General features: G+C 42.4%; 3 protein-coding genes across 7 annotated transcripts in view; 1 reads left to right on the top strand and 2 right to left on the bottom strand.

The window, feature by feature from the left end:
- Window positions 1–2,499: 2,499 nt before the first annotated feature.
- DRAM2 (DNA damage regulated autophagy modulator 2) lies at window positions 2,500–17,996 on the bottom strand. 2 transcript variants are annotated; one of them, XM_062594891.1, is made up of 10 exons: window positions 17,922–17,996; window positions 14,377–14,473; window positions 12,709–12,898; window positions 11,713–11,870; window positions 10,954–11,021; window positions 10,244–10,383; window positions 7,535–7,712; window positions 4,476–4,558; window positions 3,265–3,357; window positions 2,500–2,847 (listed from the first exon to the last, which is right to left on the bottom strand). In XM_062594891.1, exons 4-10 carry the CDS (start codon window positions 11,841–11,843, stop codon window positions 2,740–2,742), a joined length of 801 nt encoding a protein of 266 aa, XP_062450875.1. In that variant the 5' UTR covers window positions 11,844–11,870; window positions 12,709–12,898; window positions 14,377–14,473; window positions 17,922–17,996; the 3' UTR covers window positions 2,500–2,739. The 2 variants fall into 2 exon arrangements, with proteins under 2 accessions (XP_062450875.1, XP_062450874.1); XM_062594890.1 differs by lacking the exon at window positions 12,709–12,898.
- On the top strand, window positions 16,793–49,039 carry CEPT1 (choline/ethanolamine phosphotransferase 1). Of its 4 annotated transcripts, none has more exons than XM_062594889.1 (9): window positions 16,793–16,849; window positions 19,836–20,237; window positions 23,565–23,712; window positions 24,734–24,875; window positions 40,183–40,267; window positions 44,830–44,961; window positions 45,927–46,085; window positions 47,363–47,488; window positions 48,234–49,039. In XM_062594889.1, the coding sequence occupies exons 2-9, from the start codon at window positions 19,842–19,844 to the stop codon at window positions 48,351–48,353; spliced, it is 1,308 nt and encodes a 435-aa protein (XP_062450873.1). In that variant the 5' UTR covers window positions 16,793–16,849; window positions 19,836–19,841; the 3' UTR covers window positions 48,354–49,039. The 4 variants fall into 4 exon arrangements, with proteins under 4 accessions (XP_062450873.1, XP_062450870.1, XP_062450871.1 ...); XM_062594886.1 differs by lacking the exon at window positions 16,793–16,849 and adding an exon at window positions 18,020–18,061; XM_062594887.1 differs by lacking the exons at window positions 16,793–16,849; window positions 40,183–40,267 and adding exons at window positions 18,020–18,061; window positions 32,272–32,356.
- A 4,579-nt stretch (window positions 49,040–53,618) lies between these two features.
- DENND2D (DENN domain containing 2D) overlaps window positions 53,619–61,938 on the bottom strand; it is a 14,462-nt gene continuing 6,142 nt past the window's right edge. The window contains exons 4-13 of the mRNA XM_062594781.1: window positions 61,203–61,315; window positions 61,011–61,080; window positions 59,917–59,994; window positions 59,663–59,803; window positions 57,589–57,737; window positions 57,220–57,397; window positions 56,902–56,943; window positions 56,463–56,553; window positions 55,796–56,035; window positions 53,619–55,294 (exon numbers count right to left, since the gene is read on the bottom strand). Of these exons, the coding sequence (XP_062450765.1) occupies window positions 55,233–55,294; window positions 55,796–56,035; window positions 56,463–56,553; window positions 56,902–56,943; window positions 57,220–57,397; window positions 57,589–57,737; window positions 59,663–59,803; window positions 59,917–59,994; window positions 61,011–61,080; window positions 61,203–61,315 (1,164 nt within the window). The 3' untranslated portion in view covers window positions 53,619–55,232. The remainder of the gene's footprint in view (window positions 55,295–55,795; window positions 56,036–56,462; window positions 56,554–56,901; window positions 56,944–57,219; window positions 57,398–57,588; window positions 57,738–59,662; window positions 59,804–59,916; window positions 59,995–61,010; window positions 61,081–61,202; window positions 61,316–61,938) is intronic.

Here is a 61,938-nt window from a genome sequence, read left to right as displayed (position 1 = left end):
AGAATAGGAGAAGTGCCTGAAGACTGGGAGAGAGCCAATGTTGCTCCAGTCTTCAAAAAGTGGCAAGAAGGAGCACCCAGGAAACTACAGGCCAGTCAGCCTCACCTTGATCCCTGGAAAGATGATGGAACAGCTCATTCTGGATGTCATCTCTAAGCATGTGGAGGAAAAGAAGGTGATCAGGAGTAGCCAGCATGGATTCACCAAGGGGAAATCCTGCTTAACCAATCTGATAGCCTTTTAGGATGGAATGACTGGCTGGGTAGTTGGGGGGAGAGCATTGGATGTTGTCTACCTTGACTCCAAGTCTTTTGACACTATCTCCCATGACATCCTCCTAGAGAAGCTCAGGAAGTGTGGGTTAGATGAGTGGACAGTGAGGTGGATTGAGGACTGGCTGAATGGCAGAGCTCAGAGGGTTGTGATCAGTGGTGCAGAGTCTAGTTGGAAGCCTGCAGTTAGCAGTATCCTCCAGGGCTCAGTCCTGGGCCCAGTCTTGTTCCACTTAGTCATCAATGATGTGGATGATCAGCAAGTTTGGTGATGATATCAAGCTGGGAGGAATGGCTGATACACTTGAGGGCTATGCTGCCATTCAGAGAGATCTGGGCATGCTGGAGAGCTAGGGGGAGAGGCATAAAGTTCAACAAAGGGAAATGCAGGGCCTTACACACAGGGAGGAGTAACCCCATGCACCAGTACAGTTTGGGAGTTGACCTGTTGGAAAGTAGCTCTGCAGAGAAGGACCTGGGAGTCCTGGTGGACAAGTTAACCATGAGCCAACAGTGTGCCCTTGTGGCCAAGAAGGTCAATGGTCTCCTGGGGTACATTAGGAAGGGACCAGCTGGTCCAGGGGGGTGGTCCTCTCCCTCTGCTCAGCCCTGGTGAGGTCTCGAGTGCTGTGTCCAGTTCTGGGCTCCCCAGCACAAGAGATGTGGAGCTATTGGAGAGAGCCCAGTGTAGGGCTATGAAGATGATTAGGGAGGGCTGGAGCATCTCCTGTATGAGGAACAGCTGTGAGAGCTGGGTCTGTTTAGCCTGGGGAAGAGAAGACTGAGGGGGGAATCTTATCAATGTCTACAAACATCTTAATGGAGGATGTCAAGAAGATGGGGCCAGACTCTTTCCGATGGTGCCCAGCAACAGGACAAGAGGAAATGGACACAAGGTGGAACACAGGAAGTTCCACCTGAATAAGGAAAAACCATCCTTACTATGAAGGTGACAGAGCACTGGAACAGGTTGCCCAGAGAGGTTGTGGAGTGTCCTTCTCTGGAGGTATTCAAAATGCACCTGGATGCAATCCTGTCTAACATGCTCTAGGTGACCCTGCTGGAGTAGAGGGGTTGGACTAGATGATCTCTGGAGGTCCCTTCCAACCTCAACCATTCTGTGATTCTTTGGTTATTGCTATTAAATAGAGCTTAGGGACAGCTGTTGCTTTTGTACTCTGTAGGTCTGTGTGTAGTCAAATAATTAATCCTTTACTTTGGTAGAACTGGATCAAGTATGTTTTAAGGCTTCTGGCATGGGCTTGATATGGGAGTATACAGGTGTGGGAGATTTGTTTCTGGGGGGGGGGGGGAGAAAAAACAGCATAAACACTGACACATGGAGCATCTAGCACTGAAAGCTTTATGGAGCTCAACATCTGGAAAGCACACTGACAAGCTGCGAGAGCAGCGTAGGGGCTGGCACCACCATGTATGACATCTTCTCGAAGCTGCAAGAGGAATCAGCAGATGTCTCATGGGTTGGTGACTGTCTTGTGCAAGTATTAGGGACATCAAGTCTACAAGGACATATATCATGCTATGCTCTGCGCTCAGTTTGGAGCTGGTTCTTCCTCCTTCCCTCTAGAACCTGAGCTGAATGAGTGGGATGAGTGCTGTGCACTCTGAATCTTCCTAAACCTGAGCTGTGGGGACATACTGAACATGAACTCTTGGACAGACCTGTCCGTCAGCTCATACAGTTTCAGGTGGAGCAAGAGAAAGAAGAACGACTTTGGATTAGAGCAATTTTACCCTGGAGCAACCTGTTCAGATCACTATTTCCACTGACACTCCTTGTGACTCCTCTCCTGGAGATAACAGACATCAGAGCTGGAGCATGGCAAGGAGTCGCACCCTCTTGCTAAGACCCCTTGCAGCAAGAAGGGGAGCTGCTCAAGCAACTACTACCTAACTACTACCTCTCGTCTAGAGGAAATCGTGGAGTAAAGAGAGGACTTCCCTCATGGGTGGCTGGAGTTGGCTTTGGTGTCCTTCAGCTGTTTGCAGAGATTTTCAGCTCTGGCATAGTGTGCGCATCATGAGTGCCACAAGCATGGGAAGGATGACATTGGAGAGCAGCTCTAGGCTGAACTTGAGTGCTCGACACATCCAAAAGGCCTTGGCTTAAGGAATGCAGGAGAGACCAGGGCAAAGGACTGAGAAGGATTAGTTCTGTGCTGTTGCATCCTCATTGGGTATAGGGGAAGTGATGAGGAGATGCAACTTTTTAATAACCTTCATTTAATTCTTTCATGACATCTGCATGTGTAGAAATGTTACAGGTTTGTTTACAATACTGATAACACTTGCATGGCTGAGTGGGTAGTGGGTCAATAGCAAAGCCATTTATGTCAAGTTGAATACAATCACTTCCTATTTTTATACAAAATAAATGCTTAGAAATATCATTGTTATTGCTATTAAATTCCTGAGTTATGTTGAGAACATGTTCTCTTCAACTTCATTAGATACTCCCTGCTACCAGCAGCGTCTGTTCATCAGTCATAAAGCTCTGCGGTGCATTATAAAGGGTTTGTCCATGAAGGCTAACAACTGCACGCAGGGAGATTTTCTATATAGGAAAAAGAAAAGCAAATGCAACTTAGAGGTTTGTCACTTCTTCAGCATGGGCAAATAACTTCTACAGTCAAATCAAATACCCTGAAATGCAGACCAGCTCCAGAACTATTAACCTGACTACCGAGTTGGTCTCCTAGAGTGACTCTGTAACTTGCCATGTAATTTGATGATAAATTTCCCCTGTGTCTGTGATATAGAGCTTGAATTTCAGGAAGGAGGTGATTGTGTTATTCACTGCTGTTAACACACTAGGAGCAGATCCTCCTAAGAAAGGAAGGACTGCATTTAATGCTGTTCATGCTACAGGGCTTCCAGTCCGTTTAGTTTAGAAGCTGGTAAGCACAGCCCACTTGCATAATATCAGGCTATTTAGTTTGATAAAGCACTGTTTAATGTAACTTCATTTTACCTGAAAGTCACGGATATAGGTGAGGAAAAAGCTGAGAAAGGAGAATGCTAATGACCACTCTGAGACAGTACTGATGATGTGAGCTGTGTAGCCCTGTATAAAAGAAGGGAGAAAGATCACTGTGAGAAGCTCTTGAGCTTGCAATGGCACAAATAAGGTGTGTTCTGATGACATCTTGCATCCACAACTATTCTCTGTGGAAAAGTAAATTCTCTGGACTACCTGAAGTCTCTAGGAGTGAAGTACTGAATCTGGGGTGAGAATGACCAGGAAAACACCTGCTCCACACAACTGGGATCACCCTTGCCCAGAACTGAATCTCAAGTGACAGTAACTGAAGGGTCCATAAAAAAAGACCTTGACATGGCCAGTACGAGAACCACTTTACTGAAGTACTGTCTTCCTAAAAAGATCAGGGTGCTCCCTTGGAGGTGAGCAGATTTCTGGGAAGCTCCTTGTACTTCAAAGAAGTGGGGGAAAATACTCAACTCATCCTGGAGAGTATTTTCTCCAGTAAATGTCCACCCCTCCAGCAGTGGCTGGAGGGAAGAAGGCAGGCCAGGGAGGTAGGCAGAGCTGTCAAGAAGAGCATACCTTGCCCCTCTCTTTCTGCTCCACCTGGGATCCCACTACTGTAGGATACTGGTATTATCACTTCAAAAGCAGCTATATTGTTTGTATCCTTTGACCTTTTCCTCCTAACTCTACCAGAGACTCATCCTTAGATGGGTCAGTCAGGAACTCCTGCAACCAGCTAGCACATGCAATCCACAACTTATAGCTATAATCTAACACTGACCATCAGTCTCTGACTGGCACTGACCACTATCTTGACAACAGGTTGAGACAGTTCAGTTACTGCCCATGAGCTTAATTTAAAATAATGCTAGGAGCTGCAAATATTTTGCTTCAGCCTGTAGTTGCATGCTGGCTTAACTGGTAAAGCTTGCTGGTCTCGTCCCATGCCAAATACTGAAAGCACAGAGCTATCTGCAACAGCAGTAAATTCCCAGATGCATTTGTTGCTGACCTTGCAAATAATGTACATGTTCCTTCACTGGAGAACCCCAAAAGGCAAGCAAATCTGCACGGTGTGGTTAGGAGCTTTAGCTTACCGAGTGTTACTTCATCTAATGAACATGTTTTACAGTGCTGAGCATGGTGCTACTCCCACGAATTTGCTTTATTTTCTCTATTCAAAAATCACTTACTTTCTCCTGAGGATCCCAGTGCAACTTTTGCACTAAATTAGTTCCATACAGGCCACTATATAAAACAACGGAGGAAATAAACACTGTAAATAAATATGTTAAGGAAGATTCAAAAGAAAGCTTTAGCAACTTAGAAGTTTCAAACTCAGCTCTGGATTGTTTTAGCCTGAGGCTGCAAGGACATTTCTTTCTTTTTTTTTTTTTCTTTTTTTTTTTTTTTTCTCCCAAGGCCTCCTGAGCATAATGAATAGAAATGGTGATGTGAAGCAGACTGTTACACATCATTCCCTTCAACCTGTAGGTTGTTCCAACAATTACTGTCACACTAAAAAATTAATTCCAGTCTAAAATCAATCTTTGTATTCTGGATGCTATATCTTGTTACACCTTCTTGATCAAATATAACGTCTTTATGAAAGCATTTGGACTATGATCAAATGAGAACCACACTATGCACCTTGATTTATTTTTTAAGTGGTATTTTTTCCAGTTAAATAGTGTCTGTACCTCTTTGTCTGACTGCTTTTCAACTCCTCAACTACCTTGAATTCTTGATGTGTGGATTATACTCTGGAACACCATATCATTTGAAATAGTGCCAAATACAGGGCTATTAATGTTCGTGTTTCCCTTTTAGTCCACCACTCAGGGCTTGATAACTTGTTTGGTACAGCAGCCAAAAAAAAAAAAAAAAAAAAAAAAAAAAAAAAAAAACTCTGAGTTATTAAGAAGTTGCATTTTCAACACCTTAAAGAGGTGAAGACCTACTATAGTACATCAAATGCTACTGCCTTTATAAATGAAATTTACATCTTAATTAACTTCCTCAATCCTTAACGGGATTAAACATCAAAAAACCTCCTGATGTCTAAGATTAATTCTGGTGGCGAACAAGGCTGAACTTGCTGGCATATTTATGCCTTTGAGCACACAAACTTCCAAAGCGTATTAAAAATTTGATGTGAATGATCTAGGGAGCTCTTTGGTTAGTGATTTGAACACTGAATGCAAGACACCCAGTTCTGCTAATTAAAACGTCCAGTTTAAGTAGCTGCGTGTTACCTGCCTGAGATACTACTGAAATGGAAGGAATTTAATTATCGAGAAACAAAAATATCGGCTCCCACTCTCCCCTTGGTTACAGGACAGGTGACAAACTGCTTTGCCCTTCCTGTGTTGTAAATTCCGCTGTTTCAGTCCAGCAGTGCATCTGCCATTATTAGGATTCCTTCTGTCCTCTGGTACCAGATACAACCATTTCACCCATGGCCACAGATTTCTTCCTCTTACCTTCTTTCCTGAATACATCTAGAGCTGCTAATGTAGAAAATACTCTGACTACTCTTTCCTTCCACTTTTACAGCTGTCTTCACTTCCCTCTAATATTGGTTAGACCACACTGGTTTGAAAACTCTGTAGACTTTGGGCTTGCAGCTTTCTTTCTGGCATTTGTAAAAGGCTCTTAACTTTCATCTAGTTCATATTGTTCCATTTTAAAGTCTTCTCCTATTGTGTTTGGCTCCTAATTGTTCAAAGTTGAAAAGCGTGTTCTCCTCTGGCACCCAAAATGGCCAACTTGATGCAGGCTGCAATCTGTTTGGAAAAAGGAGAACTATACAACATTACAACTTTAATTTCACGCTACTATGTGATTCTGCAGCTAACTTCTTGTTACTGTCTTCAGTATTGAAATTCCCCACCGGACTAAACAGTCTTTGAGTTAGGACTATCAACTGGCTCTTCAGTGGTTCAGGACCAGATATGATATTTCTACTGCAGACTGAAATTCTCTGAAGTCACATGGATAACTTCCTTATTCTGTATCAAGAGACCTCAGTAGGTAAAGATTCTTCTCTCTTCTTTATGCCTAACTGCCAATGCCCAAACTATCACTTCTTGTCTGACTGGAGCAGATTATATAATTTTATAGTAGCATCTATGGGAGCTCAGTGATCAGATAGACTCTCTGCCAATGGGAAACTGAGTGTGTGGTTTAGTGTTGGTTTTGGCTGTCAGCCTAGAAATAAGTGGAATTGGTGGGGATTAAATAGATGGCCTTGATTCAGTTACAGAAAGACAGCATCTAGCAATGGTTTTGGACTTGCACCTTTGGAATGTAAATTCCAATTCTTAAGTTTGATAGTCCTGTTTGAGACAAAAAAATACAATGTTTAACAGAGATACTGCTGTGGTTCAGTTTCCTGATATTAAATGACTCTGGACAGAAAAAGGCTCCTCATTCTGGAGAGATTTGCCCACATTTCTTTAAAACCTGCAGCTACTTCCAGCACTCGAGAAATGACGATTTTGGGACTTGATGGATTCCAGAGTCAATGAAAGGTTATAGGGAATGCCTGTCAGAAATTTCTTGTCTGTTGAACTACAGGATGTGCAGGGAAGAGATCAGAGGTCAAATTCCACTTCTGACTCATCCTTGGCAGAACACACCAGAGTTTCTCCTAAGCAGTCTTGAGGCCAAAGGTGTTACAGATAAATGCTAGCACTTTAAAGCTCCTCTGGAAGCCATCTGGTACAGTGCATCACTAACGCGCACTGATAGGTTAATGGTATTTTCTTTTCTGCTATGTTTGTACTTCTCGTTTTTCTACAAAAAATGCTGTAGCATTCACACCGCCAAAGAACAGAGACACTCATTTCTCGTTTGTTTTTTCCCACTAAACCCACCTGTCTCAAGTACAATTCTTTCTCCCCATCTTTGATAATCTACAGTCAAGACTCCTTGCAGTAAATTCTTATTTTGTCATTTTCACTCCCTTGTGTGCATGGGCAGGAAAGAGGAGAAGGGTTAACCATCCCTCTTGTCTTTTACTAGCCAGACTCACTACTGAGCTTAACCTGAGGATTCCTTTTATGCTAAAGTTCCCAGGTAGCAACACAGAATATGACTACATATTACAATACAAGCTGTATATCTAAAGATGGCAGGCTATCTGTGGCATATTTTTTTCATACTGGCAAATTTAAACTAACTTATTTGCAAATACTATTGTGTGTAAAAGTTGTTCTATTCAGCGGTCACACTTCAGAGCAAAGGATACTGCTGGCAATGCTTGAACTGCACCAGAGTAACACTGTCAGTCGGATCCAAAAGATGTCTTTGCTGTGAACTTCTGGCTGCATCAGATAGGATAGGATGGTCTGAACAAGCATATAAATGGCCCCTACTCCAAATGTCAGACAGGCTCCAATCACATGTATGTAGTATAGAATACATTTCTAGGGAAAGAAAGAATTACTAATACATAACCTGTTTTAATTTTAAACTCAGACAACACCTTTTTTTTTGTAAACATTTGTTTGGGACTCTACCCGCTCAATTATCTTCTTGCAACTGAAGCTAAGCAGTTTTGGAATGTGTCAGTACTTAAGATGTTTTCTTGAAAACCCCACATACAGCGAGCTAGAAGCCAGCACCTACTAGCCCTCTATATTGCTGCTTTTGGTAAGTTCTTATGGCTGAGTTAGAGCTCACAACTGTATCTTAACCACAGGAATTTATAAAAGCTGCTCTCATCAGCTATATTCAAAGAAAAACGGATGGTAACACAGAAACTGGATCACGGAATCCCTGCAGTTGGGCAGGTAAGAAGGGTTATGACAGGCTATCTACTGAGCTTTTCCATCTCAGGAATTTGAACGTTTATGAAGGATAACATAATGCAAGAGAAACACAACACACAATCTTGCCCCCCAAAATGATGTGAAAAATGAAATAGTTAGGCTTAGTCCTTTTCTGAATTGCTCAAGTTTGAATATACTTTGTTTCTCAAGCTAATATATTTGAATATTCAAAGAGAACAAGGTTGAAACAGAAATTAATATTTTTCAATTAAAACCCCCCCAACATTTTAGGAAAATCAAGTGTCAACTAGTAAAAATTCTTAAAACTAGAAATGACTCCAGCAAAAACAACCAAACTCACAATCTCTGCCATCAAAAATCAGAGTGCATTCAGTCTGTTCCTCTAATCACTGACTGGGCACAGTACTGAAAAGCAGAAAATTAAGTGCACCTTGACAGTTGTGCCTCATTGTACTCCCAATCCTGCAGGTGATCATTTTATGCCTTAAAGGAAGAGATTATCTATGTATTTTACCGAGTAACTTCTAATATCAGGAATCAGTCATGTTTTCTTCACAATCTGAACGTGCACCTTATAGAGCACAAATGCAGTTTAACGTACACCCACAGCAGTACAACAAAGATGGAAATTTAAATTGTATTTATGCTGTCAGCTAACAGCCAAAGGTGTGTGCTCTGAAAGCATGGGCTGTTCAGTGATTACGCTTCAACAGAGAGACGTCTTTGTCCTGTATGAAAGGGAAATAGCCATAGCTAGAATAGAGCAGTTGCATTGGCTCAAAAATCAAAATCCTTGTGAGTATGAGCCCTGTACCATTGCATTTACTCCCAGCCAGTGAGAACTGTTTGGAGCAATTTGTCCTCCATGTTCATCTTCACACGTGTTTTTTCATGTTTCGGTTGTCTCCGTATCTAGTGGGCTTCAGGGATTTTTAGCTCCTTTTACCTCTGGAATGGCCCCCAACAGAGCCTGAACGCCACTCAGAAATGCTAGCACATCACTGACAACTTTTGTATTGCTCAAGATTAAATGTCATACAAACTGGCTAAGAAATTAACCTGTATTTTTGATTATCTGGGAATCTACAAAAAGTAGACATACCCTCTTCTAATCAGTGGTGGAAGCAAATCATGGCGCAGAACACAACTTGGACCCTCTCCCTTGGCAGAGGAGACTCTGTGACCCTGGCTACCTCTAGGGCTATAGAAAAGCAAACTGACCAAAGTCTCCAAGACAGGCAAAGATCAATGTGCTGAGCTTCCTAAAATGGGGTATTGAAGCAATGAAGACCTGTGCTATTAGGAAAAGGGAAGTGAGGAAGGTAGAGCTTTCCTTGCTGCTCTCTGCTTCTAATCCTGGCCCTGATCCAGCAGGAGACTAAACAGGTGCCGCTGCAGCCTCTAGCAGCCAAAGGTACTGCCACAGACCCCTGAAAAAAATCCATCTGATAATTACTATGACGAGGCTGGTAACTGCACAACTTTCTTGCGTGTAACAACCATTGAGGCTAAATGTAGCCCTGCTGATGGTGTGAGTATTTGAGAGTATCAGGTTTTTGGAAAAACAAACAAAAATAGTATTGTAGAGAAAAAATAAAAAAAATGAGATACTGGGAGGCAGAATTTCAACAACTGCTGAGATTGGAGTAAGTTTTGACTGATTGGAGTAGGCTGACTGAGAACTGTGTAGGTTTTGAAGGAAAATATACTGAAGAGGCTAGATTTTTTAGAGCTAGACTTTTTGTGGTGTCAGCTGTTTTTGTTGGTGTTATTTCTGGTTATAAAAATTTTCTAATATTTGACATTTCTTTTGAATCAAAATACACTATACTTTATTTGTGGTCTTTTAATCTGGAACTAAGACTTTTAAATGTTCTGTGAGAAGGAGAAGGAAGATGTTTGCTTTCTGGAAAACTTTTTAATAATGTTTTGAAACTTCATGAATGGCTGCTGATTAGTCTCAATGGATAAAGCAAGTAAGAAATGTGTAAGAAATTCCATATTGAAACTTCAAATTTCTACCAGTTTTCTGTAGGGAAATTCACAAAAAAACAGGTTCTCCCCAAAAAGTTTTGCTTTGAGCCAACCTCCCATATCTTATCAGATATCTCAGTAAACAAATAGAATTCTGGACAGCTTCAGGAAACTGCAAACAAAGCACAAACCTGGAAATTTGCAATAATGCAAAGTCCAAAACAGCTCATCAGTCCTAGTGTAAGGCCAATCTTATTAAGCTTGGTGATCTTGGATTTTTCTGGATTCAGAGCATGGACTTGCTTATAACGGACATACATGGTAGCCATACCTATGAATGAAGAAACCAAATGAGCTGATAATCAGCAGACTGTCCTTTTTAACTGGAAAGATGCTGAGTGTCAAAGGCAATAATTTAAAACACAAATGCTATGTTATTGCACAATGAAATAGAAAGCTGAGAACTTGAAAGTCAAAACTGAAATAGTATAATAATAAAAAAATAAACTCACTAGATTTTTCTGATATCTTTCATGTGAAAGACATACTAGGTTGTTCCTCCCCGTCCCCCTATAACTACAGCACAATTAACGTGGACTGACTGCCTTAAACTTGCATTTCCATTTCTTTTACCAGTCTGGGTTTTGTTTGAATGCATTTTTGGCCTTCTGGAATCTGGAACTGTCATGCTGGCTTTGTGGATAACATCCCTGCGATATGCCTTCCTCTCAATTACTTCAGAGTATTAACATAGTTTACTTAGAATTTGGCTTTTGACTGAGAGTTATGGGCTGTTTAATGATCTGAATATGGAAATAGTTTAAAATAGTGTCCATTTGTTTAAAATAGTGTGCGTTCCAGAACTGCTTACAGTTCACAAAGGACAACTTTCTATACTCACCCATGAAAGCTGAAATATTTAGCATGATCCCAAATAAGCATCTTTCAGGAGGTATTGTCCCTGTATCACTGGAAGAAAAAGACAGTGATCTCCATCTATACTAAAAATACTTGCAACACATCTTTATTTCAGGCTACAAAGAAACTGTAAGAAAGAAGTTTGCAAAATCCTTGCAATTATTTTTCACTGAATTTTTCATGACTTAAGCTCTACTGTGCTAGTTTCAAGAGCTGTAGAAATAAGCATGGTAAGGACAGGCTATTCTTAGAAAAAGGAATGAACATACTTGGTATAACTAACTATTCCTTTTATATTTATCTTAATTCCATGCAAAAGGTGAATAGAGAGTACTAAAATTGGAAAATGAACTTGGAAAAGTGAAAGACCAAAATTAAGGTCATATGTGCAACCTTACTGCCATCCAGTCAGAAATGTAGACTACAGTATAGATTTACTGATGAAACCAAGCTTGATGACAGCAAGAAGCTTTATTACAATCAGAGGGCTGGAGATGTACCCCCAATTTTTTCATTCACCATCATTTTAAGGATGTATTCACAGAGCCACAACAACTTAAAGGTTAAATATTTGTGTAAAAATAGGTAGCTTTGACTATAATTACTAGTTGTTTATATGTGTATATCTTTAATTAAAAAAAACACCTGTTGTTTAAAGTTTGGAGTTGGAGAAGAATTAGCACGAGAGGGCAACTCAATATTTAGATACAGGTAACAATGCAATTGTATGAACTTTACTGACCTGATGTAGGGTACCAAAGGGTCGACATGGTGTAGGATGATTGCAGTAATGTAAGAAAATATAAAAGATGCAGCAGACCACACAACCAAAACCACAGGCAAGAACGAGAGGCCTTGCTGAAACCACCACATTTCAGTGTTATCTTCTCACTCCAAACACTGAGGAATCAAATACATAAGTTTACTAAGATTCATCTCAAAATTGTTGCTTTTCTTGAGGCAAGCTGTCTATTCACAGTATGCAGTTGCCAATGATGACTCTTCACTACAAAGGTTATGTTGGGATGAAATGGATTTGATGTTGCTCTCAGTTTTGTCCTCCAAACCTGAAGTGGCCACTTGACTTCACAGCACAGACGCAATCATAAATAAGCAGAAATCACATCTGGAAATGTTCGTCCTGAAACTCTTAGATCATTAGAAAAAAATCAACAGTGTCACTTTACTGTATGTCTCACCATTTGTTGCTGCCAGAAGAAGGTCAAGTGGGTCACTCTGAATAATTTACTCCATTTTCCTCTTAACCTGGTGTTGTAACACCATGTTAAAATTAGTAAGCCTGACAGAAAAGGAAACACTAATAGAGAATATGCCCAAATAGTGACAGTTTAATTGACAGTGGCTGCTGCAGAGCATCTAACTTCCATTAACAAACAACTGGGCAGACACGGAAGAAAAATGACCTAAAATTACATAAATATTTGCACTCATCTAGTGCCTGTCATACTGTGCAACTAACCATCTGTTATAAGTGTTACTCAAATAAGCTCACATATCTATAAGCAAAAGCTGGCTGCTACCAGCCACACTTTCAAATTCAAGGACTACCTATTCCTGGTGGACAGCAGCTACCATGCTTTTACAGATGGGAGAAGTTCCATTTACAATGGAGTTAAACAGCTAACTCAATGTTCATATGCTACCCAGTTTTGTAAGTCCCAGCCTGACAACAAATCTATGTTTCTACATCTGGTTCTATCTCAGCAATAACATGTACCTGTGTCACCTTGGCATGATCACATAGAAAAAACTGTGGCTCTTCTGTACTCTTGTTGCTGGAGGGATGCAATTTTCTATTGGCTTGAAATACAAAGCTCAGCAGAATTTATTTGTCCCAATTCCTATGCTTGGGCCTGTGTTTTACCCACACAATGATACTCTTCTGATGGAATTCCCTTTAATTCTCCCTGGTGAGAAAAGGGTGCAGAAACTGTTTAAACATGGTGAAACTGGAGACCGAATAGAACACAAAACAGTGAAAAGGAGAAGAATGATCAGTAAAGAGCATATATCCAAGGGCATCAAGACAAAGATGAAACAACAATATGTGAGAAAAGCAAAATTCTACTTGGAGAGAAAAAAGGAACGAGTGCAGTACTGAGAAGATTTGAGGTTGATATTGCTTACAGTGTGAATGTGAGACTGAAAGAAAGGAGAAAGAGAAAAGCAAAAAAGATACAGGAAGCCTGAAGACTAAGGAATCTAACAGGAAGAAAAAAGAATTTAACACAAAAGAGGATGAATCCTGCAAAAGATCAAAGCTGATCACCTCCTTCCATCTTGCTCTGGAGATTTCAGTGATCTTTGGATATGGACTAACTGCACATTGCAGATTATTTGGTCACGAGCAGTCATTTGCTTTCCATAGCATATCATCTTGCTGACCTCTTACAGTGTGTGTTTCTAGGGGAGCTTGCAGAAGGCCAATTTGGTGGATTCACCACATAATGCCTAACAGTCAGTACCCCTCGCTCATTTACCAGAAATTGGTCGCTTGCTCTGGTGCTTGTGCTCTTCCTAATCTCGAATATTAGCGATTCTAACAATAACAAATGAGCTCTGGAATGACTCTGCAGTATGATGAAAGCCAGCTCTGTTACTAACAACTCCATAGAATCATAGAATCAGTAATGTTGGAAGGGACCTCTGGAGATCATCTAGTCCAACATCCCTGCTCATTAGGGTCACCTAGAGCATGTTAGACAGGGTTGCATCCAGGCGCGTTTTGAGTATCTCCAGAGAAGGAGACTCCACAACCTCTCTGGGCAACCTGTTCCAGTGCTCCATCACTCTCACAGTGAAGAAAGTTCCCCTCACAGTCAGGCAGAACTTCCTTTGGTTCAATTTCTGCCCATTGCCTCTTGTCCTGTCGCATGGGACAACTGAAAAGAGTTAGTCCCCGTCAAAAAGAACATACAGATTATATCTTTATAAACTTACAGGTTCAGCTGCTTGTAAGAAAGATATTAGGTAGCAGGCAAAGGTATTTAACAGGAGATAGAGTGAATAAGAACAAAATGATTAAAGTTGCTTAATTTCTGACCTTTAAGATTTAATTTTTAAGGTATGCGTAACATAACATTCGCCTTTTAATGCTGACTTTCATTTTAAGACTGTAACGCAGTAAAAATAATAATGAACTTAATTTCACAATAATATTTCTTGTATGAGTAAACTGGTAGTCTGTATGAAAGAGAAATACATAGTTTACCTAGCATTATCCATTACAGATGTGTATCCCTGAGAATGTTACCTCAAAGATCCTAAGGGTCAGTCTGATACTTACACTTTATTTTTCCTTTAACATTTAAAAGGTAGTAATGTATTAGCTTTTCTTAACTAATATATTTTTGCCCCCCAAAAAGCATAACAATATGCCACATACCTGAGAATAATGATATTGAAGAGAAATGTCACCTCAAGGGAAATCCAATGTCATTTTTCTGCTGAAGTTCCCCACTCCCTTCATTTCTTTTCTAAATCTTTGAGATATAAAAGAAAATAATCAAGCCATGACATACTTCTATACCTTTTACTCTACACTATTTGTTCTTTATGTGCTATTAGCCATTGCCACTGACAGAACAGCGGTTTAGGTGGACCTTTGTCTTTACTCAAAATGGCAGTTCCTACGTTCGAAGTGGTTTAAGAAATGAAATGCAGTTTTTGCTTAAATATATATACTCATATATGGTGAGATGACAGAAAAACAGAAAAAAGGAGATGTTTAAGATTTTCAGATCCAGACGACTTGTCTATACCAACAAATTTAACTTGAAATGAGAAGCTTACAAGAAAAAATTAAATGCAACTGTTTTAATACCATTAAAACCAGTGCCTATGATCTTCACTTTCACCCAACGTGATGCTGGTGCTACACTAAATATATGGCAAGATAGGTGCTGAAGCATACTAGAATGTAACTTGAATTCAGTCTCCCCACAACAGGAGTCCCACATATTTGTATCCCCTTCATATGAGTGACTGCCAATTTCACGCAACAGAGATGTCACAAGAGATGAGATACTGTGCTGCATTCTTGAGGGCTGGTGATATTTATAAGCTTGCAGAGATGTTTGCAGTGTCTAGGTGCTGTGCAGATGCAGCTCTGGGGTACCACTGCTACGCAGATGCAATAGGACTGAAGCTATGCTGGGGATAGGCTCACAGATAAAACAGATTCTCTATATCCTGGACTATTTGCATGTATATACTGATAAACTAATCTGAACTAAGGTGAGGGAAGTAAAGCAGAACAGCTATTCCCAGTTGCCCACCTGGAAATCATTTTTATTACTTGATAAATATATCCACACAGGCACTTGGTCAGCAGTGTCTATTCTGGAGCAAGCTTTGCTGCACACAAGCCCTCAGTTAATTAAGATTCAGTATCTTTCCACAAGCTATCCTGTTACTCAGCCAGAAGCTATAGTCTGGACACAAATCATGAGTGTTTGCATGTGCTCGGGTGTAAATAGCAGTGTGGTAGCTTCAATTGCAATCTGAGTGCTTTGGTGAGGCACAACCTCTTAACCTGAGTATAGCTGCACGCTGATACATCCAAACGGCATGGTGATTAGAGCTGGTTTGTGCCCAGCCAGAAAATTGTAGCTCCTGTCCTCTCTTACTTTCAGATTCATACACCCCAGACAAAATCTCCTTATGCTTGAAACTGTTTCCTAAGTTTTGTTCACAAAACGCTCTCTCTGGCAGGACAGAATTCTCTTGGAATTTCCTAGCTGGATAGACCTCAGCTATAATTAACACCTCATCCTGTCCTATTGTTTTTGACAGTAAAAAGCAAAACAAAATATACTCAGCCTCTTTGTTTTTTTCACAAGATCCTTTGCCAACTGATTACATAATAGCAATGGCTGGCCTCTCTTTTCAATATAAGTAAACATTTTCTTTAACATTTATCCTGATCTGTAGATATTTTTGTGTCCTAAGCAGTTTTGAAACCACAGGTTCATTTCCAGTGATCTTTCTTGTGAGATAGACATTATCAATTTGTTATCAAGAGCAAGTCAAGGAAGTGCTTCAAATGCAATGACTGTAAATCTGAGTAGTCCTGCTACACAGGAAGCGTATAGCAGCATTCTGCACACGCTTGAATATGAGGAATAGAAACTACAGAAGATGTAACAAAAATGTTTCTATATGTCGTTGCTCAGATGAGCAACAGAAAAATGTGCCTCAGCCTGCCTCTTTCCTGCCTTCTTCTCTGCTCCCAGGCAGAGACAAAACCATACTAAGGGACACTCCTTTTTTCTCCAGCAAAATAATGCAACAGACACTGCTGAAGAAATAAGACAAAATAATTTGCTGCATGCATTCCTAAGTGAGCACAAAGGTTGGATGAGGGTGAGTCATAAACAGACTGAATGTGCTCATTTGTGTAACATATTGTTAGGGTCAAACTGATAACAACGGTTAAAGGTTGCTAATCCTCAAAGGACTAAAAGTAAGAAAGTAGGAAATGTCAGCTTTGTTGTTCCCATTGCAGTGTAATGACAGGCAATTCCTTTTGAGTCTTTTATGGTACTGACATAAAAAAAGTTTAAGACAGAGATGGTAAAAAATCTTTTGGATGTGAGGATCAGCTTCCAGAGGAGTGAAATGAGGCTTTTTATCACCTTGCAAACCCCCTCCTACCCAGAATGGCACGGTACCAAACCAAACAGAGCCAGGCACAAGATACCATGATGTAAGGGGTGTACCAATGCCTGCTTTTAGAAACGTGACACACAGTGATACTGCCCAGTTGCTACAACTGACCGAGGAGCTCAGGGCCCAGGATGAATGCATGCTACCTGTCAGTCTGACCTGTCTAACCAGAGAAGAGTAGCTAAAAATACGTGAGTATTTAGAAGCAGAGCAAGGAAAGAGTTTCCCATATTACAGCAGGGGATCAAAGCTGCTGCAAGGTCACAGAGACTGTGCAGGTGCCTGTTACGCTGGGCCAGCTCAGAGAAGAGGGAGAAAGGGAAGAAGGGAGAGGGAAAATGAAGACCAGGACAGAGAGAAGGTTTAAGAGAGGAGTTGGGCAGGAAGGAGAACGAACGGAGGAGAAAATGGAGGTGCAAGGGAGAGGCCTGGGGGCAGGGGCCTGGGTGCAGGGAGGTAACGGGGTGAGATGGCAGAAGGGACAGGGGGCTTGAAGGGAGTGCTAGGGAGCTGATCAGTGACTGGGGGGTCACTATGGCTATAGGGGGACACTGGGGAGAGTGGCCAGGGTGTCTTTAAGAGTCATACGGTGTCACTGGAAGGTGGGGAGGGTGACCGACGAGGTCATGAGGAGGACAAGGGACACCGGGTAAACAAAACTGGCTGATCTCCAAACATCCCTTCTGAACCTTGACTGAGTCTGTAACCTAGAAGGTCCCTGAGAAGTGACCAGGGAGGTCAAAGGACACCAGGAGGGTCCCTGAGGGGTGACTTGAGTGGGTGTGGGGGACTGGGAAGTCAAGGGACACTGCAGGTCTCCCAGAGGGGTAACAGGGGAGGTGAAGCAATGTGTGGGCAGCCAGCAGGAGCCACGGGCACCTCTGAGGGGCGACCACGACGCCAAGAGACTCCGGGAGGCTCCCTGAGGGGTGACCGGGAGGCCGTGGGCACTGGGAGGACCCCTGAGAGGTGGCCGGGGAGGCCAGGTGACACCGGGAGGGCCCCTGGGGGGTGGCCGGGAGGCCGTGGGCACCGGGGGGGCCCCTGAGGGGTGGCCGGGGAGGCCAGGTGACACCGGGAGGGCCCCTGGGCGATGGCCGGGAGGCCGTGGGCACCAGGGGGGCCCCTGGGGGGTGGCTGGGGAGGCCGTGGGCACCGGGAGGGCCCCTGAGGGGTGGCCGGGAGGCCGTGGGCACCGGGAGGGCCCCTGGGGGGCGCGCGGGGCCCCGGCGGCGCCGTGCCAACGCCTCGGCAGACGTTTACCTCAGCCGCTCCCGCTCCCGCGCCGTCGCCATGGCGGCCGCGGCCTCGGCCTAGCCCCGCCCTGTCGCGCGCCGTCGCCCGCCTCCTTTCCGGCAGTCGCAAAAGGGGCGTAAAGCGCCGCCGAGTGCGCGGGGGCTGAGGTAAATGCCGGGTGTCCCGCGGTCCCGGTGTGCGCGGGCGGGTGGCGGCGGCGGTGTCTCCGTTTTCCCTTCCCTCCGCTCGGCCCAGGGCGGGCCGGGCCGGGGCTCGACTCGCTAGGGTGGGGGACACCGCGGGTGCGCGCTGGCGGAGGAGTCCTGGGGGCCGGGCCCAGGCCTGCGCCGCCGTCGCCGCCTCCGCGCCCGGGGCGGCAGGGCCGAGGGGCGCCCTCGCCCGCCCTCCCCTCCCTCGGCTGCTTGCCGGCGAGCAAACAGGCCCGGGTGAAAGTCCCGCGGGCGCTGGGCAGCGCGGGGTTGTTTGCTCTGTAGGACGAGGTGGTGGTTGGCTGCTCCTCCTCCCCCCCTTGCAGGGGCGGTGCGAGCAGCCCCTCAGTTAGAGGGAAAAGCGTAGAGTTTAGGTTTTTTTTGTACTTCAGCTGTTTTTCCTGGTCGTCCTGGACAACGCCTGCTGAGGCCTCCTAGGTGACTAATTTCCTGATAACAGTGGGTGTGAGTTGGCCTGCTACCAAACTTATCAAGCTCCTGCATAAGTGAGGTCCTTTTTGCTTGCAGTCTCCTCTCTTCCTGCTGGAAGGCTTTTCTGAGTCTGGCTTTCCGTGGTCGGGAATTGCCTTGGTCAGCCTACGGAGGGGGGAACTGAGAATACTTATTCTTAAGCCGGTGTTGACTGTAGATTTTATGTAGCTGACTTGCTCTTCCTCTCAGGCTTTATTCTGCTAGACTTAAGAGTTAGGTTGTTCCTTTTTTTTTTTTCTTTTTTTTTTTTCTTTTTCTGATTGACTCTTAGATAAATGGCAAACCTTCCTTATTAGTATCATTTGTCTACTTTTTAAAGTTCATTTGGAGTGCTATGTGTTTCTGGTCACCTGTCTCCAGGAGAGATGGGTACATCACAAAGGTCCCTGTTTATACTGGAAATGTTGTTTCTGACCCAACTCTTCCTTTTCACAGCTGTCTCATGTCAGTGTCATTGTGCTATCTTTGACTAGCTGAAGCTGTTGTTATTTCATAGCTCCTAAGTATTTCTTGCCCATCCTGAATGATGTACAGACAATCAACTTTCATCTGAATTGGATTAAAAAAAAAACTGCAAACTTAAAACCACAGCAAAGTGAAATAACCTTTTTATTTATTTATTTATTAAGGTCATGTTTCTTGTTCCTTATAACTGACCTTAAGTGTCTTTTCAGCTTGACCAAAGAGGCAAAGCTGCTTCAAGCTTGTCAAACTTGAAACTTCCTGAATTTCCCCTTTTCTGAAAGACTTCAGTTTTTTCTGTATTTGTAGTATTTTTGGTGTCTTCACTTGGAAAGTGAGGAGGTTTGCATCTGTTATATATAACTAGTTCTCCTAGGAGACAGAGGTGAGCAGTCTGAAATTGCTTTAGTCTGTAACATAAATCAGTGGTGTAGTATATGTTTCAACTGCTGATGAAATACAGGCTGGTGGACACAGGATTTTTGCTTCAGTAGGCAGCAGGAAGGTTTTTTTTTCTTTTTTTAAAAGAAGGAAAAGAAAAGGGGGGAGGGGAAGAAGGAAAAAAAACGACTTACCCTTTGAAACTACATTGAGGATACTTTCCTATTCTCTCTTCAACAATGCTCTGAGTACCTTTCCTTTCTGAGGGAAAAATGTTTTAGCATCTTTCTGATTTGCTTATGGCAAATGAAATGTTCTTTAGAGCAGTGCTTAGAAGCTTTTGGTTACTTTAAATCATATCTATTTTCTTCATGTGTCTTAACTCTTTATACTGCAGGATCTTATGATTCTTCGTAACAGCTGTTACCTGCCAAATAAAAATTCTGAGGCCAACCAATCCATGAGCGGGCATCGAAACATAAAGAGACGATGTGGGGAGTCACATTTGGAATCCCCTGCGGGCTGCGGTCATGTTCCTGCTGCTGGATGTGTGTTAAGCAAACTAGTTCAGTTGCCTACACCTCCATTGTCAAAGCACCAGCTAAAACGGTTGGAAGAACACAAATATCAGAGTGCTGGACGATCCCTGCTTGAACCGCTTATGCAAGGTTACTGGGAATGGCTAGTTGGAAGAGTTCCAGCCTGGATTGCCCCAAATCTGATCACTGTCATTGGACTGTTAATAAATATATTTACAACTCTGCTATTAGTGTATTACTGCCCAACAGCTACAGAACAGGTAAGTACCAGGCCTCTGACAGTCTTGGTTCATATTTACTATTATCTAGTAGCAGTTGGTGCTGTTCTTTTGTGAATTCTATTTGTGGAGATCTATTTTTTACTTAACAGCCCACAATTTTCATGTTTATGCTATTCTTTATAAATTTTTGTAATGTACTTTTAATGTTTCCATCTGAGCAGCTGCATGCAAAAAGGGTATGTGTGAATTTTTGGGTTAGCATGCTGCTTGCTACGTGAAACAGTTGGGTTCTCCTAGAGGCTGGTGGAAGGGGTGTCACAGGCCAAAAAAACCCTGTGTGAAATTGGGTCTAGCAACAAAATAGCTGTTCTGGTAGCAGCTGGGAGGGACCCGCTGCAAGAATGCTGCGGCCTCAAAGGATGTGCTTGAGTTCGTGTGCAGACAATTAAGAAAGGGAGTTGCAACTGTCATAACATGCATGGCATGCAAAAGTGTTGCCTGTTTACTTTCGCTACGTGTGACAAAGTTAGTCACCTTTTGGCTTTGATCTAGAGTTACCACACAACAAGAAATGCAAGTTGAATCTATTGACGGTTAATTGAGGCTGCCTGTGAACCCAGCTAGAGTTACAGCACAGTGAAGAACTCTAGGTCAGGCAAGAGACCGAGTACCAAAGTGGTGCAGCTTGGGAGATCATGGCAATCTGCTTCCTCCCTGACTTAAGTGACTAAACCCAGCTTATTTAAACAAACTCAGATACTTCTTTACTCTGTCTGGGGTTCTGGCAGATTATGTTACTGGGTAACCTGTGTCAGGACCTTAGTTGGATACTGTGTGAACGCAAGATTACTTCCTTGAACAGTATGCCGCCTGAGTAGTCTGTGATGTGAGAAGGCTGGGTGAAAGGCAGCAGGTCTGTTTTTTATTCTTAGTGCACTAAAAGCTCATGATCTGTCCTCAGGAGAATTATTTAACTTCTTGTAAATTCTGCTGTCAAGGGTACAAAAGTCTTTACTAAGTATTTCAAGTGTCTTACAAGGCTTCTCTAGAGAGGAAGAGAAGCCTTGGAAACTAGTAACTTGAAGACTTTCGTGCACTGGAAAAGCTTTATGACTTGAATATTCATAATCTTAAAAGCTACTCATGCCTATATAGATAGAAAATATCTCCTGCATTAAAGAAGTCCCCTTTTATCTATTAAATAGCTGGGGAACCTCTCTTGAGTTCTAGTTCTTGAAGTGCCTAAACTCCTACATAATCAAGTCTATGAAATATTCCCTCAACCTCAGCTACTGATCAAGTGACTTATGGTTTGTTGCTACCTGAACTCTGCAGGAATGCATTATAGGTTGGAACATTCAGCACTGTGCATTCCAGTTTCTTATATGATATAGTAAAGAGATGTTTACCTCTTCTAGAAGTCTGTTGAAATAGTTTTGCAATAATTTGTGAAATTTCACAAGTTTAAAGAGAAAAGTGAGTATTAAGTTGGAGTGGTGAATACTTCCAGCGGCTCTTTCCTTTTCAGGCTATAGCATCCTTTGTTTTAACTTTGTCTACTCTGATAGCAATATTCCCTGGGGTTGGGAATTTGAGATTCATTTAAGTGGAGACAGGTCGAAATCTCTTTACTGAAGTAACTTAGCAGACATTATAGGCCGCTGAACCAGAGCATAATTAACATCTAGGGTACAGTTGTGTTCTGATAGTCTGTATTTCAGAATTTTAATTTCTAAGCTGCACTCAGTGTCAGAATGTCATATTGTTAGTGACAGTCTGATGTATTAAAACACTGCTGTATGTGTTACAGTTCGAGAGTTACTTTGTGCATAGCAAATGGGATTGTTTTCTCACTTTAGCTGAAAAATAACTTCCTGCAGAGGTAGCTTTCAGCCCTATCTGATTTGCTGTATAGTACTGCAGCCCTGTGTGCTGGCAGGACAGGGAGGATGCCCTCTCAGTGACAGCTATAAGCTCGTGCTTTTAAGTGTCAGGTAGCTGTCTGAGAAGAAAATAGGGCTTCAAGATTCCAGAAACACAGTTTACTTCTGAAAGCAACAGTGCTTTCGGATGTAAGTAGCTTTTTTGTAACTCAGTTGTACTTTTTTTCAAAGGACAGTTGGCACTTCCAGCGGATTAAAGGTGTATCTAGGAGAAAGTATCTCTCTTGCAAATTGTCTGGTAGCCACAAAGAAGATAAAACACGGATTTTTCTACTGTCTACTGAGGTTTAGGATGGAGGGGAACCCAGCTAGAAAAGCACTGAGCAATAGAACTGTGCTCTCTTGATTAAAAAGAACAAAGATCTGGATAATAGAAGGAGCTGTGAAATCTTATGCAGATACAAACAACATTTAGTAGAAACACATACACTGATAATGAAAGGAGTGTTTTTGAAGAGCCAACAGTCTTTCAGTTTGTAGAGGAGAAAAGAAACATTACATGGCCCTGGAAGGTAACTTAAACAGTGAGCATGAAATCTAAATGTGAGAAATAGAAGTGGTATCGCAGGATGGGATTCCATAGGATCATAACTTCACCTAAGCATAGTTGTGTAACGTGCTCTCCCTTCTCTTGTGCTAGTTTGTGTGAACATGTAGCTAAAAGCAGAGCATGCTGCCAGTTTTCAAGGCAGGATGAACTGAAATCTGTTTATATATTAAAAGTGTTTGTGTGTGTATATACACACACAAACCACTTTATTTAAAAGTTGCTCTACAGAGTGTGAATATTGAGAGTTATTAAGCATAGATTTTTGTGAAGCTCTTGTAGTCTACAAATGTTAAAAAAATCAGTACTCTATAGTACAGTACCATTGTGTGTTTTTTTTTTTTTTTTTTTTTTTTTTTTTTTTTTTTTTTTTAGTCTCAGGTGACATAATAATTAAACTTTAACTCCAACAATTTGAGAACTATGCAGTGACACTGCCCTCAAATAAGTGCCCCTGTAGCCTGGTAATACTCTGGATTTGGTAGTACTTTAGTATGTGACATCTCATTGAAGTCTTGTTAAGATGAGCGCATGTTCCTGATGCAGCTGTATGTCTTGGGGGGAGGCTAAAAGTGTTTGAGTTCCTAAATCACTCAGATGGCTTAGAAAGTCCCCTTCTACAGGAAGTATAAGCTAGACAAGCGCTTAATTATGCCATGATTTGCATATGCTGTTCTATAAATTCTTCAGATGTACAGTGAAGCTCTTCTTCCCACTTCAGAAAATTTGCTATGCCTATTAATCTAAAATAGTGCTTTCTGTGTCAGTGTTTTTTTTTTTTTTTTTTTTTTTTTTTTTTTTTTTTTTGCCTTTCATATGCTATAACCCCCTTAAGGTTTAAAAATCTTTTATGGTCATTGACAATTTCTTTCTTAGGCACCTCCCTGGGCATATATTGCTTGTGCATGTGGCCTTTTCATTTACCAGTCTCTGGATGCTATAGATGGGAAACAAGCAAGAAGGACAAATAGCAGTACTCCATTAGGAGAACTTTTTGATCATGGCTGTGATTCACTTTCCACAGGTATTGTAATTTTTTAATTGAAGTATGAGGATTAAATGACTATTATAGGGACCAAATCTGGAATACGGAGAAGTCTTGCTTTACCTATTATTGAAGTAGATGATTGATATTGCTGACTAGGTTTTCAGTCAACCTTCCTGTCTGCATGCAGTACTCTTAATTAACTGAATATGATCTTTCTTATATTACACTGACACTGAATGAATTAAGGATGCGACTAATTCAGTCTGAGCCATTAGGTTTCTCTGTAGGCTTTCTCACTGTCAGTGCTTCTTACAGAAGATTTTCAAAACTAAGAGTGCCTTTCCATTTTATTTTAGATCTAACTTATGTAGAACAATTGGAAGATCAGATATTGAGACTAAGCAGTGGGACAGTAGAAGTCCAAGGTTAAGGCTAATATGCATAAGACTGGTTCCTTTCACAATGTGTCGAATTCATTCCTCCAGATGGGAGTTTAGTCTCTAGTAATCAGATTATTTTGATTATTTAAATTCTAAAGCTCTTATACTTTAACGCAAGAGAATGCATTTTTAAAAAGTTTTTATAAATAACTAGATACCTTATGAATCTTGAATGACAGACATTGAATTTTCCCAATTGCATGATAAAAGTGAAGAAAATGAGAGGGGGAAAAGGTGTGTTCAGCAAACCTTGGATATGTGAGAAAACTCCAAAATTGTGGCTGAAGGCTCTAATTCCATAAATTGTTGAAGTCTCTTGAGATTTCTAATGGTATTAACATCAATGAATATGGAGGGTGCTTTGAGGTCCTCAATACTGAGGACTTCTGACAACTGATAAGAATTTAAACATACTTTTACAGTCCGTGTGTGTTCTCTTTTACTTTTTGTTTTTAATGGAAGCATTAATTTCTTAACATCTATGAAATAAAACACATCAGGATAATTTCACATTGGCTTTCCTTTTCTGTGTCCTTTGTTAGACTTGAATCTGGTAAGGTTCTTTACAAACATACACGTTTTATTTATTTAAATATGTGACTGATTTTTTTCTGCAGTCTTCGTGGTTTTGGGAACTTGCATTGCTGTGCAGCTGGGAACGAACCCTGACTGGATGTTCTTCTGTTGTTTTGCTGGAACATTCATGTTTTACTGCGCACACTGGCAGACATACGTCTCTGGAACGTTGCGCTTTGGAATGTAAGTAACCTAGCTGAAAGTAAAACTGAAAGTTATGCTGCTTTCCTGTCTGGTTCAATTTTGTGTAATTGTTGTTAAAATCATTAGAGAAGTAGTAAATTGTTTGTGTTCATATATATGTGTGTATAGCTTGTGATAGCTATTATATATTGGATCCACAGTTAATACCAAGTGTTATTTAGCTTGTGTTAGGAGTCGAAAAATATTTTTTTGCCATCTTACTTAATCAGGAGCTTATGATTTGAATTAAACTGAAATAAGGGAAAGTACATGATGTTTCTTCTGGAAGAATGGAAGACTTTTATCAGATGGTGGCAATCTGGTTTTAGTTATTTGGTTAAACTCCTGCTTATCTCTTTAACAATATTACTTGACTTGTCATGATGTGTAATCTTTACTGTTACATACAACTCTTAATATAGTCTGTTAATTGACACTGTGCCTGCAGTTTAAAGTGCTGAATCTTTTTAGTTGGTGTAGACTCAATAATGGGACCAAAATAGCAATCTCCTCTCCCCCCCCCCCCCCCCCCCCCAAAAAAAAAAAAAAGTGGGGGGAAGCTGAGATCTTACCTACTGGGTAGGGGTATGTGGGGAAACAAAGGACTCAATGAGCTGTGGGATTTATTAGCCCAAATATGGAAACGTACGTTTGTTCTAACAAATGTATTTCAGGGAAATGTACTGCAGAATGTTTTTTACATCTACAAACCTCTGAAAATTGACCTTAGTTTGTATGGAATTTTGAAACAATTCAACAGGATGCATTTTTTACTTATGCTCTGTCCTTATTTATCTGTAGATAGCCAGATACTGCTAAAGCAGTACAATCTTGGACCTCTTGTCTGTTGTAGCTCTTATAGGCAGAATGCGAATAACAGATTCTCTTGAAACTTCTATGTCTTATGGGTTAACTCTCCGGAATGTGTTTTTAAAAGGTCTGCTATAATCGTAATAATATGATGTTGTAATGGTATGCAATGTTTGTTGGGGGGAGGAAATCTCAAACCATTTTCTAATCCTCATTACATCAAAGCAAGAATAGTTTCTGTCAATTCTCTGATACTTCAGCGTTAGAAGTAAGATATTTGGCTCAACTTATGTACTGTTTTAGGATCTTACTTTCACACTATATTAAATGTTTCAATGTTGAGTATTTTTAAGCTTCCATTGAACTTTATGGGGCCCTAATAGTGAAACTTTTCCAGTTTTTGAAACCTTGGCATGTGCTTGACTTTACAGGTGTAAGCATTAAAACTACCTGATTTGCTTCTGTTCTTCAGACAGATATGTACGTTACTACTGATACTCACTGTGAATTTTTCATCTGGTGGTCTCTATTTTGTGAAAAGTCTTTAAACTCGGAGGTAATATTTTGCAGCAGACACATTGTTATGCATGGCTTCATATTATGAGAATTTGACCCATCAATATTTAGCTAATGTAGACAAGGTAATAAGGACACAGAAGTATGCATGTCATTATTTTAGGTATCAGACAGCATTCTGTAATGAATACATTTGTTTCTTTCGCACTGAGTCATAAGGTTAATAGACTGCCACAAGCTGACATTCATTTCAAACCTCTGTGATTACTTATTATTCCTGTAAATGAGTCTCGCTACTTGATATTATTTTTCCTTTTTTATTTTTTTTTTGAAACTTTGTTTTACCAAACTTGAAACAAAAGAAGGCCTGTATTTGATCTACCCTTTCGTAGCCACTAATACTTACAGGCTTATGATTTTCTTGCTGTTCAATAACTGCAACTGAAGACAGTTGAGCAGTAACTTGTTGCTGTCTCTTACCCTAAGTAGTCACTCTATGTCAAAAATAGACCAAAGGGGCTGTGGAAAGTGGTAATGTTACAGGAAAAGTGAGAGAATATCTAACTTGCCTTCCCTTCCAAAGAAGCAGGAAAGGGTATGCAGTTGCTGATTGTTTATTGTATATCATGAGCTGCTGTCCAAGAAATTTTATTTCATTATGGAGATCAGCTCAGCAGGTAAAGTGAAAAGGGCTCAGAAGAGCAGCAAACTGTTAAAGGATTTTATGAGATCAGTATTTTAGTTCTTAACAGACAGTTCAAACTTGAAGAGTTAAATGTGTAATCAGCTTGGCTTGCTGAAAAGTCTGTCTTCAAAAACACCCAACCAAATAACAAAAAAACACTTAGTGTGCCAACTTTAGTGTATGCTTCTAGAACTGAATCCTGATTCATATGTAATGTTGTTTTGCCAGCCTTGACAATTCACTGAGTGCAGATTCCACTTTGTGTCAGACTATCGACAGAGCAGGAGTGTTCACCCAGACGGAGGAGAAAGTGGGATTGCTTCTACCAAATTCCTACAGAGTATTGCAGGTGGAGTAGGAAAACTGTTGATTTAATTGTGTACAGTTATTGAATATATCAACTGTTCTGGTTCTTCCCACTAGCAACTGCTGAGCTGTCCTGGGCTGTTCTAGGATTACAAAAGAGTAACTTGAGATAGTAAGGTCTTGGTGATCTGTCCCCATCTTTAAATGATCTTATACTTTTAATAAGTCTTGGCAACTGATACAGACTTGAAAAGCAACTCGAATTGGTTAGGTAGCTCAAAAAATAGCTAGAGGTCAGTGTTGCTTAAAAATCCACGGTGAGGAAGCCGGAAGTATCTCAAAACAAGTTGGGTAGGTTACGGTAAAAGTCACTATAACAACTTCAGCAGTGCAAAGGCAGCAGGAAACATCAAAGATAGTGAGATACGGGAGTTTTTTTCCTTCTCTTAAAGAAACAAGCAGTCTACCTGGGAACAGGTTTATGAAAGAGCTGGCATATGCTGTACGCTTAAACAAAATGACAATTCTGAATTGTACAAAAGCATTCAATATTGAAGCAGTCTAAATGAGTTGCTTTGTTTTCCTGTCCTGTTTTTCAGCATAGTAACTGGTCTATCTGGGTGGTGAATTAGCAATTCCCCAATACAAAATGAGCTGTGTTCAGGCCTAATCTCCTGTGGGTGCAGCTGTGCCATAATTGGTGCATCTCTGATTTGCAAACTGTACTCTCTTTTATGCAACATAAAAATTGGGCTGTTAAGCCCAACTGGACTGCCACATATTCATATGGAAGCAGATCTGTTATTTTAGGAAGACAGTGCAGGATATGAAACACAAACCCTGGAAGGGATTTTGCCTGCAGTCAGCTGAGTCCAATTATGATTATTAGCTGTCATATTATTAGTTGTGATTTTAGTTCTTTCTGGACCAAGCTTACACTAGGATTCACTGCTTCTGCACCTTCTTGTTGTGTTGGCTTCAAGGAGGATATTAGCAGCTGTCTCTGTGTTTATGTGGGTTCAGTAGTGTATCCAACCTTAAGCTCAGTGCTGAGACAGTCTGACTCTGCAGGAGCTATCTTACAGCTCCAGGTTCACTGCTTGCTATACTGGATCTGAACCGGCTTCTACGTTGCAACCTGACTGTTGTCCTAAGAGATGTGAGCCACAGCACCCTGCCGTAGCGTTGGAGCTGTGCAGGCCAGTAGTTATTAGCACAGAAACAGAAATGAAGAGATAGAATTGGCTGTGTTGGGTTGGGAGAAGTACTAAAATTAGATTTTAAAAAACCCAGGGGGACCCATCAGGGGTCCATGTGGAGACATGAAGATGTGGCTGCACCATGAACTCCAGCATGTATTTCTCTTATGAATTATTGCAATATCTTGTTTGTTCCAAGCTTTCTTTAATTGAGATAATGGGAAGTTGGCAATTGTAGTAATCAAAGATCTGTATCTATATATGAGAGAAGGAGTGAGAGAGACAAAAAATGAGATGGCAGTTAGTCTTAAAGGGTGCTTCATAAAGCTAGTCAATGAGTTACAAAACATAACCTTGAAGCATTAATACTTAGGGGTTTGGATAAAGTGTGCTGACAAACATTAAGAGGAAAGAATGGTTCTTAAGAACATTCATAGAACTGAAAAGTTGCAAATGTTGCTTCACTGTTTGAGTAATAATCCCTAGGGAAGGCAAAAAAGTTCAGGCTGTCTAATGAAACAGCCACTACTGAGGAATGTTGGAGAATCCTGGGGAACATTCCTGTTAAATGACATTGTAGTGGTTGTATATGAGCGAGAACCCCCTTGATAACTGTTCTTCCCTTCCTAAATTGCTCTGTTAAGTTGTCTAATGTTTTGAGCCCTCCAGCCAGTACTACTACAGAGATACGAAAGAGATCAGTAAGTGAGAGAGTAGTTCAGAAAACAACTAAACCCACATCTTTCTCTACAGCACTTAACAGAAAAGGAGTTAGTGTGTTGTCCTGGAGAGGCGATTCACACAAAATCTCAAAATACGTAGGTGGAGGCCTTCCAAGTCAAGACAGTTTAGCACAGCAAGTGCTTGCTTTTGGGAGCAGTTCAGGATCTCAGGATTATAGTAAGAGATAAGGCAGTAATCCTCATAGTTACACAGTTTAACACTTTTCATCTTCTTTTTTTCTGAAGAACTTTAACACCCCTGTTATTTGCCGAGGAAGGTTTGACATTCAGTGTAGAGCCTCTCGATGGCATGGAGGACTTGGTTCTCTACGCTTGCAAAAAGTATGGATTGAGGTGTAGCTGTGATAGATGTGAAGTTTCCTGCTTGCAGTTGGTCTCCCTCAGCATGCTTCAGTTACTCATTGCCACCAGTCAGCATCTCACTGGTACTTTGTGCATTTGTATTATACGGCAGCAAGACATTTATTCATATTTATACATGATACATACAGCTGGAATTAATGAGGGCCGTAATAAACCATAATTGGTTTTCCATCATGATCCTCCTCTGCTTCCTTTCTCTCTCAGAAGTCCTTTGACAAAGTGTTTTAAACTGGAACTAAGCAATCGTGCTGAGATGCTGCTGCTTATTTTTCCAGTTTTATGATTGAAAGGTGCTCATACCACTGAGCTTCACCATGATAGATGCAGGCTTCACCTACTTATCTAATCTGCAAAACTGCTAATCTACCTTAGTGAGCAGCAAAATTTAAAAATTGATGCGTCAACTGAAGTGTATTACGAAAGGGAAAGGAGATCAGCTTCTGGCTGACTTTTAATTTTGTTTTTACCTAGAGATAAATTTTCTGTAACAAGTAGTTCTAAATCAGTGAAGCCTTTTTCTTCTGCACAATTTGCTTTTTAGTGCTATCTATGTATATCATCGCATCCAAATGAGAATGAACTGGAATGAGTTAAGATTCAACTTTATAATAATCTTTAAAACTAAACATTTGTTCTTTTACATTGTGACTACTTAGCTTTTTTCTCTCATGTGATGATGAACGTTTTCTACTTGGTGCAGCAGTTTAAGAAAACAATCTTTTGTCTCATGCTCAGCTCATTGCCCAGCCTGAGTAATCCTACTTTCACACTTGGTAGATGTGGATAAGGCAGAAAGGACTCATCCTTTCTTGGACCAAAGTGCTGCTGCACAGAGTACTAAATAAACATAGTCCCTTGAGTTTCCCAGCCTCATAACCTCTATTTTCTGATGAGGTGGTGAGAGTGTTTTCTTTTTTTTTCTTGTCTACTTTGTCCTGCTATACCAGAGCTGTCATAAGGACTTCTCTGATTTGGGGAAGAGGAGGATGCGTACACACTCTCCTATTGTCATAAATTATTAAAGAAGAAAAAGCTGAATTAAGTCACTGTGTCAGTAAGGATTGATTTGATTTCAGAACATTCCCCAGTGTAAGTATTTGTTTCTTCATGCTTTCGCTTGATTGACTTTCTCAGGAAACCTCTAAGTTTAGCCTTTTAGTTCACCCTTTTGGACGAGGAAAGAATTGACTGCAGCTGCCTGTAGGCTTTGAAACTTGATTTAGCGGTAGCCGGTAGCCCTTTTAAAGTCTAATGCCCTGACTTGTTTAATCAAACCAGGACATTTTAAAAATCATGCTGAATAAATTAGTGATGACAAGTGTATGTTCTTTGTGCATGGCTAACTGATTGCTTGTTGACTGGCTCAAGGTGCTTACCAACTTGGCAAGGGAACCTAACAGAGCAAACAGCAAAGAAAATAAGAGATGTCACTGGCAATACTTAAGTAAAGTTAAGCACATGCCTAGGTTGGTGGTCCCCTTTTAAGTTTTCCTAAATAATGTTAAAATTTAGCCACATCTGAACTACAAGTATCACTTACTGAGTAATGCTGAAAAAGAAAATTCCAGTGCTGAAAAGTAACGAAGTTGGCTGTTGTCAATATATGCAACTTTCTCTTTCTGTAGTCCCTTAAAATATCAGATATTACCTTTTCTAATTATATACTATATATGTGATTGATTAAAATGATTATCAGACTGAAGTTCAGTTTACCATGTCACCAAGCATGGGACTGTACATCATACTACACTTTTTTTTTTAAAGCTCTGGCAGTGCAATTATGAACTGTTTCTCTTTTTAATTAATGGACATGTTACTTGATGGCAGTCTGCATGCTTCTGTTAAAAACATTTTGATAAGTACTTGCTTTAAACAATCTGCTATGCCTGAGTTTATTGCTGTTTTTTTTTTTTTTTTTTTTTTTTTAAAAAAGACTAGGCAATTTGATGCAACTTTAATTAGATCAAGTTTTAAATTACATTAGTTATAATATTATAAACCCGTACCATAGCATTAGATGTATATGGTAGCACTGTTTGCTATGACTTATTTGTCATCTGTTTCTGACAGGGGTGGAAAACATGTACAGAACATATAGTTCAGTTACCACTGAGTAGGGGTCTAGAGCTCCCTTGGCTTCCTCTTTAACATTATTTGTGGAGAAGTCAAGGAAATGAATGAGCAAGGAGATGTGAGTCCGTGTTTTTTCTCAGAGGTGGCTAACTGAAGATGCAGCCAGTGAAGCATGAACAAGATTTTGTCATCATCTACATCTCCATTTTACAAAAATTATGCAGTAGCATCTTTATGTGAAAAACTCATATACTGAGTGTCATTCACAGGCATGAGCATGGGGTAGGAAGATGAGAGATCTCGAGTTGTGTATTTGATTATGGCTTTTATTTGGTCCAACTTGGAGCAAGGAGTTACACACTATTTGCTTCCTTGTGCACAAAATGGTGATTATATTTGTCCACCTGATTGAACTGTACTGTAAAACAGTAAACTGGATAAACTTATATGGAGTTTCAAATGTGCAAAGTACTACACAGGTTTCAGTATTTTTGTCAATTCCTTAATGCTCTATTTTTTTTTCCTGGTCATTAATTCCCTTATTCTGACCTTCAATTTATCTCAGTGGTGAATTTGTAATGTTCTAAAGGAGTTATCTGCATTTTGGTTTTCATGCTGTGATAGAAAATTGATTCTAATGGGTTGGATTAGCTGAAGTGCTCAGTAAAATGTTTTGCAATGTTTCTTTCCCTTATGCATAGATTTGATGTTACAGAGTCTGTGCTCTGTACAGTAGTAATCCAGCTGCTCACGGGAACCCTGGGGCCCTGGTTCTGGAACTACACGGTAAAGCGAGCATTAATGCTATGCAGCAAACAACGGCGTGGACTAAGAGACAGCACCTTTGTCATGCACATAGTAACTGATACGTGAGAAGCATCTTGCTAAGGATATTTCACAAGTGCCCCAATACGAAGAGGGGAAAAATGTGTGCTAAGTCTGAATGAACATCTACTCCGACAGAAAACTGGTTTCGAAGGCATCATGTTTTACTTAAAAACAAAGCAGAAGGGTACCCATTAAACAGAAAAGTTTGCTTTGAACTTTTTTTTCCTGCCACAATTCTGGCATCACCTAAAAGATAACTAGGGTTATGGAAGCAGCTCTGTAAGGATGAGTAAAATAATTCTGTTGGAGCTGCTTTATTTTATTTTATTTTTAATTCAAATACCTTTCCACCAGAAAAAAAAGAATTGCTTGACTACTTCATGGAATTGTATCTCATATAATAGTTTAAGAAGTTGCCAGTTACTGACTAAAAATAGCTGTTTTGACCTATGTCACTTTGTCCTCATAATCTAGTCACTTAACTGTGCTTACAGCTTCGTTGTTAAGTAACTTAATTTCCTGGTTGCTTTTATTTTCGGAATGCTTTTCTTTATGCTAAAGGTATCCTTTTTCACTCTGGTTTACCACTCTTCAGAAAGGACTTTCTCTTCCTTATTTCAGCTTTTTATATACGGTGTATATGGGTTTTCTTTTTATTCTTCTAGTAAAATGGTATCATTAAAAGTGAATGGTCTGGGTTCCTTGGAATTTTTCATATTTGCTGGGTGATTAGCCAGGGGTTTTCCTTGAAATATTCAGGGGTATAAGAATAGTTTTACTTAGTGTGCTGCAGTTCTGAGCAGGCTATTAAAAAGTTATCTTGAGATTTTTGTGGTAAGTAGTTTGTTTAAATATCTTTTATTAAACCTGCATTGATGGTAATTATGCTGAAATACTAAATGAAAAACAGCATAATCTCTGCTTTCATGAGGCTCTTAAAATATACTTTAATTACGAGTTCTACTTTAGATTGAACAATATTAGCAATCCAGTATATCGTGTTACGTTCATTGGCTGTATCTGACACTAAGTGATATGTCCATTAAGCGTGCTCTGAAGATAGTCAAATGACATGATTTTTAAATACTTTGACAGTATATGAAAGGCTGGAATACTTAGTTTCAGGAAATGGTAATGCATCAAGCAATGACTTAAAGGAAGAGTTTAATCAAGATTTTAGCCTGTTGTGATAACAACTTTATGACTATGCCTGAAAAGACTCTTAGTTTTAAACTTTTTCCTTATTTCCTAAAACATTTTATGTCTCTAAGTCACTGGGATTGTGGTGTGTTTTTTTTTTTAATATTTTTTTATGATGGGAAGAAACTCGGCTTCTACAATGACAGTGAATCAGTTAACGATTTATCCTAATTCATTTTAAGTAAGAGGGAAAATTCTAATTCTTTGCATAGGTAACCTGGAACCAATAGGCTCATTTTAGTCTCCACCCTTGGAAAGGATGCTTTTGCATATCATGAAGGAAGTTAGTGCTACAAATAAATAAAAACTGCTGTGTGTAGTGGGTGAGCTGGGCATAAGCATTTTATCACTTTTCTTCCAGTAGCAGAATGCTAAAAGTTTGCTTATGACACTTCTCCTCACACACACTAAGTTTTACCAGCTTTTAGGCGTACTAATATATAGAAGAGACTTAATTTTCTCAAATGCTTACATATGTAGCTTCTTGTTCTGTAGCACCTCTAATTTCAGTCTTGACTGCTAAATGAAGATACTAATGCTTCCAAGTTTTTTACCCAGAACAAAAAGCCTCACAGTTATTTTACAATTTGAGGTCAGGTGATACAGAATTTATTTCAGTATTGCTTTGTTTCTGAGATGGCTAAGCTATAGGAAATATATATTTATGCTAGTTTCATATAGCAAATGCATTTCTAATGAGGAAAGTAGTAATAAATCCTCATTTTAAAAATACTAGATAACATGGCAAAACATGAAGTGAATAGATCACAATTCTTGCAAAATAGGTAAACCTTGTACTTGCATGGGTTGGATACGAAGGCTTTTGTAAAGCCATCAAGGAAAAAGAAAAAGGAAGTTCTTTTTTCTTTTTAAAAAAAGAATATAAATGTGCAGCATTCTAAATACATGCAGTTCTGCATATGTATTTTTGTAACTCTGCAATATCACCCTTTGTTACTTGTAATGGTGTAATTTGGCTTTTGCTTTAATGTTTTACCTCATATTTTGGTGTTTGTTTCATAGGCTAGAAGTAGGCAGTTTTAACTATGTGCTAATACAGTTTAGCACAGTATATGTTGCATAAAGAGGAATCACCGATGAGGGAGTTGGACTATGAACTTGCAAAATGGTCAGACGTTTTTTAGAAAATGAAATGTTAAAACAATGATTATGCTGCCAGTGTCGTCTTCGATGATAAAAGACGAAAGCGTGAAAGCTAGCAGGTAATCTATGCTAGTGTTTGGCATGACAAGAAAGCACATACAATAAAATAACAAAATATAATAAAAATAGTGATACATGTTGCAATGTATACAGTGCAATGCTTGCAGTCTCTTGCAAGAATTGGAGAATGTCTTTCGAAGATGCCTGTGAGCATACTGCTATCTTGTGAGCTCAGAAAGACGAGGAGTAAGGGATAAAATGTATATTTAAGAACACACAACACTTTTGCTTCCCCAACTTTATTTGAACGCCTATTTAATGTCTTCATTTACAATCTTTAGTTCACAATGGTAGCTGGTAAAACATTAACTTTTTTTGGACCAAGTTCCTGCTTGCCAGCTTCAGTTCTGCAGAACTCACATTTGTTGTTTGTTCTTAACACCAGTTTGCAGAATCAGTTTTTTTTCAAGTTCATGGCTTAAATGTTTTTCTCAGCCTTGCAGTTAAACGTTCTGTCTACACCTTTTTAGTTTGTTAAACTACTAAGTCTAGGGTCTTTGTAGCTTTGTCTTCAATATCTAATCTTTGTTCCTTGATTCTTTGCCTGGATGCGCCTGGTGGTCTTAACAACTTGACTCCAGGTCTTCTATTTATTTTCTAAAGGATGAAAAAGCCCCCAGTTTATTTGAATAAGAGCTCTTTGGGACTCGGTGGCTTTGTGTCTGTTGAGGAACTGCTGCAGTAAGTTCACGTCCATCTATTGTAGTGCAGGCATGTCTCAGGAAAACAGTTTGTTTCATTTTCTTCGTTTCATAGGTGTTAGGGATCCGCCGCATGTTGTGCGTTATGTCTCTGCATTATCCTAGCAACATAAACTGTTTGGGCAATGCTGACATGACTCAATTTGTCAGGAAACATCAGGCAAAAAAAAACCTGTCAGGTTAGGGGAAGTGTGGCCTAAGTGATTACTGAAAATACCTCAGTTCAGTTTTAGGAAACCTCCTTAATTTAGCTGTAAAATTTAGGCTGCTAGCCTTGCCCTTTTGTTTTTCTTAGGAAACCCACTGTAGCATTTAAGCAAATAAATAAAAGCACACGGAGAAAATAGAATCAGACTTTGAACTGGCTGATCCCCTTCTTTTTTTGAAATATTTCTGCTTTCCTGCAGGCCTATTTAGGGCACCAGGCTGTTGGTCATGTTTATCTGACATGCTGACTTTTGCAATAATAAATGGAGTACCAAAGGCTTTTCCCCCACTTTTGATATCAGAATGCTGTCTTTATGCATTCAAGCAAAAATATTTTTCACTGTTAGTCAATGAATGATCCACTTAAATTGGGTTTCAACAGTCCTTAGCATAGGAAGATGTACTTCAATGTACCACTGAATTCTGTATAAAAATGTAATTTACTCTCTGGAATATATCAGAAGGTGTTTTTATCCCTCCTGCACTGGAGAATAAATTTCCCTGATCACTAAAGCAGGCTAGATATTTTTTTTTTTTTCTCCAAAAGGTCAGTGTGGGGAATATGGAAGGGCTTTAACCAGTCTAGGTTCAAAGTGACCAAGCAACTTTTCTCTGTTGTCCAGGTTTTTGCTTTGTTTTTTAGGTACCTTCCCACTTCTCCTGGAACTTAAAACCAGTAAGGTGACTGAGGCAGTTCATGATTCTTTTTGTTACTAGCACATTTTATCCTGAAGTAACTTAAACATACAAATTAATCATTAAGGTGGAGGGAGGAATATCTTCTGGATTGCCTGGTATATGTTAACATTTTCCAGGTAATGCTGTACATTATCTTTTCATCTTTCTTAACAAAACCATTGCTGCGTTGCTTTTTAGTTAGTATTCTTTCTTTTTTATTACTGTGTGGCATTTTAAGGGCTGTCTAGCACTCCTAGGAGATCTGGTAGCAGTTCACTAGTGTTGCATTTGGAGGCTTTAATTTTCTTCCCAATTATTCCTCCTTTTGCTTCCTCGTTTTCCAAGTCTGTAGCTGCACAGTCACTTTAGCTCAGCATGATTTTGTTCTGCCCCAAAAAAGACTCAAAAAGACCTTTCACTGCCCTCTCCGTGGTGCGTGCATCACTCCCGAGGCTGTACAAAATGGATAAAGAAAGCTGATCTGCTGGAAACTTGGGCAGGAACCTTCCCCCCCCCTTCCTTTTTTCGTTATTTTAGCTAAGCCAATTTCCTGATGTAGCTGGTGGCATGAGAGTGTAGCCTAGTGGTGGTGCAAAAGAGAAGGGACTAAGCAGTTGGTTTTGGGGGAGGCGAAAATGGTTGGAGAAACAGAGGCGGGGATGACTGCTCCTTTTTTGCAGCACAGATTTATTCCAGTTTACAATGACACAGAATTACAGCAGAAATTGCAGCGAAATGAAGAGAGGAACAGCAAGCCACCTCTCCCTTTGACCCAGCTTCTCTCTCCAAGCGTCGTTCCCCTTTGTGGTCTGGCTTCGAGGAGTTGCCCATCCGGATTCCTGTAGTCACAGACTTCTAAGGGCAGAAGTGACCGCTTGGCAGTTGAATCCTGTGATAAAATTTCACTGGGTAATTGCAGCTTCAGGCCTGTACTCCACTGACATAGAGCTTATCTGTTAAAAAGCCATCCAGCAGTGATTTTAATGAGTGCGGGGACAGTCCCCTGTAAGTAATATGTTGCAGTCATTTTTCACCCCTGCCACTAAGAACTTGCGCCTTATTTGTAGTAGCAGTTTAGGTGGTCCAGTTCTTGCCAGCAGATCTTATATCTTTGTTTTTGGCTTAAGGAGCAGTTTAGCATCCAACATCTTTATGTAGAAATTGAAGTTAAACCTGAACTCTGTTGTGCAATATGATGCCATAAGTCAAGAAGGAATTTTTGACCAAATATCATTCTTGTGGTTAGTTCTGAACTGTTTCCAGCTGCCTTGTCCATTTTTTTTTTCTTTAATTGTGGAGAGCAGAACTAAGGGCAGCATAGTGAAGGCTGTTACCAATGGCTGTGTCTGTAGCTGATAGCACAATCTTCCTAATCTGAATCTGGACACTGCACCCATGAATTTGGTTATTACCTTCAATAGGCTACCAGTTTCTTCTAAGAGTTTCCATTTTTTTTGGAAACCTTATCTTGAATACTTTTCATACTTCATTTTGAATGATTTGGATCTTTAGGTGTGTGTGTGTGTGTGTGTATATATATATATATATATATATATATATATATTAATTAGTGCTGCCAGAAGAAACCTGATTTACTAGCCAAGTAAGGCTATAAAGTTGAGCTGCCTACATTAGTTACCAGTCACTCCTCCTGTGAGTTTTTTCAGCTCCTTTATGTTCTTCTAGGTCATTGACAGGAGTTGTGAAATAGGCTAAAATACGTTTGTGTTAAATCCATGTAGGCTCACTGAATTTCTTCAGCCCTTCCTTGACTGGATGTACTGAAAACACATTTCCATACTAATCTTAAAAGCTAAGGGGAAGCAATTTTTCTTTAATCATGGTTTTTTATGTGCTGTACTTTTCTTGTACAACCTAAGCATTTGCAGTTTTTCTTGCAAGGTATTTTAAATGCTCCACCTGTTTGGGAGAAAACTGAAAACACAGATTTTAAGAACTTTTTAATTTTTCTGGGAATTGATTCCCCCCTTGCCCCCTGCAAGCATCTCCTCCCAGACCAGTTTTGATTATATTATTAATGAAATCAGGATATAGGAGGACCCCTAAAGCTTTTTCCCGTGTATTTCATAGCTACGTGCTTGACATAGTGAAAAGACAAATCTACAAAGCAAAAGTGCGTAAAGGAAATTATCTTTATTGCAATCTTCTCTAGCTTTACTCCGACAGCCCCAGCCTCCCAAGCCAAGCTCTTTTGCATTACAGGCTGATAGAGGCTGGCTACGTAACTATTGCTGCTCTCCCCTCTTCTTTCTTGCCTTTTACGCTCTCCTCTGTTGCTGGCTGCTTCACTGCTCTTTTATGGCTTTGGGAGGGAGCAGTGAGAGTTTGCAGTAGCAACAGCGATAAGGTTGGGCGCCTCATATCCTGTTTGCGTGCTGTTGGTAGAGGTGCCACGTGCCGATTCTGCTGTCTGTTCCCTAGGTGCGGATCCTGCTCTTAGGGAGCTGTTCGGAAAGTCTCTGGGCTGCTGGAAAGGTGACGTTGCACAGAGGCAGCTGGGTGCAGTGTTTTTCTACAGTGGGCTGCAAGCAGCAGCCGACGTGTAGAGGATTCACAGTAAGAAGAGAGATCGCATTGAACCCAGTGTACACTTGCCCTTTTGCTTTCTTGTCCTTTTGAGGATGTGCTACAGGGAAGCTAGATGCTGCCTCATAGTTATTGCTTGCTCATATTGCTTTGCTGCTAAAAATGAAAATATTTTTTGGCTAGACTGGAGGATCTACTCCAAAATGGGAGTAAAGGCTATAGAAAGAATTTGAGGTAGTACACACTGATCTGATATTAAACTTGCTTTTACAGTCTTGTAGGTCATTTCCCCCCCCCCAATAAACAAATAAATAAATAAAGATTATTCTTGTTGGCTATGCAGCTGTACCTTAATATCAGTAGAATCCTTACAACAACAAAGCATGTGTCCAAAGACTGGTTTTGAGTATTTTAGGAAGAACTTCATGATTAGGTTTATGCCATTTTTATTTGGAACTAACCCAAAGGATTATTTTTGGTACAGTGTTGTCATATAAGACAGTATTATGGCTTCCTATTATAACCAGAAAGTCCCTCCTCTTTATATTTTTTCTTTAATTACGTTTCTGGAATTGATTTGTACGGCCTTGCTTTTCCCTCTTGCTAGCACTGAGACTTTTGCATGATCTTTAAAACAAAGTCGTAACTTGAGTCTTTTTTGTAAACTTTTCCTTCCTGCCCTTCTACAAAACATACTAGCTATGGTAGAACCAGAAGTGGTTTCTCTTCTTGGTGCATGCTAGATACTGAATTGTGTAATCTTTAGCAACGCAGTTGACTCTGCAGTTTACATAGGCATAAGCTCTTCAGGGATTCAGGTTTATCTTGCGAGTTTGGTGTGTCTCAAAAAGTGGGGAATAAAAATCTTTCCCAGATTTTATCATCTGAAATCAATTCATTTTTTTTTTTTTTTTGGTGGACAAGGTTAAAACTGAATATTTAACTGACCAGGATCAGTTGCAGAAATAAACCAACTGTTCCTTTTGACAAAATGGATTTTTATCACACTGTGAAATTAAAGAGAGAAAAAAACCCATGGCATGGCTCTTTAAACAAAGAAACTAAAATATATTTTGCTTTCTAAATTATCAATGCCTCTTTTGTTTTTCTGAGTATTCTTGAATTTTTATACTGTGCATGATAGAGGAATGCTGCTGAGCTTGCAAATAATTGACTTGAAATTGCTTTGAATAATTTTGGCTTTTTTGGCTTTTTGTACCTAATCAGAATTGATGTGACTGAAGTGCAAATCTTCATAATAATCATGCATTTACTGGCAGTGATCGGAGGACCACCTTTTTGGCAATCTCTGGTAATTTTGTTGTATATCCTATTTAATGTGTATTAAGCAATATAAAATAAGAATGATCTAAGAGAAAGCTGGAAGAATTACCTGTATAGAAAATCAGTTTCGTTTGTGAGGGAAAGCTCTACCTTTTCCTCATAAAATGGAAATACCTATTCTTAAGTATGATTTTTAAATGGCAATGATTATGCACTCTGGTTTTACCAGAGTTATTTGAAGAAGCCATTATTTTGTGGTGTTTGGCAGATGGAAAAATATCAAACAATTCACTAACTTAACTGCAATATGTGGATATTAGTTTGTCTTTTGCTGGAGTCCAGCTGCTTTTGAGTGATCTAGCCAAAGCTTGAATGAACAGCAAGCTAAATCACCAGCTGAAGAACACTGAATTGGTTGAAGCTATGGGGGAAAATTTTGGAGCACCGTTGATAATCCTCAGTAGCTAATTTGGTCTGAATGTGGAAAAACTGCCATTTATATATGTACATGTATTAAATATATATATTTTTTAAACGATGTCGGCATGCACGATCAGGATCGCCTGCTGCGGACTGATTACATGTAGATCCTGCAGATTTTTAATGAGACTCACGAATCCCTGTCAATTGGCAAATTCACGGGATATCACAATCTATTTTTATATTGGTATTATTGAAGTCCCCCCCCCCATTCCTCCTCATGGCTATTGAGACAGCATTGCCCAGAGAGAAGCACTGATACAACAGATTGAGAGAACTTCTGAAGTATTGATTTCATGGTAGGTTTTCCTTCCCGAGTGATGTTTGTGTATTTGATGAAAGCACTTTTCAAGGTGGGTAAGGAAATCTTAGTCTGCAAGAAAACCAAGAGATAGTCAAAAATTACTGAAACGCTCTAACCCAAATCACTGAATTTCTAATCTGCTCCATAAAAGTAGATAAATGAACCCTATAATGTTGTAGAGTGAATCTTGGTTACCTCAGTTTTGCTACATGTGCTTCCGGGTTTACAAGACAGCAAATAGATGAAGAGACCCCTCTGAAGCACCTCCAAACTATTACATAATCTGCAAAGTAAATGCCACCTATAAAATTGAGTGTGGACAGAATTATTATTAAAAAAAAAAAAATCCTACTAGTCAGCTTACTGATGCCAAACTTTTCTAAAGACTTTAGTGTGGTCAGCATCCATAAAGCTGCTCTTCTGCATTAGAAACAGGGATTCCCCATTTCACATTCTGTTTTCTTTTTTCACCTTAAAAGAAAACAATTGCTGCTGCAGCAGCTTCTGGCTTGATTTGGTGCAAGATAATACTTGCATGAGAAGGTTTAAAATTCCCTTTTATTACTTAATAACTGTTCCCTTTTCAGCCAAGTGCTGCTGCAACAAAGGACTTTTGAAATTTCAAGACTTTGCTTAGATCCCAAAAGGTTAAAATATTTCAAAATCCAGTGTTGGATTTATGGATGTGTTTCTCCAGAGAGCAAACTTTAGCATGTTTCCCATGACAACTAGGTATTTCCCTTTCATTCCACTTGTGAGATTTTGTTTTTGTTTATGGAGATAGACATTGCTTACTACTTGCAGAAGAGAAAAACAACACAAAGGAAGAAAAAAACTCTCTTCCTTTAACATGTCATATGACAGCAAAACTGGTGTTTTGGTTTGTTTTTATAAGGGAAAAAGAAATTGATGGAATACAATACCTGGTTGTATGCTCAAACATTCCACTTTTTTTATGCTAACATGTGAAAAGCAAACCAATCTGAATTTTTTTTGAACGCAGAATTGTGTATTTTGTCAATTATCGCTTTCATTAGCTTTCTTCTTTTTCCTCGTGAAATGGTGCATACTAGTCCTGGCTTCCTCCTTTCTCTCAGTGTAGGTTCTCTTTAAAGCTTTTTAATATGCCATTCTGCAAGGCTTCTGGCAATCAGTAACTTCTGGTGAGTACTATTTCAGCAGAGATCCTCATTTAGCAAACGTGAGTGAGCAAGCTTAGGTTCAGCTTGCTTGATATATTTATCATTGTGTTTAAAGGGAGAAGTGCTAGAATTGCTTCTATTTTATTCCACAGTAGAATTCTTAAAAGAATAAAGAGTTCATGAATATAAAGTGAGCTTGGTTTTTACCCTTTATGGGTTATTATCTCTATTGTAGATGTGGTAGAAGTGCATGTAGACCGAGCTCTACACTGCAGCTGGGATCCAGCCTTGCCTGAAGGGCCAGCAGAATGCTATTACTTGCCCAGTTGGTTAAGCTTTTTCTAACTGTGAGTTAACCAGGAAGAGTTTCTGGAGGGAGGGTCTCTGTGTGTCCGCTTATGGACGTCTTGGGTGCTTTTCAGTGTTGCTTTGCTAAGCCCTTAGCTGTGCTCTTTTCCTATCAGTTTCCCACTCCTTTCTGTTCCCCATTCTTTGTTGCTTAGAGGTTTGATTGCACGTGGCAGGATCCAGAACAGGTCTGGAAATATCAAATTGATTTTTCTGGTGAATGACTCTGGATTCGCTTTAATGTGTTCTCTGGCAAACACTGTGTAATACATTCTTTGCCTGCTGCCACTTGTTTCTACTAGCATGGTGTTTTTTTTTTTTTTTCCTGCCAGAATTCAGAATTCTCCCTTAACCAGGAGGTACTATGTATTCAAAAGCTTTCTATGCAGCCTCTCTTCTAATCATCTTCAAAGGATTTAACAGAAAGCATAGTTTGGCTATGAAAGAATTGGCCTGTGATACTTTTTTTCAGCAGTATTATATAGTCTTCAGAAGAGCTGCTGATGTTTGACTTCTAGCGAAGCCTGGGTGAATTACCAGCAAGGTCAAAATAATTGCATGGACTTCAGTGATATGTGGAACACCAGACAAGGAAATCCTGTGGTTCACCCTGTGTTTGCCTCTTGTTTAAAAAGGCTGGGACTGAAATGCAAGCCTGTAGGAAGATCTCTAGGTACAACTCTCTCTCCCTCCCACTGTTCTTTTTTTGTTTTTTTTTTTTTTTTGTATTTTTTTTTTGTTTTTCTTTTGCCATGCTATTTGCTTGCCTGTGCTGCTGTTAACTCTTGGCCCTGCTGCATCCGTTTCAGATGCAAAGCAATTTAGTAAGCACTGCCTTCTTAGACCTCTCCTCTGACTTCATCCCTGCCAAACTTTTGCAAGTAACTTTGTTTCCTGTTGTTTATTTCTGCCAGCTAAGTGCAGTTTAAGACCAGTCATTCCCTGCTGATGCAACTATCAGTGGAAGCAAGAAAGTGTGTTAACATCCATCTTTGCTAGAGCCTTATTACCAGTGTGGTCTCATCCTTCTCCCCTTGCTCAGCATGATTCTCAGAGCCTTGTTAGGAGTGGCTTGGAGATCCTGTTTCATTTTATTGTCCACTCTGTGGCAGTCTATGCCTTTCTTTTGTTTACTTGTCATTATTCTTCCCTTTAGCATCTCTCTGAAAACATTTTAGTTGACTAACAGGGCAGCCTGAGCAAGGGAGAAGTATGCTGGGGAGTGCCACGAAGCTGTGCCACCTGAGAACCCTGCAGGACAGTGATTTGGAGAGGTGGTCTGTCTGCTCCTCTATAGGCTCTGTAAGAGAAAAGCATGAAGAGGTAGAGCTTCCTCTACCTCACAATTTTCGTATGTAGTCATGAAAACACTGAGAGATCATTAAGCTGTTAAACACAGCAGAAAGCTAAGAATCTGTATCTACTGAAAGCTATGCTGACAGTGTAATTCAAAATACTAAAATAGAAACAACTTGACCTCATCTGAACTTCTGTATGTAGTTGGACTCTCTGCTGTTTGGGATCTAAATGTGTTTATTCCCTTGTGAGTGGTATGACTGCAAATATTGAAATAAGAGACCAAGAAGACTTTTAGTAGTTGCTAAAGCTGGATTTTTTTTTTCTTGGAATTTTTCTCTCAACACCTGCTTCCATAACATGCTTGCTGTGATTTGTTGTTAACTTTCTTCACTATTTCTAATTTCCTCTTTCTGCTCAAAACACTGCTGTTAAATGAAAGAAAGGCACTAGTCATCTTCAAAGTTGCCTGTGCTCATTTTTCACTTTAGCAACCCTATCACTTGCTCTCTTAAGCTGGGAGACTGAGATGAACCATCTGATCTTTGTTTTCTTTTATGGCCCATAGGGTAGAATCCAATTTTTAAGGATCTTTGTGTAATCAGTAGACTCTTGCGTTGCCCAGGTTGGTTCGAGCTGCAGCTATAAATTTTTATGATGGGCTCAGGAAAAGATCACCAATGCACTTCTCTGCCTGATAGGTGAGAAACTTAGCTAGGAGTTCTCAGTGTTTGGAAGGGTAGTACTGGGAGCAGGTTTCTGCTCATTAATCTGCTTTTGATGATTCTTTTTCAGGTAATGAAAGAAAAGTCTCACTGATCAGGGAAGTTTGATGGAAGGATAATTGGGAAAAATACATACTTCTCTGATATGCTTTCCAGAAATTTAAATCTCTGTATACCAGAGAGAGGAAAGCACATATGTTGTTAGAAAGTGGAGTGTTTGAGTGCACCAGAAGTATGTAAAACTTGTTTTATTTTGTTTGTGTATACTTTAACTTATTATTTCTCTACCATTAAGATTCCAGTGCTGAATATTCAGGTGAAAATATTCCCAGCTCTCTGTACTGTTGCTGGAACCATATTCTCCTGTACAAACTACTTTGGTGTAATCTTCACAGGCGGAGTTGGCAAAAATGGATCCACTATAGCAGTGAGTACTCGGTTCTGCTGCTTTTACTTCCTCTTCAGCACCCTGTGGCTTTACAGACATGCCTTCAGTTGTGATTTAACATAAGACCTCCTACCTATAAAACAGTTTCCTTTCACTTACTTGCTGGCTTGGAAAAAAGGTAAATATTGTTTGTGTGAGAATAGTAGTTTTAGGAGTGAAGAAAAAAAATTGAAAATGTGAGTGATTAAAAATGCTTGTGGTACTTTGATATTTGCTTTTGAGTTAATGATAGAAAAATTATGCAAATGTATGCTCCCCTAGAGAGTTCACAAAGCCCAGTGCAAAAATCCATTCAGAAGGAAGTTTGTCAAGAAGACTGGCTATGGTTTTCATCATTCTAGAAGAATTGTAATGTTCATGTTATCAGTGAAAAGCACAAGTGAGGGAAACTGGAAAAGTCTCTTCTGCTTCAGAAGAGAAGATGATTGATTTTGGAGCCCAAGGAGTTTTCCAAGAACCATTCTACACCAGTGTAACTATTATTTTCTTCCTAGAAAATGTTTTGTTTAAATTTGTCTAGCAGCACAGAAATATAGACAGTAGTACTGTCTTCTGTCACTTGGCTAACAGAATCAGCTCCTACCTGTTCAGACAAGCGTCAAAACTGTGCGTTTTTTGCTCTCTACAGGCTCTTCTCCCCCCTCATCTTATTTTTGAGACTATGACTTAAACTAATTTATAACCTGTACACAAGGCAGGTGGTAGGATGTCAGCACAAGAAAGGGCTCAACCACATTACGAGACAGCGCTCGTTCAGATTTCACCACGCTTTGTTCCTGCTTTTGTGTGTTCTGAAAGACATGTTTTAATGTGACGATAGTTACAAACCACCTGTCTGCAAACTGCATACCATGCAAATAATTTGGTTTACTGTTTTTTTGTTGTATTTTTTGTTTTTGCAATGTGTGTATACTTGGTTAATTAAACGCTTTATCTTACTGTAGGGAACAAGTGTCCTCTCACCTTTTCTTCATATTGGGTCAGTGATTGCATTAGCTGCAATGATCTACAAGAAATCTGCTGTGCAGCTCTTTGAAAAGCATCCCTGCTTGTATATACTTACTTTTGGTTTTGTATCTGCTAAGATAACAAATAAGCTAGTGGTAAGTGCCTCTGAATCATTGAGTCTCTTCTGTTATTGCAGTAGAACTTTTTTTGTAGCTTTTAAAGTCCTGTGCCTATTTCATCAACTAACTTTATTCTGGTTTGTGTACTGAAATGATAAAATATTTGCATTTCCTTTGTTAAAGAAGCTGTGAAGGGCAGGGAATGGAACTCAGAGCCTTTCTTTGCATTTGAAATGGGAGTAGTAAACTTCAAGCTCAGGCCATGGTTACACAGTTTGTGCCAGTACAGTTTACAGTTCTCTAAGTTCTGTTCCTCTTCCCCGGCTACTCATTCACGTTTCTGCAATGTGTTTGTGCATGTGGATGATGAACTGGGCTGGGAATAGAGCTGACTGAAAATCTCCCCACGTGCAGAAGGGAGGAGAGCCTGCTGGGGGGAGGAGCAGGGGCAGAACTGCTGAAGCCAGCTGAAGAGTTCTGACGGAAGTTATTTGTCAAGTTTAGAACTGTTACTTGAGGTTCACCTTAATAATTGTAACCACTATTTCTCTCCAGTTGTTTAACTGGTTTGTACTAGGGAACAGACAGCAATGCTGTCAAGAGAGGAGGGGAACTGCTGTTGAATGGAGAGCTGCTGCCCCACACCACCTCCTTAGCTCTGAAGGCGTGCCTTGTATTGCCATGTGAGTTGGATCAGTGTTGGACATAACTCACATGGAGAAAAAATAGGTTATTTTTGACCAAGATCTGTTCACCACACAGCCGCATAAACAGTTCTGCTGGTAGAAGTGAGGATGTGGTGCAGTACAGCCTCTGTGCAGTATGCGCGTGAGCACATGGAGGAGGGCAGGAAGACTGCGCTTGGGCACAAAAAAGCACAATCAGTGGACTTGCACCAGGGAGGCATGGTAATCCTCATCAGACAGCAATCAGCTGGTGAAGTGTGAGGAACACCAAGTATTTCTAAGATCTAGCAGTTGTGAATTTTTGTTTCGAGGCTCAACTAAACCTAAAATTCACTATTCTGCTTGCAGATTGCTGTTTTCTTTCTGGCAGGAAGAAGAGCTTGTGTGCTAGAGAAGTGTAATTTTTCTTCTGTAGCTAAACTTTGTGTGAATGAGAGACTTCTCTGCAAGCTTTGCATTTTGTGTAGCTTTAGACTCTCATAGCTAAAACAGGATTACTACTGCTACTTAAGTACTTGATGCATCTCATAGTAAATGTGGCTTGAATGAGAACTTTTTTGGTTGTGCATTCTGAAATCACTCTACCTTTGCTGAAGTATTGTTTATTACTTAAACCTTTTTATTTAGGTTGCACATATGACCAAGAGCGAAATGCATCTGCATGACACAGCATTCATAGGCCCAGCACTCTTGTTTCTGGACCAGTATTTCAACAGCTTTATCGATGAGTATATTGTACTTTGGATTGCCCTGGTAAGTATGGGCTCACTTTGCCAGCAATCATTACAAGCATTTGTATTCTTTCTCAAACACTGTTTGCCTTGGCTGGGGCTAGCTGACTTGCCTAGAGGATGATGGGCTGGGATCATATTTTCCTGAGCCAATTTCAAATAGGATTCCTGCAAACTGAGGCAAACAAGATATGCTTGGTGGTGTGGACTCTTGTGCGTAATGTAAATGGACTTTTAAAGCTATGTAGCAAATCTTCAAAGCTTAGAGTATTTTGAAGATCTGTGTGGGTGTATTGTTAGCAAGGGAATACAGTATGTGTGAAGTGTATGGCTCTGCCTTAATCTCTTGAAGACATTTCATCTGTCATTAGTAGCTGCAAACATTAAGAAAAGTCGTTTTAAGGTGAACATGTGCTTACAGAGCACTCGAGCTTATTCTACTAAATCAGTGTAAAGCTTTTAATAAATAGAACTGATATTATCACTGTTCAGAGTTAACGGGGCGTTTCATTGTATCTGTATAGTAATTTTAGCTTTTACCTCCCTCTGACTCTAGAATTAAAACCTGTATGTTTTTACAAAGCTGGAAGACAACCCAGTATCTTTTAGAAACTACAGGAATAAACATTCACTAAAGACAATTGAAGATTTAGTTCTAGAAAAGCAGATGCTGAGTGCCTTTATTCTGAAGAATATGGACCATGTGATTCTCTTGTGTCATGGAGACATGGATCTAAATGCATGTAATTTTTCTTTTCCCTTGGCAGATCTTCTCTCTCTTTGATCTGCTTCGATACTGTGTCAGTGTGTGCAATCAGATTGCTGCCCATCTGCACATCCACGTATTCCGAATCAAGTCGTCTTCCACGCATTCTAATCACCATTAGTAAATGGGGGGGGGTGTTCATAAGGAGAAATAAGAGTGAGTTTTCTACGTGAAAAAATATAAAGATATGTAGGAGACTAAGGCAAAAGCAGATAAGAACAAATTAATTTATGATAATCAATGTTGTATAACTTTTATTCTTTGTTATCAGTAACACTCCTTAACTAGTCTCCTGCCTGACAGAGTGAATTCCAAGTACACCCTAGTCAACTCTACATGTAGTTAACTCTACTGGTTCAATGCCCAGGAAAGCATGCAGGGAGTAATGCTCTGTCTTTGTTACTACCTTGATTACAAAATAATCTATATATGGTGAATGGATCCCCAAACAACTCAAGTTTCTAATGTAGTATAATTACAAGCTGCAATACAACTTCCTTTTAATTTTAATATTTCATCATCTCTTAGTGAAATACTTGTTTAGTGTCCACTTGAAATTTATTTACTAAAGACCTGAGCTGGTAAAAACAGAGATATCGCACTAGCTTGTGTAGCTGAAGTAACCGACAGGGTTTGAGTCCAGATTGATGTGGTTCATTTGCTTATGCATTGCTGATAAAAGTTGTTTGTTGCTAAAGAACAATACATTGAGCAAGGTTCTGCAAGTCAAAGGGATGACTGGCATGCAAAATAGTGTGGTATCTTTGTCAATTTTATTTTTTTAAATAAACATTATCTAAAAGACAACTTATTTCTCAATTTTCTTCAGTGGAAAGACTTTAAAAAGAAAATTTTACTGTTTACTTTTTTATGTATAAAACTTAAGCAAAATTTCCTTTCTGCTCTTAATAAATAAGACTTCTGAGAGCACCAGTTGTCTTTATATGTGTCTGCTGCTCTGTCCTGCTCGGTGAAAGACTTAAAGTGCAATCCTGCCTGCTGTTTAGAAAGCAATTTTCTGATGCTTTACTTGTGTATAGTACTGTCATCCTGGGGTTTCTAAAAGCTTTCTGTACTACATAGCACAGTAAGTCCTGTTTTTTGTCTCGTTTTTTCCTTTTTTTAATGCCATTTCGAATGTGGACTGACTCAAGGTGGCTAAGCTAAATTTAATAGAGGGCTTAACAAGTAAAGTGCTGCAGCATGTGCCACAGGCCCTGGCATTCAGAGGAGCGTTTCAAACCCTGAAAGAAGTGCCTAGGCTTGCTGTGCAGAGCACAAGGAGTGCATGCAGAGCACGTTCTGCTGTCGCCATCGAGGAGCTGCTCGGGGCCGGTCGGTGGGAAACGCTATGAACCCAGTGGGTGAAATCCTAGCCCTCCACCTCTGAAGCATCTCGGGATGGTAGGAAGATACTTTTGTCTATTGGGAACCCAGAGCTGCAGTAGTCCAGAGGACGCTTGTGTGCGTCTCTCCTTTCAAGGAATTGAGCACAGCTCACTTTTAAGAGTAACAGAAGTATTGCAACAATAAATCAAAACACCACTTGGCCCCAGGAACTGGTGACATGCATTTCCTGTAATACCCTAGCAATTGGAAAACATGCTCAGGAAGCGGGAGAGAAAATTCAGTTCCTTCCTCACCCTAGAGAGCTTTTAAACCCCTCTTTCCGTCGCCTTGGGCCTGTGGCCGGTGCTAGCGCTATCATGGACAGAGAGGGGAGTTTTCCAGGAACTGTTTCCTTGAAGAGACTCTAGCTTGGGCTCGAGCGAGAGAGCGCCAAAGAAGCGTAGCTTTAGGTGCTGAAATGTCCCCCTCTGAGGGGGAAGAACTGGGTCTGATCTCTGAGATGTCACAGGAAGCAAAATGAAGATGTTGACTTCCCCAGCTGAGCCTTTAGCCCCTGGATGTGTTTGGTCTTGCAGTTTTTCTGGCCCAAGGAGTCTTTTCTTCCTGTAGGGTGATGCTGTTTCAACAGAAGTGGCTTGGAGATCTGCTCCTAGGAGCCTTCGGGCGCACTTGGGGAACACGGTGCTAGGGCATGGGAAAGCTTCTACAGGATAAGGAGGAAATCTAATGAAGGCCTGTCCCCTTCACAGAGGAGCCCTTGAGTCTCTGACTATTTACAAGCTAGTGAGTTTGTGTTTTATGGCAAGGGATCTTTTGGGGACCTGGTGGGTGTGTCTTGGGGACACCCAAAGCCTTTGGGTGACTGTGACTGTTAAGAGCTGTGCCCCAGGCATGCTCAGAAGTGTCCTGGAAATGTTAAGGTCCAAGCACCTCTATAACGTGAGCACCTCCAGCACAAGGTAGCAGCTGACTCCTCGATATCAGTTTTATGTATAAGTGGAATTTAGATAACTACCATATTTAATCTTAAAGAGCTATATTCAGCTGGGTAAAGGGCTGATTTGGCTAGTCTGATCTCTGTTGCTGCCCTTCACGGAGTAAGCAAGGCAAAGTGCAAGACTGGAATAATCTTAAGGCTCTCGTGGCTTGCCTTCTTTTCATGATCCATTTGTTTCTTTTCAACAGCACAAAGGGGCTGCAAAACTCAGGAGCTCAGAAAGTCCATCCTTAGATTGTAAATGGTTGTCTAAGATGCAGGTGAGGAGAATCATGTGCTCAGTCTTCAAGGTTCTGAGATTAAACTGCTCCAAATAATTTAGCACTGATACTTGAGATTGTGATACGGTTAAGAATTAAAATCTTCAAAGGGCTATTTAGGACCAAACTTTTTTAGGAAACAAGTCTAAACTAAAGCCTATCCATGTTGCCAAAATGCAATATGATAACACCTTTTCTTGAGCTTTTACTGACTGGAAGTTTGACTGCCTGCAGTATTCAGCCACCTAAGAAACATTTCCCACTTCTGTCCTGGTTAAAGTTTCAGTGTTATCAGAGGATAGTCCCTTGTTCTGAAATGTTACTGCTTGTAATCCAAGCCATGTAGTGTTGCTATAGATATAGGGATTGCATAAGTGTCTGTAATAAAATAATAGAATAATTGAACTTTACCCCAACACTTGCAAATTACAATACTGTCTTGTTTGTAATTGTAGGTTATCTTAGATATGTGGGTAGAACTAAGGCTAAGGAGTTGGGAAAGGGAGCAGAATTACTGAGTAAATCGTGATGTATTTTGTATGCTCAGCCTGATCTTGTGAAAAGCTTTTTTTTTTTTTTTTTTTTTTTTAACTTTCTGTTGCATTTGACAGGCATGTCACAAGGAAAGGAAAAGCTTCTGCAGCAGTGGCCTGTTGAACTTCCTGGTATGCCCGAGTCTGGGTATAAACCTCCAAAAAAATGTAACAGGCTTTTCTTGGAGCACTTTTCCCCTAAAACCACTCAGGCAAGGTGAAAGTTTCCACACTGTGTTGGAGTATTGCCTCTTTTTTGAAGAACTGCTAAAGGGGTTGCCTTGCTTAGGCAAGGAGCATAACACAGGAAAGAGGCAGGAGTATCTCCAAAAGGCTCTGGTTTTGTTTAATCTGAGTGTCTTAAACTTTATTTCAGACAACTGTTTTTCTCTTCATGCCCTCCTACCCGGCTTGTACCAGGACCTGTCCAGTGCTTCTGTGCTACATGTTCGAGTTTGGAATGGAGTTGCAGAGTTTAATCACTTCCAGAGAGCAGGAGCTGAAGATTGCAGCAATTTTCAGAGGTTACAGCCAGGTGGGGAAATGATCTGAGGCAAGAGCTGTGACTGTTATTCCACTGGAGCAATCTGAAAGCACTTAGCAATAATAACCGCATTGACTCTTGTAGGTTAAATATGCCCAGGACTATTTGCTGGCACTGAGGCCAGCTGGCACACACTGTACTGTGAAACTTATCTCCCAAACAGAGCAGCTGCATAGCAGGGACCAAACTGTGAATCAGAAAGGATTCCTGAGCTGACTCCCAAACAGTGCCTGGGAATTGTTTGCATGAGTGTTAGTTGGCTAATACTATGCTGGGAAGTATGTTAACAATTTAGCAGAATAAATGAGCACTTTCCAGTTCCGGGAAACATTCCCTGGCACTGTTTTATTTACTATTCCGGACTTAGATCGAGTGTTAGACAGATCCTGAGCAGGGGGAATTCGAAGATGGACTTAAAAATATGCTCTGAGATTTGCTAGTTCACTACACTGTGACCTGAACCCAGCTGGATGTGTCCATGCTGCTAACAAACAGCAGCTGAGGGTCTGCAACAGCAAACACAAAGTGCTCAGCTATAAGCAGCTGGTTTAAAAGAAGCAAACTAAACTCAAAGAAGAAATAAATAGGGTATTTTTCTTCCGCATCCACCGTGACTTTCAGCACAGTGTCCCCTTTCTTTGCTGATCTGGATCGATCGCTGGGCTGCACGTGCTTCTTGCAATATCCAGTCCGTCCACCCTCGGCACAGGAAACGGAGGGTGTGAAATGCTCTTGCTGGGTGGAACCAGCCAGATGAGAAAGCAAACATGGCAATATCGAGGTGCTTTCTAATGTCAGGCCAACCTCACTCAAGAAGCCCTTAAAAATTGCTGCTCCACAGCAGCATCAGTCACACAGGGCTTAGGGAACAAGGACAGTGTCTTCAGGAAGAGTAAAAATGTACTGAAGGGGAAAAGATAGGGTAGGAGTTGGGGGGGGGAGCTGGGGAGTCCTGGGGCAGATTTGGAGCCTGGGCTTGTTTTATCTCTCTATTTAGCACGCTGAGCCACTTGTAAATGTGAAGATGCTGCAAGGTTGGGGAAAAAATAGTGCTGGAAAGCCCCCCTTGCTGCTCCCCTCGCTGTGTACCTGTCCCTGCTGCCCTCATTCGTCTTCCCTTAGCCGACCGAGAAACTGAGCTAGGAACTGGTACGCTCCACAGATCACTGGAAATGGGTTTAGTTGCCTTTCTTGATTATAGAGGTAAAAGAAAAGGTGCTTTGAGTAACGTAAGGTCGCATTTCAGCCTATTCTTTGATCGACAGTCGTGCAAGTTGGCGCCAACGCTTCTGTCTCACTGTAGCTAACCCTTGCTGAAATCTCACGCTGGCTCCTTTTGAACAATATGTTCTTTTAAACTTAATCAGTTTTTGCCCATCTTCCTTGCTCCCTTCAGCAGCTAAGGAATAACCTATAAAGCTTTTCTCATGCAAAGGCTAAGCGACTGCTGACCATAAAATCCAGTCCGTTATGTGACTTCCAATTCTTCATTACTAAAGAGCTACCTTGAAAGCCAGGACATCTTGATGAGATGTGTTGCACTTCACAACCAAAAAGCATCTTCTCTGCAGGGCAATGAAGAGCAGGAGAAGGGGAACAAGCAGTCTTTTTAAAAGGGACAAGTTCTTGATGGGTGCCCTTGATTTCCTTTGCTGTTTTCTGCTGGCAGGAAAGCATGTTAAAAAAAAAATAACCCACAGAAAAAACCCCAACAAATAATCTTTAATGTAAACTACCTGTAGCGTTCTCTCTACCCAGGAGGGGAAACTTGTGGAACGAGGGAAGATATCTACAGTGCCCAAAGCCTCTCTTTTTTAACAAATAGTTCCCCTCCTCCCCCCAGCACACATGGCTTTGAACAAAAATAAACAAATTTCTGTCACCGTGGCGAGAAAGTTTCATTTTTGTTCACAGTTTCCACACTCTGCGCAGCTCTTTTACCTTTTTTTTTTTTTTTCCTTTTTCCATCAGTCCTGTGCATGACTGCACAAACACCGTTACTTTAAAATAAACGCCCTCCGCATCTGGCTCATTTTCATTAGTCAAATGCTCAACAGCTCTGAAAGTCAGCCGACAGCTGAATTTTGTACAAAAAAATCTCTCGCCGTGACGCTCGATGACAGCGCTATGGCAAAACTTGTAGCAACGCCTGCTTTTGATAAACACCCAAACGCGAGCGCGCGTCCGGCGGGGACCGAGCGGTGCGGCGGGTCGGCGACGCCATCCAGCCTGCGAGGACGCGGCTGCATCTTCCATCCCGGCCCTTGCCGGCGAGAAGCCTCTGGCCCCGGCTCGGCCGGGAAGAACCAGGCGGGTCCGCAGCCGGCGCCGGCTTTCCGTGCCGTGATATTCGTTGTCCGGATGAACGCGGTAGGAAAGGGAGAGGGGCCGTAACGCGGCTTAAAATGTGCTGCAGGCTTCACCTTTCAGAGGCAGCGCGGAGAAGAACTGCAAGGTTTTAAGGGCAGTTGGCACCAAAGCCAGGAAAAAAGCAGAACCTCGACATGGTTTGCTGTTGAATTTTAATAAATACTTCCTCCCTACCCAGGGCTGTTGCTCTGCCGTTTCCCTCCACTACCAGATGCAGCCCTGTGGCCTTCGCTGTTTGATTGCAGCACAAATAAATAACCTCCTGGAAGAGAATATTTTCGTTTCTTCAAAGAGCTAAACTGGGAGTGTTGCTCACAGCGGTAACAGCGAAGCAGGCAGCTGCCACAGAGGAAACGGCCCTAAAATCCACCGAGACTTTCGAGTTCCTGCCGCTGCCGAGCGTATCTTGATACAAAATAGAGTGAAACAAGTGTTAATAATAGAAACCTTGGAAATGCATGTGATGGGCCATGACTTATTTGCAAAATCTAGCTTTGTTTTAATTAGAGGTAATTTCCTTTTCTTTTTTTTTTCTTTAACATTTACTCTCCAAGCCTTGGTGTCCCGCAGCCAGCAGGCGCCTGCTCCCTGCCTTCCCTCCGTCTCCGCGTGGCGTCCCGATGGCTCCATGCAGAGCTGGGCACCGCGAGAGCTGCGGTTTGTCCTGGTTGCTAGCAAGATCAGGAAAAAAAATCACAGCCTGCTTGCTAGCTCTGTGCAAAAACATTTTCCAGTGCAAAAGTGCCCTGAGGAGTGGAAAAAAAATAGGGAAGAAACTGGTGTTCAGGGCTGCCTGCACGGCTCACGGTGCAGGCGGATGAGGAGGCACCGGCAGACGGATCCGGCGGAGTCTGGCGCGCTCTGCCCGCCGACGGGATGCGGGTCGGGTCTGCTGGCAGAGACCTGCTCGGCCCCCAGGCCTGCTCCTCGCTTCCTGGGCCGGGCTTCAGGAGTCCCTTCGCTGCTTCTTTTGTTCGTGGTATTCTGTTATCTTCTGCTGGAAATACGCTGCGGGCAAGAAAAAGGCGTCGGGTGAATGTGGGCGTTTGGGCCACACGTTCTCGTTCAACTTTTGCGTTTCTACGCGCCCAGCAAGGGAGCAAGAAAACGGGAGATGCTGAGGATGCGAATACCCAAGCGCTGATAGCCTGAGACCATAAGCAGAAAGCTGGGATCGTGTCAGTCCTCTCCCTAACCCCAGGCAGACCCTGGTCTGTGCCCGCCCTATGAAGTTCCCCCCCCCAAAAAAAAGGGGCAAAGAAGGCAGCAACCAAGCTTGTGCCCGGCCCCGAGCGCCTGGGCAGGTCGCACCATGGACACCAGGCTGGCAGGAGGCTCTGCTCTGCCCAGCGTCCCCTAAACCTCCGGGAAGGAGGAAGGACCAATGGAGCCGGCACACACCCATGCCTCAGCTGGAGGCAGAGATGCGTTGGCATCCACTGCCCTGAGCATCCTCTGGGGCTGAGGAGCTGCAATTTCTGGATGGGAAAGAGAGGCGGAGGCATTTACCTTCCTGGGGGATCCTGCTCTTCTCTGCTTCCTCAATAAATAGGGAAAACATGTTGGTCTTGACAAACTTCTTCACAAACTTGCGGTTGGTCTTGGAGGTGATGGCTTTGCAGAAGGCCCGCTCCTGGAAAGTGCCCTGGCCGCTCTTGCCCCACTTGATGTGCGAGGCGTAGTGGCCGACCAGCCGGACGAAGAACTGCACGAAGGCCTCAGAGACGAGCGCGTTCACTTGCTCGGACGCTGGAAGAGGACAAAGAGTGTGAGAGGTGGTGATGGGACCGCTAAACACGGGAAGGATGGAGCTGGTTCACGGTCACGTATCCCCAGAAAGGGTTACTTGCTTAACATCTCCACCCGCTAATGAACCAAGACCAACCCACAGCTAATTTTGCTCACGGAGCATGGGCTGCGTTTGCTGTCCAGGGTGGCAGCGTCTTTGCATCTTTTGCATTGGTGAAAACTGAGTTTTTCAGCAAAATTGATTGCTCCTGCTTGCCCATTTCTCAGAACAGGAAAAAGGCCAAGGGATTTCCTACCAGGGGACTGAATTCTATTATAAATTAGGGCAAAACCAGACACATTTAGGAAAGCTGCTTTGCTGAGTGCTCCAGCCATGGGTGGAGGGCAGCTTGCACATGCTGGGCCGGCTATCGAGCCATCGGCTTACTCTGCACGTTGTTGTTGTTGTTGTGCCTGTTCAGGGACGTCAGCACCTCGTTCTGCAGCTTGGCGGGCAAGATCTCCTCCTCGTCGCCCACCTGCAAGGCAACGAGCCACTGAAGCATCTGGTCCCATGGGAACCTGGCCGCAACACGCTCGTTTGCGGGACTTTACGCGGTGCCCATTAATTATTGTGGGCTGCAGCGGCGACACTCGGAGTGGGCTGCCCGGATTCCTATGGGACGTGTGTCCTGTGCAGATGCTGCTGCTTGATTTTCTCAGCAGAGAATTCCCTTTGTGGGAAAATCCCCCTGGGTTGGTGACACTGAGATGGCCCTGATGCCACAGCATGAAAGCCATCGTGCAATGGGAAAGGATAGGGAAAGGGGTCCTTCCTAGGGACAACCAGGCCAGGCAACCCCATGCGTTGCCCGGTGGGGACCTACCGCACGGAGGATCTTCCCTTCACACAGGTCAACCAGCAGAGCCTAAAAGAAACAAGAGAGCAGCTGGCTTTAGCCTTTCCAAAGCTAAAGGGTCAGGGCTGCAGGTCCTGCTTGATTCTGGGGCATGGCAGCACCCAGCGGGATGGAGGTGTTGCCCCAGGTGCTGACAGAGGGGACACGCAAGGAGCCCCAGCCTCCGTCCTTCCCAACTGGGAAAAGGGCCCATCCAGAGCCTTCAACCTCAGAGCCAGCAGAAATCCAGGGTGATGGAGTTGCTGGTGGCTCCTGCCAGATGCCTTCCCTGCCGTGATACAATACCTCTTCCATTGGCTGATCCAGGACCCGCTCCAGGTGACGCATCTGGATGCCCACCATGAAGGGTGTGGGGCAGCAGACAGTGTCGAGCAAGCACTCAGGCACCACGGGGATGTAGGTGTGAGCCCATGTGAAGGGGTAGAGGAGAGCGGCCACCGCGTGGATGCACTGCGACAGGACGCTGTGGGACAAGGATGCGTTGTGGGGAAGCCCAGCGCCTTTGCTCTGGTTGCGTTGGCATTGAGTGAGGAAGGGAGGAATTTCATGGCTCCGAGGAGGAGCATCCCCCCCTCTGCATCCCATGCTCTCTCAAGAGATATGAGGTATTTTTTCTTATTTTTTTTTCTCCTCCCCAAACATGTTGAGACTTACCTGAGCTCCTCTGCCAGGAAAATGAGCCGCCGCTCCAGAACGGCAGAGGCGAAGATGTGCAGGATGAGGTGGGGGCTGAGCCGCTGCAGCAACGCCTGGAACTCTACGTGCTCCAGGTGGGCGTCCACGGGCCGCGTGAGCTCGATGAGCTGGGGAGGAAGAGCGGGAACCCTCATGCACCCAGCCGCCGGCCCCGTGGTGCGGGATGAGGACCCATGATGGATGGTGCTTGAGGAGCTGCTCTGCGATATAGCCATTAATGACCGCAAGTGCCCCTGGTGCTGCCCAAATCTGCCCCAAGAGTTTGCAGCATCCTTAGTGAGTCCCTCCTGTGTGGGATGAACCTGCGCTTGTCCTGCCTGGAGATTCCCCTGGAAAAAGGGATGTGCAAAGCTAAGGAAGCATGGGAAGCTCGTGGGGGATCTGTGCTGTGGGGGGTTATTGAGCAAATTTTTAACCAAAACACCTCTTTTTTTCAATGTTCATGAGTCACTGCTAAGAGACCAGCAGGGAGATGTCAGGATCCGAGTGGCTGGCAGCTTGCCTGAGAGCAACAGTGGAGAAAGTCCCCCAGGAAAGGCAAGGAGGAATTAGGGCAAAACTTCCGCTAGAAAAGCCACACAAGCTCCTTCCAAAGGCTCTCTGTGCGGTTGGACTCACTGCATTGCTAGCAAGGATGTCCCAAAGGCCAGTTCCCCGGTGGGCATTTGCAGGTGGCTCCAGACACCAGTTCAGCCCTGGCTGGCAGGCTGCTAAGCCCGGCCCGCGCCTCTCCCCGCTGCTGCTCCGAGACAGCAGCTAGCGAAGGATTAACAGCACTGCCCAGCTCCTTAAGCCCTGGCCCCTCTCCCAAAGTTCTCCCTGGTGGGAATTTCCCCTCCTTCACTGGGGTGGGAATTTCCCCTCCTCCTCAGGACGCTGCAACGCCCTTCCAGCAAAGAAGCAAAAGAAGCAGCATCGTCCCAGCCGTCAGCGTGGAGCTCAGCCCTTTCTGGCCCCGATCCTGGAGGATGCCTGGCTCCCGGCGCTCGCGGTACCCAGTGCTTGCGTTCCCCCCCCACCCCGGTTTCCCATTTATCTCCTGCGCCCTGCTCCCGCCCGGCGCCCTGACCTGCAGCTCTTTCGAAGAACGGCCCCGTGCTCCTTCCTTCTCCCTCACCCCCAGGTGCGTTCCTGACAGCCTGGGCCGCTGCCAGAGCTTGAGCAATGGGCAAAGCCCTTGCACAAGCCTTCCTGGATGAAGAAATCACTTGCAGTTTGATAGCCAGCTGGCAAAACGCACTCTCAGACACATCCCCGTGCTCAGTGTTGAGCCTCACCTACCCGCCCGTGGGCCCCGTGCCAGGGCAGGTTCCCCCTGCTTTCCCACCCCGGCTAGAGAAAGAAAAAGAAAGGAAAAGAAAGGAAAAGCAAAAGGAAAGCTGCTGCCTATGCTAGCTTGGCGTGGCACCTGGCTGGGAGGACCGTGCGTGGGCGTGATGAGCCCTACGGGCACCGTGCCCTCAGCAGAGCTCTTTTCCCAGCAGTGTGGCGGGTAGGGGCCAGGCTGGCTAGATGCTTGCAACTGGGTGCTCAGCTGAAGCAGGGCAGGTGCTGAGGCCACACTGAGCACCGAGGTGTGAAGAGGAAGCTGCTGCGGAGGCAAAAGCTGCTTTGGAGCTGGCAGGAAGGGGTAAAAGCAGTGCCAAGGTTGCTCATGGTGGAGCATGCAACATTCTCCTCCACACTGGAGAAAGGTCTTGGGACCTTCTGGGACAAAACATATGTGCTCAAAGTGCCATTTCAGAAATCCAGATGTGGGTAACACACCTCTGGTTCCAGCTTGAGTCTGATGCAGCAGCCATTCTGGGGTGGCATCGCGTGTCCCATCCTCATCCTCACTGCTTACCACCCCCTTCCTGTCCCAGGTAGGAGGAGGCACCTGTGTCCCTTGAACCAAAAGGCTCCCGGCAGCCTAACTCGCCACCCACAGCTCCGGCTCCCTTTGGGTGCTCCCGGTGATGGCCATGGCTCCCTTTGTCAGAGCAGCCTGGGAGCCACCATGGTGCACTGAGCCCCAAAACCCTCCACTAACCTCTGTGCCTGACTCGGGGATGAAACTTTTAATCGTGACAGTTTTCCCTGGAGCTGGGAAGGGCGATTCCCGGAGGCCCTGCATGAAGGGGTAAATGACCGCCATGGAGATCTGGCGCCTCTTCTCCACCTCGTCCAGGATCTGGGGGAGGCAAAAACAGGCTGTCAAACCCCAGCAGGCAGCAGGGATGGGGCACGGTGGCCCCTGCAGCTCCTGGACCACCACCACGATGGACAGAGCCGCTGCATCCCTACCTTGGCGAAAAGCCCGAAACAGCCCAGGCAGCTGATGATGCAGAAGACCTCAGGGAGGCGGGTGCCACGGCCGGCTGGCTGGAAGGGAAAAAGGGTTTTAGCATCTCCAGGGCACATGTGTTGGCCCTGCCGCACTGGGTGAAGGGAAATGGCTCTCAATTCCCACCCTTGGAGGTGGCCCCGGGTGCCTCAGCTCCAGCACATCCCTGAGCTGCTGGCAGCAGCTCGGAGAGAAGCCGACTTGCCCACGATAGGTGTCTCAACATGAAACTCGGAATGCAATCAAAGCACCGGTTTTGGACCCCATCTCCAGTTTCTTCATGTGGGCATGACTGATGCAGCAGCTTGAAAGACATTTCTGCCAGCACCCGGGGCAAAGCTGCTGCACAGCCTGCTGGTGGATCTTGCCTGCAGTCTCTGGGAATGTATGGGAAAGTGTCACGTGCCTGGAGGGAACTGAGGACCACAGTAACCCCCACTTCATGGGGACACATGGACAGCTCTGACATTTCAACAAGGAAAAAAACGCTGATCACCTGCCAGGGGGTTTTCAGAGCTGGAGCTCAGGCCAAGGACGCAGTCAGTGCCGTAAAAGCAGAGGTCCCAGATAAAGCAATTTAAATGCCAAAGTTATTAGTCATTTTGGTACAGAGCCCACATTCACGAACTTTTCTCCCCTGCACATCCACCAAGACCTTCTGCCCTGCTCCACACCACCTCCTGGGCTAATCCTACCTCCTACTGAAATGAGGACCAGTGGGATGAGTTCCCAGTCTGTTGTTTTCCTTTCCAACTGGATTTTCCTCTGGTCCTTCTCCGAGTCTTCCTCCTGTTCCTCTTTACACTGCCTTGGCCCTACACTGCTAATTTGGAGGTTGGACTAGATGATCTCCAGAGGTCCCTTCCAGCCATACTGATTCTATGATTCTATGAATTCGGGGTGTTTGGGCCAGCCTTGGGCTATGCAAATACCGCAAACATTGCTTCCTCTGCCCAGCATCAGGCTGTGCTTTGGGCATGGGAGAAAAAAAACGCGTCCGCACCATGGAGATGGGGCAGCATGAGGATGGAGGCACGAACGGCAGGACACTCACCAGCAGCCGCCTGCAGTAGCCAATCTTCCGGCTGCCATCCACATTTGTCAGGACGAAAGAAAAGGTTTCGCTGCAAGGGGAGAAGGAGTCCTGTTTCAAGCTGCTGCTGGGGGAAGGGGATCCCCAGGGGTGGCTGTCTGGAAGACCACGGCCGAGCTGAGCCCCCCCCCCCCCCCGCAGCGGGGCAGGTACCTGGTGAATTCAGTGACGGGGGTGCAGTTGTTGCCATCGGGGAAGCAGAAGAGGGGGATGGCTTGCAAGAGACGTTCTTCCTCCTCCTTCTGGCCTTTGAGCAAGTTCTCGCGCTAGAACAAAGTGACACTCTGGGTCAGGGTGGCAGAGGGTGCTCACGGTGTCCCCTGCACCCCAGGGCACGTCTGGCAGCCCAAAGCCACTCCTGGCTCAGGTGGAAGCGGTGGGTGTTTGCACAGCCCTGGGTGAGCATACCCAAAGTCCCAATTCCTGGTGTTTTTACCATGGATAATGAGGCAAAGCAGAGGTGCCTAGGGCTCCTGCCATGGACCTCTCTGCAAACCATGGTTCTCCCCAACGTGCTGCTGCTCTGAGATGTGATTTCACTGCTGGAGCTCCCGTGACTGGGAATGGGGTCTCCCTTTGGGGAAATAAGAAACCAAGGAGCATCAAGGAGTTTTTTCTCTTGGGGTTTGTGGCTCTGGGCTGGGACAGCAGAGAGGAACCATCAGAGTGATCCTAGCCTGTGGCAGGCAAAGCCCCGAGGTTTGGATGTGCAGCTCCAGGATGCAGGGGTATTTTTCTGTTCCCCTTCTCCTTGGCTCTACAGATGTGGAAAAAGCAACCTCCCTGTTTCCACTTAACCTCAGAAGACCCATCTCCTGGTCTCCCACAAGCTGAAAAAGTCCCATGGCTCCTGCAAAAGTCCTTGTAGCTTGTGGCTAACTTCATACAC

Source organism: Rhea pennata, chromosome 25, assembly GCF_028389875.1.
Source record: "Rhea pennata isolate bPtePen1 chromosome 25, bPtePen1.pri, whole genome shotgun sequence".
NCBI lineage: Eukaryota > Metazoa > Chordata > Aves > Rheiformes > Rheidae > Rhea > Rhea pennata.
This window is presented reverse-complemented; position numbering and strand designations above follow the sequence as displayed.

Bases quoted from the DNA above. Each gene is read 5' to 3' on its own strand.
- DRAM2 (XM_062594891.1), bottom strand. From the start codon at position 11,843: ATGTGGTGGTTTCAGCAAGGCCTCTCGTTCTTGCCTGTGGTTTTGGTT. The intron at 7,713-10,243 runs GTTTGTGCTTTG...TTCTTTCCCTAG, and splicing joins GCATTATTGCAAATTTCCAG to AAATGTATTCTATACTACAT. The intron at 2,848-3,264 runs GTAAAATGAAGT...TTTCCTATATAG, and splicing joins CCTATATCCGTGACTTTCAG to AAAATCTCCCTGCGTGCAGT.
- CEPT1 (XM_062594889.1), top strand. From the start codon at position 19,842: ATGATTCTTCGTAACAGCTGTTACCTGCCAAATAAAAATTCTGAGGCC. The intron at 24,876-40,182 runs GTAAGTAACCTA...GTACCTAATCAG, and splicing joins GGAACGTTGCGCTTTGGAAT to AATTGATGTGACTGAAGTGC. The intron at 46,086-47,362 runs GTAAGTGCCTCT...CTTTTTATTTAG, and splicing joins AGATAACAAATAAGCTAGTG to GTTGCACATATGACCAAGAG.